The sequence below is a fragment of the Haemaphysalis longicornis genome, unplaced genomic scaffold (assembly GCF_048455015.1).
Source record: "Haemaphysalis longicornis isolate Haplotype H1 unplaced genomic scaffold, Haemaphysalis longicornis Haplotype H1 scaffold_9, whole genome shotgun sequence".
Classification (NCBI taxonomy): domain Eukaryota; kingdom Metazoa; phylum Arthropoda; class Arachnida; order Ixodida; family Ixodidae; genus Haemaphysalis; species Haemaphysalis longicornis.
This window is the reverse complement of record NW_027526460.1, coordinates 126282319-126353994: the sequence shown is the minus strand read 5'-3', so window position 1 is coordinate 126353994 and position 71676 is coordinate 126282319. Positions and strand designations below refer to the sequence as shown.

The following is a 71676-nucleotide window of genomic DNA, read 5'->3' as shown; positions in this document are numbered from 1 at the left end:
CACAATTTCTAGACATTATCTGTGCGCGGAAATGCAAGCAAATATTCCAAAGTACATTGATGACAGGTAGTTGGTCCATTTTCGCGTATAAATACAGGCGCGAACAAAATGGGGCCTACAGGAGGCACGACCACTGACATACACATGCATTTGTGGCCGACTCTTTCTTCAAGGTTCTTAAATAACATAACGAGATTTTCAATTAGGCAAACTATATCGATATTACGCATACGCGAAGTGAAAAGTTTATAATGAAGAAATGAACCATCGGTTAGAAAGCACATGCTGATACACAAGAGTCGTGGGGGGTGAACGCTGGTGACCATAAAAATTGTGAGCCTTTTATAATCCAGTAGTTACACGGACGGTGCGTTTGCTCTAGTGAAAACACCAAAGGCATGCGTACAGATCTGAAGACCCATACGTACACATTTCAAACCTATTGATTTATTTCGCCAATGACCATGTGTGCTCCATGCCACACTCCAGGAAGGGGGGTGTTGCTGATGGCTTTGAAGATTTAACTCCCCATTTCCCAACGAAGCGAACGATTTTTTCCGTACAAAGTGACAACGGAGTGACACATGGTCTTATTATGGCTTTATTTTCCGTACAAAGTGACAACGGAGTGACACATGGTCTTATTATGGCTTTATGCACGAATGCCATCTTAAAGTCCAGGAATGGCGGTAGGGCATGCTATACTCATGCGTTTATACAAGCATGAGGGAAAGTTACTTTGTCAAGGATACCAGGCTGCCCTTTGAAATGACAATTCAAAGAACTTGAACAGTGACTGCCTTTTCAGGCTTATTTTAAGTTTTGTAGCGAGAGTTACACTGGCCGAGGTTGAGCAGTTTCGCGTGGATCCTGGAGAGCCGTGCGGCGCATGCGCGTGCAGCAGTGACGTCACACGGTGCATAGCTGGCGCGCCTCGCTGGACTGCGCATTCCAGAGGAGTGACGTCATAGACGCGGCAGACGCACTGGCGCCGGCGCGTGCCCAGCTATGCGCCTGCGTTACGCAGTAGCCAAGTCTGACGCTGCACCGGAGCCGCAGTGCTCAACCAGCCACTGAGCAAAAAAAAAAACCCGCCCGCGTCTTCCCACGGGGGGAACTCGAGTAAATGCGTCGCAGAGTGGGGGGGGGGGGGGGGGGGGGTACCGCGTAAATGTTGCGTAATTGGGTATGGTTTGGGAATGCTTAATTGTTATTTCGTCTTTATTATTCTTATTTATTGAATGAAGGAGAAGCGAAGGCAAGGAGTGTAAAGTTAAAGTCTGTCTTTATTGCTTGGTGCAGTCAAGCAAAGCGTCAAGTCAAGCGAAAGCCAAGCAAAGACGCCCTTGACTGAATTCCGAACGCGCGCTCCGCCGCTTATAACACCTCCCGCGTTCGAGGGAGAGGAGTACGGGGGAGAGACGCACATGCCCACACTTCCGTACACAAGCGCGCGAACTTTCCACGCACCCACCACGCCGTTATCACGTGTACACGCCCTGCCGCCGTTACGGTTGAGCGCGACGCAGCGCACGGGTAGCTACGACGCATGCGCGCACAGACGCGCTCCCCCCGCACCGCCGCAGCTGTTGTTGAGAGAGACGGAGCGCACGGGGTACACGCGCTCCTCCCGCACCGCCGCACCTGTTGTTGAGAGTAAGGAGGGTACGGGGGAGAGACGCGCACCTGCGCCTCGACGCGACGCGCATGCGCAGTGAGCGTGTGGACGGCGCCGACAACATCGAGGAGTGACATCGCGAGCTTAAAGGGACAGACAACCGATTTTTGTCGAGTATATATTCTCTATCCCAAATCAAAGGGCATCACTTAAAGCACCTTGACGAGAAACGGTTTTGCTGATAACGCTCTAGAACTTTTTAAATCGAATTTTTTGATCTACGAGCCGTATGTGTCCCTCCAAAAAACTAATGCTGGCAACCATGACATAGAGTAGCTCGAACATACTTTTGTCTGTATGCGAAATAAAAAACGATATTTAAAAACTTGTTCCCAGCTAAAAAAGTTTTAAGCACAGGCTTTCATGTCCCTTTATGTGTGTTTTAAATGCAACGGTCTATTTTGCACGAATGCGCCATCTGTTGGGATAGACGATAGGTAGAATCTGGCTTCACATTGTGGAGGCGCGGGAAGTTCGATTCTCCCCGGGCGCGATGTTTTTTTTTTTTTTTTTTAGCTGCCGTTGGCGTATTTGGAAACTGGAATCAAATATTTTGGCAGAACAAACGCCCCTGACTTGGACAGAATCGTCAAAGCTCCTTCGAAGGGTCTGTTCACTGAACGCTGCCGTTGATTCTGGGCACGGTGGCTCAGTTAGCCACACTGAGAGCAACCCAGCGGCGGCGGGCAGCGTGTCTTTAGAATTTTCAAAGTAATGTTTAGAAATACATATACTATTTAACCTTGTACAAATACTTGTGTTAAAAGGTTTTCAATACGTAAATAAACGTTTCAGCAGTCACAGTAGCTGTTAGGTTTGCAGGTCACGTGACAGGGACACATATTGTAGTGTCAAGTTTCGACACTACGAACCGCCACCCTTCCGATTTCAGGAAGTTTGCTGCCAAATTAAAATTATTTCCCCCAATTTGTTTAGAAATTGCTTGTGGTTACTGGGCTATATAAAACGCTGGCTTTCATATGAGCTAGAGAACATATACACGACAGAAATCGGTTGTCTGTCCCTTTAAGAAATGCTCGGCATTTAAAAAAAATAAATATACATGTGTCACATAATGCGTATACCGTGTGTGTGTGTCATTGAAGCAGCAGTAACCATGATAATCAAGCCAATCCTACACAACCAGGAAAGCTAAGAATGACCACCTGGACCTTAAGCTCGCGCTACGTATATCTTGGCATAGCCTAGCTAAGCCACTGCTATTTTTTTTCGTAAGAGGAAGAGTTGCCGACGGTTTTTATACTGTCTTTGACGCGTCTGTGTTTCAACTACAAAGGGCGAGCCGGAGCGGGGTCGGCGCACGTGTTCCAATTCCATTCTGGAGAACATGGGTTCGATGCCCATACACCCTGAAACTTTTATAATTTTATTTTCATCCATACTACTTTACGCCTGCTCTAGTCGCGGCGTCGGCCATTTTGGGAGCCTTTTCGCGACTTAAGACAACGGATTTTCTGCTGAATAGGTCGTTTTTGCTGTTGTATGGACTTGGTATGGTCATGTAGTGAAACGAAACGACCATGTCGACGAACAGGGCAGTAGAGTTTATGCCGAGAGACGGGTCTAAAAGAAGGGGAACGCCAATAATTTCATGGATGGACGAAATAAGGGAGTGAGGGGGCAAACGTGAGACTCTAGCAGTGTAAAACAGGAGTGGTTGGAGTTCATTAAGAGAGCCTATGGGGTTCTGCAGTGGACTCAAGAGGCTGTTAACTAAGGTGATGATCAAAACAAGGTTGTCAGTACATTAAGTCCATGTCAGTTTTGAAGTGTTACGATCAAACGGAACTAGTGGCAACCATTATAGCCGAAGTCATATTTCTCCGTAGTGGTTTTTGTTGGTGGCCGCCAGTCGTAGAAGCAAGTCCTCGTAATGGCATGAGGGCTGGGCGAAAACGCGTTCGCGGAATCGCCCTAATTTCGACCTGCTTTTTAATTGCCTAAGCTAATTGTTGGAAGTTAGTGCCAAATTTGAAATAATTGTCAAAGAAATGTAGCAGAATATTGCACAAATCACACCTCTTTTTTGGCTTCATGGCTCCCTTGAGATACAACAATGAAGTGACTGCGTCTGCATTGATATTATTATGTTTTTACCACGGAATTTCGTAGTACGCATACTTCAACCAAGCAGGGTAGTAATTGTGCCGCTGGCATTTTCATTATACCTAAAATCACTCTGTCGGAATGCCGCGAAAAAGAAATATACGGCCCCGGGTTGTTATGTTTAAAGGGTGCCATTTAATTTCGTTCAATTTTAGGGGCGACACCACAGTTCGTTCAGTTGTGCTATGGCACTCACTGGGAAGAGAGGTAAGTATATTTAGATTACTTTCAGCAACATTTGGCATTTTATGGTGTTTCTTGAGGTGCTGTAATACAGCTGTAAATGGGACTATTTAGTTGTGCCACGGCTTGAAGGGGTGCGCTGAATACGATCACTGCAACAAGGAATAGAAACCCGCAGCTGCAACTAATAGCAAGCTTCTAATTACATTTATGAAAAGTACACAAGTAAGCTCGTCAACCGGTTGTTATGCATAGAAACCAGAATAAAAACAATATAGTGGTTAATGAGCTCACTTGTGAACTGCAGCGGTGAATTTCACCTGGATAGTCCGTTCTCATGCCGATGAATTAAATAGTATCAGCAGATGGTTACTGATTTCATACGCTCAATGCGTTTCTAGAGTTTAAAAAGAGAGAAAATCGTAGCAGGAACGCAAGTTATAGGAACACGAGCAAAGGGATTTAAGTACCACTTTACGCCTGCGCTTTGTTTTTATGCAGAAATGCATTATAGTCGGGGGTTGTCGTGCGTCGCTTGGCCGGCGTGCGCAGCGCGTCTGATGATGATTGTGGCATGATGCCCCTAGGGATTGGCCAACCAAACAATCCATCACGAGATAGCTTCGCGTTCAACCACCATCGTCATCTTCCCGTAGGGGAACCGCTGAAGAAGAAGAAGGAGAAGAAGGCAAAGCTGCGAAGAGGAGGGCTGCGTGAGTTTTGGCTACCGTTATCCTCCTCGGCCGGCGCATCTTCCCGATCTGAACCCGGTCGAAGAGCGGCTCATCGCGCCTCGACTCCCCTTCATGAGCATCAGGCGGCTGTCTCGAGGCAACGGGCAGTTTGGAATCAAGGGACAGGCGGTGAACGTGCCCATCGACGTATCGAAGGTTGTGCGGTGCCTTCCTCGCATGGTACCCGAGGACGTTGCGTTCGACGTTCGCATTTCTGCATCCTCACAATCCCCCTCGGGGAGGTGCGGGGGAATTTTTTTTCCCGTGTTCCATTGAAAAAATGCATCTTACGTGATAACGTAATTACACACCGAGAACAAAGGACATAATTTATGACACCTAATTGGTATCGAACGTGCGCTACACTCGAGACACCTAAACGTTTTCGCTTATGCTACTTTACGGATTTGCTGCCTTGTTTTTGCTTGATGGAAAAAGCGATTGTCGTTGCCAGGAATCAAGCTGAAAAGTAGTGCTCACTAGCACAGAACCTTGTTCATGCACTGAGCAGACATATTCTAGAGATTAAGTGGTTTCAAATGAGATTGTTACATAAACGTATTCCCAATAACAATGCTTGCAACGGCAGCAATACCGTTACGCTATTCTAAGCTCCGCGCCAAAGGGTCACACCAATCTGTGACTTTCTTCATTTTCGGGCAACGATTGAACTGCTTGGTGAAAATGGAGCCCGTGAAAAGACCTTTTAACGTTGCACACACCAAAAAAATCGAGTTGGTGTTTCAGGAACACTGCCAACCTAGGCACTGGGTTGGCAGTGTTCCAAACCCTTTCTTGACTTTGTCAAACTTCTTTTTGTGTTCGCATTGCATATACAGGCGTATATAAACGTGGTTTTTGTCGTTTATGCAGCCGCTGATGCAGTGTTTAGGATTTAAAGCCTGAAAAAAGAAAAAAAAATTCCCCGCATTTCCCCGAGGGGAAGAATGTGAAAGTGCGAATGCACGAGTTGAATTTGCGCGGTTCGGTAATGTTCGCGAAAGAGAGATCACACACACACACACAACTACAAAGAAAGAAAGATGCATTTATTCACAGACACCTATTTGTGTTGTCGTTGTACTTGATTGCTAGAGCGGATCTCAGCTTTGAAATTTCGTGTCGGTACTCCTTTAAGCGGGTGCATTAGCCCTTCTCACGCCCGATTCTTGGCCAATCCCCCACGTGGGTATGTGCCATGTCAGCGGCCAGGCAGCGCGCGCCCATCTCCCCCCGTTGCCAAGGAAGACGAGGAGATTCCTGGCCAATCCCCCACGTGGGTATGTGCCATGTCAGCGGCCAGGCAGCGCGCGCCCATCTCCCACCGTTGCCAAGGAAGACGAGGAGCGCGCGCACCCGCAGGTGTTGCTATGCGGACGGCGGCGGACGCTTCAGGCTCACTTAAGAAGTGCATTCGCACTTAAAATACCACGCGAGGTCTGCAGCGGCCGCAGCAACTGCAGCAGTGACGCGAAATGACGCAAACTAATCCTGCGATGTGACGGGCGATTGCCAAGATTTTCCGGTTCCTACATACGCACTTGCGTTTGTGTAAACTGCATTTTTTTGAAAAACTTTAGTACAATTGTTGAGAAGTATAAATGTCAATATAGTTTGTCACGTTTTGTGGCACGTCTCGACCAGCTCTGAGGGATGGACACGGGAGAATCGTTGGCAGATTTACCACAGCACACATTTATTAGACACAACTACAACCGCTAAGCAAAATAAACAACAAAGCAAACAAAGAAATCAACCAAAGAAATTCCTAAATACTAATCCCTAACAAAAAAAAAACCCAGATAAGCCAACAAACCAAACCAAAAGTCACCACAATGGAGTCCCTAATAAAGCAACCCGTCCTAGTTCCAGTCTATACAACGTCCATATGAACAATTTCCTAGCAACAATGGTCAAAGTCCCTAGCGGACGCGCCTACCGCTGTCTCCGGCGCTGATGTGTCGTACCCGTAGCGTGGCCGTGACACGCTGGTAGTCGTAGTTGTCGGCTGCAGCGGTGCCGGTGGTGGGGGTACCGATGTAGTTGTGCGTGGTAGTCACACGGTGGACCCCTTTTCAGCTACCCCTCGTGGTATCCCTCGTAGCAGGAGACAACCCCTGGCCTCGGAGCCGTCGCCGTGGTAGCAGCTAGGTAGCACCGAGAAGCTCCGGGAACGTCGCCGCGTGGGGACCGCCAAGGCGTTAGTTGACGGTGCGTGCTCGCTGTACGCAGGCGCCCGACCGTCGCCGCTGGTGTCACCAAAGCGCAGGTTGCTGGTACGACGCGGAAGTAGCAGCCGATGCCACGTCGGTCCACTCCGGCCGAGGCTGACGTGGCTCTGGTCGATGGCGTGGCCTCGTACCACCGGCTTGTTCCTCGGACTCGTGCCACCTGACCTTCCTGCTGTGGCGTTCTTCTGATCTCTCCCACTCCCGGCCTGTGCCCCGGGATTAAATAGCCTTCGCCCGGCCGCCGCGGCACTGTTGCATTCGCTGTGCCCGTGTCCGCCCCACGGGTCACCGCCACATTGGTTTTTTCTGCACGTTCCTCCATCGCGGCACCTCGTCATTAGTCCGCCCTCTTCGCGGGAAATTTGATTTCTCTTTCTTCGTCTTCATCTTCGTCGGCATCTGGCTCCACTATGCCTCGTCATCTTTATTCCCAAGGGGGGATTGCCCTCTTAATCATCACATAGTTATAGTTTATTTCGGGACAGTTCGAGCTAGTTTCGGTTTCGGTTTGGCTATGCAACAAGCCACTGTATTACCAAATTATCTGTGATCACTCATGAGCAATACTTTAGGAATCGCCATGACCCACTGGCCACATGTTGTTGATTGCGGAAAGAGACCGGGTAAACCTTTTAGCGCCATTTTTAGAGAGCAAGTATCGTTCTATTTAATTGACTTGCGATGCTTCGCCGTAATGTGCATATGCCTGTGCGACTAGTACGCTTGTAGAAAATTTCAAGCCGATTAAAAGGGAAGTAATGCATGGATAAATGAAACGAAATGAACTGAAGCTTTCATCGTAAACCGTAAAACTGTTTCACCTGGTAGCAGAGAAGCCTTCAATATGAGCACACATTTCCCATCGATAATTCTGCCCGAAAAAAAAAATCAGGAGCGGCTGATCAGATATTTGTGGGCGATAAGGTAAGGCTGGCGTCACTAAATAAAGATTTATTTAGTTATTTAGAGAGAAAAAAAGTGTAGCTTATGTAGGCTCTAGGTAAAGCTTACTGCAGGCGCAACCGTTATTAATGCAATTATCAGCTTAGCAGCTCAAAGTACTGCAGTTCTACAAGTAAACAGCAGTGTCCGATATGAAGGGGTAGGCCTATATATACTTTCAAATTTGACGCCTCGTTGCATGTTCCCGTAGAAAAATCCGGTGTTACGGCTGTACGTTCCCGTAGCAGTGGCTGGCACGGCTGACCAGCTTCGACTTCTCGTTCCAGCGTAGCCTGGTGGAGAGGGCCCGCGTTGAAAGCGCAGGTGTAGGTACCCCGGACTAGAGGAAAGCCCCCACCAGCGGGTGCCCAGACGTCAGCACCTAAAGCTCGCTTAAAACAGTTGACTCCTCCACCTTTTCCCTGTCTCATTGTCACGTCAATCTGTAGCAAAGATATAAGCTGTCCCAGGCGCAGAGATCATTACATTTTTCCAAATTTTGTGACGCTACTCCAAAGTCGGTGTACAGAAAGAGCTCAGCACAACAAAATTGCAAGATATCTCGTGTGCTTTGAAGTGCGCAGCAACAAGCTACCAGTACGGCTCATTTATTAGCAATATTTCATTACAAATGCGTAAATTAGTTCAAAACCTACAAAGCGCAGTCAAGGCAACGGAGCGGCCGCGCCGGGAAGGAAGGAAGGAAGTAAACTTTATTTTCCTGAGCACCCTTAGTCCAGGGCGCCGTCTTGGGAAGCCGTGGCCATGGCTTCCTCCGCTCTGGACGTCAGTAGGAGCTGTGTCGCAGCGCTGGGGTCAGCCAGACTTGCCTATCAGGATGCTAGAGTTGGATTCGGGATGGGGGTCAACTTTGGATGTCGATTACAGGCCCATATTGTGTGGAATTTGTTTGGGTAACCTCCGCAGAACGAGCAAGTAGGGGTGCCGGGTAAATTTCGAAAGCGATGTGTGAGATGTTCAGTGGGTAATGTGTTTGTCTGAATCCGTCGGAGGAGGACGGACTGCCGGCTTGTGAGTGTACGATGGGGGAGGGATGTACCTTGCGCTGCGCTCGAAAAGACTCGAGGTATTCGCGCGGGCTAAAAGACGGCTGTGCATTACTTAAAGGAGCCATGAAGAGAAAACACAAGTTTGGTTCATTCAAAAGATTGTCTCGTTAGAATCATACTGACACCACTTTTAACGTAAACTTCGCTCAAATAAGCTACATAATTAGGAAAAACGGGAATGGTCATGCGACCCACCAGCTCATTTCCCGCAACAGAACCTGTGATGTCACATGGGCTAAGCTCTGCAATTGGCGGAGGCTGGCAGAAGCAGACGCAAATTAGGTAGAGCTTACAAACTAGACGAACGAGCGATTTGCGCTTAAATGTAGGGCACATTCTTTACAAAGCAATAGGAATGATGGGACAAACAGTGGAAGTTACGAAAGCACATGTATACATAGAAGTACTGATGCGTTCTGCTGTTCGTACTGCGCACAGCATGCTTTGGTTTAGCTGCACAGCACTATGGGGCTTGGGGTTGTCTCAGACGACACTGGCCGATTGACGCAAGCAACGGTGTCTTACGTGACCCCATTTGTCGAGCGAGCACTGTTTCAGGGAACGAATATTTTCTCCCAGAACAAAAACAAGCCAGGTTTAAATGCGGGCAAAAACAAACCAAACGCTTGCCACGGTATGGTGGCGCCATCTAGGTTACGGAACGTAAAGAAACGCGGGAACGAACCAACACCGCTACAGGGTGGAGACAACCTTTGAACGGTCCCGTGCCGCCGCAATTGGGCCAACGGGCTCAACGCGTTATTCTTTTCGTTTCCCGCGAGACCTAGCAACGCGAAACAGACAATATGATTCAAACTTCTTCAGTAAACCGCGTTGCGGCGATAATTTTAGCGCGGTTTTGACACAATGACTTGCTTCGGCGGCGAGCGAGCAACCGAACATGGCGGCGCCAGCGTTACGTGTCTCTACCCTGTACGGCGGATGCGTGAATGAAGGTATTCTAGGCTGCAGAGCGGTCGGTTCACGTGATGTCACTTGGGACCACGAAAACGCACGATTGAGCGGGAAAATCAAAATTTTAACCTAAATTGTTTAATTTCTCAGTGAATAAAGCACCGTTTGTATCCGGACAAGCGCTGGGGGCACTATAAAACACGAAATCTTTCGAATAAAACCAACTTGCATTTTCTCTTCACGGCTCCTTTAAGGAAGGCTGTGTACCGCTTGAGGTTGATGAGAGCTGGTCAGGTGCCCGGTAAATAGTTGCTCGGGCGAGCGTATGTGCCCGCTCATTTCCTGCCAAACACTCGTGCCCAGGAGTCTAAATAATGTGGAACTTGTACGGTTTGTAGTCGAGCGCGTCTTTGATAAGGCGGGCTGTGCGGTGGTGCAGATCATTTCTGATCAATTGTCTGCAGGCGGCTTGCGAATCGGTGACGATGATGATGGGTGTTTGTGGACGACCTATATGGGTGGTAGCGGCGTATATGGCTCGTGCAATAGATCGAGTTTCTAGGTCGTCTATATCATGTACATCTGGTTCAAGCGTGACTAGTTCGTAGTTGAGGGGTCCGACGACAGCCGTGATGCCTCCCTCATCTTCCCCAGGCGCGCAGTGATCGGCGCACACACTCCAGAGAGGTGGGAAAAGCGGCCCGCGCGCCGCGACCTCTGAGTACGAGGGTACGTATCCCCTTCGCCTATGGAACGGTCTAACGCAAAGGAAAAGAAAGCACGTTGAAAACGATATTTTAACACAAAAATAACGCGAGCGCTGGCGCCTGGCAACATTAACAAAAAACGCCAAAGCAGATGGCGCGGCAGCAGTGCGAACACGGGAAAATTGAATTGAACTTAGCAAGCCGTCATTGTGTTTATTACGGGAGGACCCAGAGAGTAGGGAAACATCAGAAAGTAGGGCAGAGAGTAGGGCAAGTAGGGAGAGTCGGGCAGAGGGACAGAAGAGAGGCAACAAAGGAGTAGGGGCGGTAGAAGGCTATCGTCTTTAGACGAAATTTGCAGGGAAACGAGCAGGAACGCGGGCTGTTTTTTTTTTTTTTTACTTGCTGTCTTAGTAAGCACCCCACATGTATTACTAGCTAAAGGAATGCGGGAACTACTGGTTCGACAGTTATATACTGCATCACATGTGCCTATGGTTTCGTTTCCTTTGCTACAATTAATGGGGGCATGTATGCCTTGCGCCAGCAGTTGTAGTTGTTTGGATGTGTTCGATCCACGTAAACTTCTTTTGGATGAATTGTTTCAGCTTTAAGCCGGAAGGCTGAATTGAGGGAGAGACAGACAGCCCTACCGAAAATTTCGCGTTTAATTTGCCCAATGAAGGCTCTCGTCTAAATAATGCGCCCCTGGTGCCGACATGGAATGGGGTCTTGGTGCTGAAGCCGATGCCTTACCGACTATGACACGCCGGCTGGTTCTTCCCCAGCAAAGCGTTGGACTGGATGTCTGCGCACTGCGTCACCCACAAACGCTGCCACTCTGCCTTGCGGCGATATTCCGTTTCAAGGTAGGTACAATCCCGGTGCGCTTCCTGATCAATACAAAAGGTTAATTAATTCTGGAGATACGCCGCTCCTCACGTCTAAACCGACCATAGAGATACCAAACCAGTTGTATTTGTTAAAGAATGCGCAGAATTGAGATAACATAACATTACACAATAAAAAAATTACCTTTCTTGGAAAAATTACTCGCATCTCGGGCTTCTACTTCTACTCCTGCGCTACCGAGGCCAAACAGCGGAGCTTTGTATGCAATGCCGAATAAAAGGAATAGCGTAAAATAAAAGAATACCGGACTCCTAAAGTAAGGAATAAAATCAATAAGAAAACGAACAAAAGGAGCGTTACAAGCGAACCAGTAGACGGCGCTGGGCGCGCACAGGAAATGCTGAACTGGTAGCCACAAGGAAACTGAATCTCGTTACCTCGTGCGCATTTACGTCCGCGTGTCTACGTGTGAGATAAGGTGTGTCAATAGGATCGCCGCCTGAAGTGCCGAAGAAGACACTCGCCGAAGCCATCGCGGCCAACGAAAACAAGCTTGTCGACAGGCAGTTCGAGTCGAGTGACGAAGACGTGGCCAAGCTATTGCCGCCCGTGTAACCTGCCTGTCCGTGTGCGGGCTGCCGCACGAGCGAGACATTTGAAATATCTCAAATACAACCCTGACCTTGAGGGAAAAGTTGGTGCCATATTATTTACCTTTGCGCTGTAGTCCGAGATGGCCGTAGACAAACAGCGTGTTATTTTCGCTAAGCGGATGTTTCCAGATATGTTTATTTGGTGTTTACGTGGTCTTCTCTGGCTCTTCTACAGAGAAACGCTTAGTCAAGCTACTGCAATACCGTTTCGCCATGCACAATTGACGGTGTCGCGAATAGCGCGGTGCAAAAAGCGGCTATAAATATTACAGCACTCGAGGACACTTGCGGATACGAATGAACTTGGTAAGCAGAACTGAAGCCGACAACCATATAGGATGCCTAGTTCGACTACCTACAAAATCACAGGCAGTGGCTGCTCGTATACGTACGACAGTTGCCATCGAACCACCACTGCTGTGTATCAGCCTTTTTTCCCGAAACGGACGAATGAATTGTGCTACCGTGCTCGATTTTCGCAATTAAATCTGCGCAATTAAATGCAGTCTTGAACGGGTGTTCATTGCCGTGATTGCCAACTACCACAGTTCCTAGCCTTACTGATCTGTTTTAAACAATAGCGCATAGATAGTGTAAATTACAGTATAACGGTTTCGGCTGTACCATTTAGATCGAGCAAAATTAAGCCCTTGACCTCTTCTTTTATTCCGCACTTATAAATACCGTACTCAACTTGAAATATTCTTTGCTATAAAGTAAATGGCATAGTTTCTGCCTATCGAAACAAACAATAAATTATGTATTCAGCAGGCGCAGCAAGAAAAGTGTACAACCGATATTTCTAGAATTCTCGAACCACGGTGTTGCGATCACAAGTGCTTTTGGACCAAAACAGGCTAAGATAAGATAAGTCTTGCGGAGAGTACGGATTTAGGAGGCGATAGCTCGCACCATCTCTGTGTTTTTCTCTATCCACTTGTAAACAAGACCTGAAAGCTTGAGCGACGTTCCTTGAGATGCAGATACGCGCTGATCTTGCCCAAAACAATGGCGATCCTCTGATGATTCCCAAAGTGAAACAGCTTGACTTGTTGGCAGACAGGTTCCATGTATGCCACCACACACAGTGACGCAATGCGGAAGTGAGATAAGCGGCTGCCCAGGTGATCTATAGTGCTTTAAAAGCCTCTCCAGAGCTCTCCTTGGGGTTCAGACGCCTGTGGGCCGTGGAAAGCCGTCTACTCGGATGTAAGTACGGGACCATGTACGTTGGCGCCTGTGTTTTGTATCGCCTTTTCTATGTCTTAATTCAATTTCCGCTCGTCAGATTCTTGGATCATCAACTATACCGAGCACCGACTAAAGGAAAATTGGCATGCCGCTTTTCAAACAATTCAGGAGGAAATAATGACATAGAAAACAGGCATGTTGAGGGTCATGCTTTGTTTTCAACGCATTTTGGAAGACGTGTTATCCCCTTCGATTGTTGTCAGGCCAAGTTAGACAATTACCTGTACAGGCAATCTTCTTCTTAAGCTCGGGTGAAATTCAAAATCAGTCACGTATGTTTTGTCACTACTCAGATATGCGTTAACCAGCTATGTGCGACGTGCGTGCACTTGCTGTGTGCAATGAAAGTTGAGCCGCACTTTCCAGTTCCATATTCAAAGAGCTAATAACGAGTACTATGAAGATACAAGCGCTTTTTACCGCCTGCTATTTCTTACATTTCAACAACGAAAAAGTGCGCGCAAGTACGAAACTTTTCAACATAACTGCTTTGCTTTTCAATCCAATCGTTTCCAAATTCAGCAACATCACTGCACAGTAAGAACAGTTTTTTGAGTGTCCTGAGGCAATCTACGCACGCTTTCGAGCTGGCAGAAATCTGCCTGCAATTGTCGCACTCGACCTCGAAAGAGCCAATACAGAAAGGGTACAAGTTAGAGCAGATACAAGAGTGCATGGTTCTATGAGGTGCTAAAAAGTAGAGATGTGATTCGCAAAGCAAAGGAACAAGCTAAGCTGTAGCAATTCAACCTATGTAGATAATTGCCAAAAAACATCGAGAAACATCGGGGAACTAACGTGTATTCTGCATCTCAACTTGCGGTAAAACAAAGGGCAGCAGGCTTCACCATTCGACGTAGAACGGTAGCTAATGTGCCTGCTGAAAAATATCATTTGTTCCTGCTGTTTTAGCGCGCAGCACTTTGGCCCCCGGTAGCGGGGTTTGGCGTTGGCGGCGTCGATAACCGCGTAACCTTAGAGCGAGCGAACGAGGCACCGAGGGAAGAAAGAAAATAGACAGGAGCGTCTGCCGAAGGTTTGAGGAGGAGGGCGGCACGCGCTGCTATGACTTCATCTCTCTCACTGCCTCCCCCTCACACTTTTGCTATGCGTCGCCGCCGTGGAGCTCCCCCCCCCTCACACAATCACCAGTCGCTCTTCCGTTCGGGGCACCCGAACGGGGTGACATTTGCGCGGGATGTTCAAACACAACTTCCAACAACATGCTCGGCGGCAGCGACGCGCTACGAGATAACGGCCGAGTATCGCGCCTCACCGTGCGTTCCCTGATCACGTGATCACTTCCTGAGGCGCAGCAGATATGCGCCATGACCAAGAAGACTGCAGTTCGCCCTGCGCACAAATTTCGCATTAGGGAGTATAATAATCGTCGGTGCTTTTTAGAACATACAATAGAGGCCTCTCTATTGAAGAGGTTGGAAAGGCTTAAACAACGAGAAGGTAGCAATAAACAACACAGTATCACTATCCAACCAAGTAGCAGCCTTCAAGATGACTTATTTATAACACGCAGCAGATCTAAGCAAACTTCAGGAACTGTTTGTATTGTCATTCACATGCTTCGATGCCTGCAGATACGGTCGTCAAACTGAAATCTGCCACGTATATATTTTTTGTGGTATGTTGACGTCCAATATGCCCACTGTTTAATAGTTATACTCGAAAAAAAAAATGGTTTCATGAATAATAAAACGATCATAACAACACCTCTTTCAACGAGTTTCGCTGCTTTCTCGCACTGTTTTTTTAGGAAAAGTTACCATGACTCTTCACTGGCTCGTGCTGCTCGCAGCCATTACGGTCATTAGTGCTGGGCACGGAGAAGAGATTCTACGATCGGAATGGGAGGCATTCAAGACAAAATATGGTAATGCCAAAATCTTTTAAAAACGGTTTTATTTTTTCGGGTTGCTTCACGAAAAAATTCCCTATTGTCTGTCTGTCTGTCTGTCTGTCTGTCTGTCTGTCTGTCTGTCTGTCTGTCTGTCTGTCTGTCTGTCTGTCTGTCTGTCTGTCTGTCTGAGTATTTGATTTTTATTTCTTGGCAAAACCAAGGGGAGGCTGAGACTAAAGGCGGACGTGGCCTGACAGGGGCCTCAGCCACCCGATTTATTTTGCTACAGGGAATATATATGGAGGTATGAGTTAATGACGAAAGGTGATTAGATGGACACGAAAATGTTCGCTTCGCGGAAGAAGTCAAGGGGTGAACCTAGCGTTTGCTATTTTCTTCTCGGCTTGCGTATAGTTTCTAGCACATTTCATTATTGAGTATCGCATCCACGCAGCAGGGAAGTAGGAAAATTGATAAGAAAGATCAAATCAAATTATCAATCATCAATGAAGCAATCAAGGAATGAATCAATCAACCAATGAATGAATCAATGAATTAATCAATCAATCAAGCAGTCAATTAGGCAATCACTCAATTGCATGAATCAGTCATCACGCCACCAATCAATCAATCAATAATTTCATCGGCCAGGAAATCAAATAATCAATCAATCAAGCAATCAGTCAGTCAGTCAAGTCAAATCCCCACTTACACATTACACATTTTGATTTCCCAATTTTTATTCCGAAATCATGTCTATAGCAACTTCACCGGGCGTTAAAAGCCCATCTACTTGCTTGGCATCGCTCCCTAACTTAAGCAGAAATAGGCACATCGTTGAAGAGAGGGGCAGGCTGTGGGCTAATATGACTCTAATGCATGACAACTTGAGTCGAGAAATTACCATCAATTCAGTACTTCTAGAAAAAATAAGTGAGGCAGTCTATCTATTATTCCATTTACACCAACTAATCATTGTATTCAATCACAATAACTTCAACTCGCGCAAAGATTCGGCCTCATCCTGTTAGGCGGTCGTACCACAGTTTCTGTATGCCTGTTTCGATGCATCGCGCTACCGAGATCACATTTACCAAATTTACGTTCGCCCAGGCACACATGCTTTGGGACACTGGAGTATTTTTAGCGATACCAATATTCCAGCAGTGAGCCAGGCGAAGTGAGCATGACCGCGCGTTTGCCTTCATGAAAGGCAGAAGCTACTCGCAAATCTAAAAGCTATGCTTCTTGTCTTTTGTCTTATAAAAAATAGTAAAAAGTGACCTGAAATATTTAATAAAGCAAGATTATTACGGAGCCTTTTCGTTAGCCTTTTCGTCCGCGAGGTTGAGAAAACTAAACCCGCGCGATTGTAGAGATATTTACAATCCAGAAGAAGTCTCATTCACTTCACCTTTTCTTTGCATACAGGCAGAAATTATTCGTCCGCCGTTGAAGAACTCTTTAGGTTCAAGATTTTCTCTGAGAACAGCTTATTCATAGCGCAGCACAACACAAAATATGCCAATGGCCTCGTCTCTCACGTGCTTGGGATGAATAGATTCGGTGACATGGTGAGTAGCGACTATTGTTTTTATGTTACCATATAAATGATGCCTCAACAAAAAAATATATATGTAAACATTGTTGAGAACTTAGACAGGAGGACTGCTGCAAGTTCTTTTTTTTTGCTACTATTTGACGCGGCCTTCTTCTTAAGGATTAACACAAATCAAGACGATCAGAGGCGCTAACTTCAGCTGTTACACAAAGGACAGATTATCGAAAACTGGGTGGTCTCCGGCGTTGGTGTCAAGAACGCAAAAAGGCGCGACACTAAAGATAAAACTCCCTTAGCGGCGTAATAGTGGAATTTATAAATAAGCTTGAGCTGTACGTTCGAAGACCCAAGTCTACGCCTTCTAAAACATGAAGAGCGGCAAGAATAAGAACAACGCACGACCATTGAAAGTAACGTTCTTTCAAATCCGCTGTAGTTTACACTCCCCTTCTTGGTGGCTCTCGAATGGTTCAGCATATTTATTGATTGATTGTAGCTTTTAACGCGCCGACGTAACGCAGGCGATGAGGCGCGCCGTAGTGGAGGGCTCCGGATTAATTTTGACCACCTGGGGATCTTTAACGTGCGCCGAAATCTCGATGCTTCACCATCCTTAACAGCCCACCTGAAGGCCTGAGTGTCTTTATTTCATTCGCTTCAGATTACCTAGCTTTGTATACTTGTGTCATATTCCCTACTTGTCAGCTTCAGTGTGAAAGAGGGCAAGAGCAACGGCTTTGAGCCAGGTACACGAATCTGGGTCGGTGGACTGAGGAAACATTTTTCGCTCAGTGATTTCTATCGCATCTTATGTCTATAGCTTCACCACGAGTTCGTGAATATGACCAACGGCTACAAGCGGAGCTCTTCAGGCCAGCGAGGATCGACGTATCTCCCGCCATCCAACATAGAAGACGCCGACCTCCCGACGTCCGTGGACTGGCGCAGTAAAGGCGCCGTCACGCCCGTGAAGAACCAGGGTCAGTGTGGATCCTGTTGGGCCTTCAGCACTGTGAGTACGCCGAAACTGTTTCCTGAAAACTGAACCTAACATCTGTAATGCCACGCGGTTATGCACTTCTTTCTTCTCTGATAATAAGTCACCCTAAGTGAATTACGACTTGAAATAATTTTAAGAAAAAGTAAAACCGAAAAGCCTACATAATTACCTAGATGTCGAGATGAAACACTCCACGCCCGGCTCTGGCGTTACTCTACGCATGTGCATATGTCCACTTTTCACGCTCAGTCACAGTACGCACTCAGACATACCCGTTCTCATTGGAGCGGTAAGCCATCTCTGAACCCCGGCAAGCCACACACGCATGCAGACGCCGAATAGGCCGTTCAAATGAGCTCATTTATCGGTCATCAGTGTGGCGAACGTGGCGGAAGTATTATCTGCCGTAGTTTGGGATCGCAAACATTCCCTGAACCATGAAAAGACAATGAACAAAAACCAGAGAGCATCAACGAACCACATGAATTCCCAAGTTTCCGAAACCGCGTGGCTCCCCCTCACGAGAACAGCCGGCCCAAGCAGCGGTAGAAAAAGGCCTAAAAAAGATAAAGCAACATTGCAAAAAAAAAAGTGCTTGCATGCCCGCGCTTACATGTCCGGGCTCGAATGAGCGTTGTTAGTTTTTTCTCCCTCACGCAAAAAAATTACGCACCTTTCGTCCTCAAAACGCGGGCCGGAAATAGCTCGGATTTCTTAATGCGTCACGCATTTCGCGGGTTCTCGTTTCAATAATGGGGCTTCCCTCTACTTGTGCACGTGGGAAACTGTGTTTCATGATTTCCCAACAACGATTGCATTCCTCGTCCTGATCCCCATTCAACTGGAGCCCACATTCTGGCCCCCACCCGGTACTCTTGCAATGCCACAACTGCGAGGCTCTAGGCACGCTAAATTTACCATATTATGTGGGGCTGTGATAAGAACCCCAACTACCCCCCCCCCCCCCCTCCGGCCCTCCCCTCCCCTGAACACTGGGAGAGAGCACTGTCCAGCTCGGACCCTGACGACCAGCTCTAGCTGGTGAAGAGAGCCCAAGAAGCGGGACGGACTCAAGGGGTCCCGGAATCAGCTTAAGACTAACTGCTCCATAGGGACGTTTATTCCTCCTTCTCCTTCTCTGCTCCAACATATTTGTGGAGCGGGATCAGAATCGCATTCGGAGAACAAAGAATACGGACGGGGAGGACGACGATCCGCCGTGACAAACTATGGCGTAAAGGCAAGTTATCTTGTCCACTTACACTTGGAGATGGGCGGCATAAAACAGATTGTAGGGCAAAAACCAAATGACTCAGTACTCTATAGGAGAACAAGGAAGCCCGATATCTAAGCATCAGTCAAGCCAGGTTACGTTCTTGAATAGGTACAACCCGGAACTTCCAGCATATCCCTAGTGACATGTACTGGTTCCCTTTAGCATTCGTGTTATTCGCTGCAACGACTGCTAATGTGAGTTTGCTGTTCCGCCATGTCTGACGTACAGGCGTGCACTTGCTTATGTTAGACATAGCGCAGTGAACTGAAGTCGAATTCCCCGCCAGAAATTTCAGAATTTCTTCTAGCAGTTTTAAATAATAATGCCGTTATACTGTTTATCGTCTGCTTTACGCATAGGTCGGCAAAACAGAAAGAACTCACTCAAACTCAATCACAATTTTTTTCATTCACGCTGTACTCAATCAAACTCAGACTCAAAAAGTTCGTCTGTTCACAAAATCACTCGTACTCACTCATAAAATACTCATTTGTAATCGTACTTACTTGTACTCAAACTCATTTGTCCTCACGAGTATTCGTACTCAATCTGTACTCATGAGTACTGAATCTGTACTCATGAGTACTCACTCTGTACTCATGAGTATTTAATGAGTACTGCTGCTCATGAGTACTACTCATTCTGCACTCATGAGTACTACTCAATCTGTACTCATGAGTACTCAATTTGTATTACTCACGAATAATCAACTCATCTGCACTGTTAGCTAGGTCGTAGCTCGAATGAAAAACTAAGTAGGAAAAATAAATTGTTTAATTGATTAGAAAAACACAGGTTACATATAAGTCAGGACAGAGGAAGAAAACGTGTGACGCGGTGCACTGTCGTTGGGCAGCTTACTGCGCGAAGGCAAGTACATGTGAGAAAGCGAAACGGAACGTAAGCACTCGCGTTGCGTCTCGCGTCTCCTCTTGTTCTCAGGCCGCGTCGGGCTCAGGGGAGCTCGGGACTTTAACGGTGCAGCCGTGGCCGTAAACTGCGTTTTTCTACGTGTCTTCGGGTGGCAGCTTTTGTCGTCCGTTTTCTTGTTTGCACTACTCTTTGCACTACTGTACTCAGGAGTGCATATACTCAAGATTGCAAGCACTCGCAAAAACAGTATTCATGAGTATTGTACTCATGAGTGCTGTGTACTCTGCGGTGTACTCATGAGTACTGAGTACTCAAACTCGTGAGTACTCATACTCATGAATACTGTACTCATGAGTACTCATACTCATGAGTAGTGTACTCATGAGTACTGTACTCACGAGTAGTAGACTTACCCCTGTACTCACTCGTCATCGTACTCACTGTTTTTTTCTGGGTGTGTGATCACTCATCATCGTACTCACTCGTGAGTTTGAATACAAATGAGTACAAATGAGTGTACTCACGAGTGATTACGCCGACCTATGGCTTTACGTTTCCCACTGGTTGCGGAAATGTTAAAAGAGCGAAGCAAGAACTTTTTAAACCACATAAGACACACTTGATGTAAAAGGTTTCACTACGTCATCCACTGCACCCTTCGTCTGGGCCATGCTGGGAAACGATGCAACCGTCCGCCTGTTTGAATTATACCTTGTTTTGGGGCGAAAAAAATAGCAGCTTATAGCACGTACATGCGACATCATTGCCGCTGTTACCCGGACAGTTTATTTTCTCAACAAAAACCCGACTTCACTATAACCAACCCAGTTGGAAGACAGCGTAGCTCGATTTGGGGGGAATAGGTGGACTTGGGCTTTGCGTGTAACGACGAAAACGGACCGTCGGTGGGTGGAACACTCGGATAACAGAGTGGCTACCTAGAGCTGGAATGAGAAGTAAAAGAAGCTAACTGGATGGAGGGATGAAATAAAAATAATGTAGATAAAGAATCGACTAAGGCCCAGCAAAACAGGAAAGGCTGGAGGAACTTGGGAGAGGCATTCGACCTGCGGTGGACGCAAACATGCTGGCTATTATGATAGCCTAGAACGCTCCGCGTGGCTAAAAAGTATTATTGTGCTCTCTTTGCAACATAACGATATATCGAAATAGTATCGAGGTCGGCACTGAACTATTTTGCTATTTTTCGTCAATATCCTTTCAGTTATTTTAATCAAGTTCGCGTTACTTCTAACTATTTTAAATATGATATTGGTGTCGTTTCCTCTTTATCGTGGGACAATGAACATAATAGCAATCGTAAGGGGCAATGACCTTTCTTTATACAAGCTTTTTTTAATCACCTACAATACACGAGTTCTTATCTCGTCTGGATGCATTCTACTGACTTGACCACGTGTGGCCAAATTTTGTATAAAATTCCTATGAAAGAACCTGGACTACTCCTGCGGGCTAATTTTTAAGAATTCTGTATGATTTTAGGAGAGCGTACGTAACTGATACAGAAAAGAAAATTCTGACTTCTTGCTCTTTTTATTTTAATTTCACATCGCATGATTTTATTTCCTTAAAGGTCCCTAGACGGTGCAAAACACATAAGGAGGAAACCAGCTACAACAAATCAAATGCGTATGCACGAAGGGTAAAATTAAAAACAGACTTAATGAATCTCAGTGAAAAAAAACAAGAAAAATACATGGCACCATGTATTATTTGCTGATGAGCAAATAATGGAAGCAAACTCAACTAATACAAGTGTGATACATAAGCCCGAGGTGTTAAAAAAAGAGGGTTAAGTGTTCAACGGAAGAGAAACCCGTGACATTTTGGGTAAATGTTGACGGGCGCATGATGGCGGCAAGCTCCACGGAAGGGCCATCCCGCAAAGATGCTGCGGAACAGAAGAATGGGGCGGCCCGTGGCCAGGAGACATGAAAAGATTGAACGGTACGGCTAGATATGGGGGCAGGAGACAAAATATAAGGTTGGAGGCTGAGTGAACTGGGATAGAATTTGTGGAACACGCTACGCCAACAATTTGGCAACGAATTTCAAGCTTACAAGACTAGATTCCTGTTTAGGGGTTACGCGATTACCGAATAAATAAATAAAGCTCCCTAATTCCAGACAGATTTTCAAGTGTGGCGGTTTGCTAGTGTCACGAAGCCAAAGACGACGCAGTTGTCTTCAAGGAAAGCACGTTTATTGGAACGAACTTGTGCTCCCCTAACAATTCAAAGAATACACAGGCGGCGAAGTCAAAAAAGTAACGTGCCCAGGCGAGCGTCCACGAGTCGAATGCCGCGGCGTCTGCTCTGCGGTCATGTGTCTCTCGGCGCGAGGGCTTCCCGAAAAGTCGAATTGCATCCAGAACACTGTCGATCATAAAAGATTATTCTGGGCTTGTGACGTTACTTCGCGACACTCTCGCTAGCAAAGGAGATAGCACGTGCGAAATAAGGAATAGAACATGCGCTTCACTTGGCCTTCGGATATCACAGATAACATAGCCCGGCGCAGCCGGTCGGCAAAAACAAAACATAAACAAACCCAGAACATGCTTGACGAGGGCTTCACATAGGGGAAGCGTATTCTAATGGAATACGAATTACTGGTTGGTTAGCCAATGGTTTTACATTCCAGGCCGCATAACGTTGATGTCCTTTTAAGAAACCAAAAGATTTCTGCCGATGATGTTATGGTAGATATGCGTGGCCATTTTAAATAATGGCTTAGTGTGACGCCGAAGTATTCATACCGGTTTCCATTTTCCGTCCTGAAAATTAGTTATTTGATAAAGAAATATGAAGAGGCAGCGGCGACGACGAAAAGAGGAGAATTTGCATTTGTTTGGGTTAGGTGTCACAAGCGAGCAATTGCACAAGTCCAGCACGTGGTTATTATCATGTTCAATGCACCTGAGCAGATGTGGGCTACACTGCATTACGCAGTCGTATCTTAAGACACGGATATTACAGGATACATGCACTGCTCCATCTTTAATGTACATTGTATGCAATAAGGATCAGAAAATATATCCTTCTAGAATGTTTGATGTTTCTGCGAGAAAATATGAGTTATGGCTATTAGCAGTAACACATCGTGAATGATTATTTACTAATTCCCTGACCCAAGTTTAAACGACATGTGTCACTACATTGACATTTAAGCTTCATTGAGGCATCTCATATGTGAGCGGTACATATCCGCATGAGTGAACTGAAACATAGCATCTGACTTGTGCGGGAAGCGTAGTCACTTTAGCAAGCCACCTATAAACCTTTTGCAGAAAAACCCTTACGTATTCCAGACATGCAATATTTTCCATATTTCCACATACATTCGGTTAATAGCAGCATATATGTCGGTTGCTTTCACTTAGTTGGAAGTACCAACAATAGAGGCATCCTGGCCGAGAAAAAAAAGCCACAAATCACTACGGGCAGCAGCAACGCCAGCTAGGCACAAGCTTACGGAAAGTTGTTGTGGTTTTCTGTGTGTACGCGACGTCTTACGTCATGAACTGATTAGAATTTTCTACGTGCTTTCAGGGCTCTAATTTATTTCAAATCTGTTACGTGTATCTTAAGATAACATTGCAATTATATCATGTCTGTCAGAATTTAACGAAAAAGTAGAATATCTAATCACCCACCTAGAACGAAAGGTTGATGAAGTTATTTCGAGTGAAAATGTCTGTTTCACAAGATCGCGAAAAGCGAGGCCTGAGTTTTGAATTCGTATCAAGATCAGCACTTAAAGACGCAAATTCGAGTTTTAACTTTGCTGATACATATCACGCTGGGTCTAGATGTTTTTAATAGATTTATATTACACACGTTTTGTTGAGATAGAAAATAGAAATATAGAAATAGAAACGGAGGCTTTGTTAGACTCCACAATTCCTTTACCCTTTTTTTTTTCTCATGCCAGACTGGATCCCTCGAGGGGCAGACCTTTAAAAAAACAGGGAAGCTGGTCTCCCTGAGTGAACAAAACCTGGTTGACTGCTCGCGTAACTATGGAAACAGCGGATGCAATGGAGGCAGCATGGAGTATGCGTTCAACTACATCAGGTCGAATAGGGGCATCGACACTGAAACGAGCTACCCCTACCTGGCCGTTGTGAGTATCTGTAGGTAAAGGTCTTGAAAGCGCCACAGTGGTAAAGAGAAACAAATATCTCAGATGCTTTCATTGAAAACACGTGAGGAGGAAGAGCCTGGCCGATTAAAATGTAAATTTGATACGCAGGCAAAATTTGGCGCCATTATCTCTCAACCAGTAATAGACACAATACTGAAAGAATACAGGAAATGCGTTTGTGCAAACGACTGCATAAAGCTATCATTTACTAGGGCGAAAGAATTAAGTGCCCCATTCTGCCGAAAGGCGGCGTGGTTGTTGTAGTTGTCAGGTCAAGAAAATGGCCACCAATGTAAATAGTAAGTAAAAAAACGCATCTGGGATCCGAAGGGGTTTGCATTGGGCTGCAGAGTATCAGCGCGGTCCTCTGCCAACTGAGCTATCTCTTCACGTTGCCAGCGTAGAACGAAAGATGTCCTTGTTGTTATCATTTCTTCGTGGCACAAACACACTTGGGGATTGGCCAAAATTCGGACTATTGAGGAGATAACGGCACTGCTTTACAAAATTCACAAAACTATGAACTGGAAGCGTAAAAGTTGTAGAATGTTGCGTGCCGCGTGACGCCTGAACTTGCTTGCACGTGAGTATAACAGGTGCACACCAAAGCGAAGAATTCTGATTCCAGGGAAGCTGCAGCCTGGCCAGTCTGTGTGGCGACGATATTCGCTCCGTATAGGACGGAGAAATAAAAGCCAAGAAACAGATGCGTACACGGTGTAGTAGAAAAGAAGCCGGTTAACGTAACTCATGCCAAAAGACATAGAAACAAAAGGGAAGAAAGAGATGGAAATACGATGTGCCAGCTAAAGAAGTTGTAAGTATCGCTAGGCATTTGCCTTGAAAGTACATAGGCAGAGTTAAGTGTCCCGAGAAACTTTTATTGTACTGACTTATGTGGGTGTGCCAAGACACGCTTTACATGCTTTCGAATTTAAATGAAAAATTAAAGCCCTTTCTTTAATAAGGGAGTGTTGAAACCCGAAGCTTTCTCACATGCAACGTGAATCAAGGTCAAAGTCCAAAATCTAAATTACTTCGACCGCGTCGCAATGGCACAATCGAATAGATGTCGGCTTGATAACGCGAATGATCAGGTTCGATTTCGAACACAGGCAGCGTTTTTTTTTATCCTTGGGCACTCGATGTGCCTTTGTGGAAATCGATTGTGAGTATGACGACCATTACGCGAGTAATTACGGTACTTTACAAAATGGCTTTGTCTAGACAGATCCTATGGGCGGGAGAGAAGAACGCCAGGAACCAGTACAAAGGGAGCAGGGTTTTTCCTCTCGATAACAGACACTAGGCATCTGCCCTCTTGAAACGTTCTGTATACATGTACAGACTTATGTAAATGTGGAATTGTTGCGCAGGCTAACACAAGGCCTCACTCAAAAGGCAGATATCTTTAAAAAACACATGCTCATGCAATAATGTATAACATCACAAAGAGTTCACACCATTTTTCTTTAAACTGCGAGGCGTGACAATTCATGGTCCGGGTGCATTCCGCAAATACGTAGTATACAGAAAGCATACAGGCAATGATTTTGCCCTTCGTTGAGCACAAATACGTAAAGACTGCGTCGTATGTTTCAATTAAGCGAAATCATTTAATTCAGCTATTTTAGGAAATAATATCTGTTTTAGGTACGCCTGGGAACGTCACACTCGGCATGAATTGCTTATTGCCTAATTCCGTATATACGAATGGTTTCAATAGGGTGGTTAAGGCCATGTTTCTTGCCCACAATGTCTGTAGAAAATTGTGCGAGCCTGACGAGCAAGCCTAACTGATGAAATTTCAGGACGGCCAGTGCAAGTTCAAAAAAGAAGACATCGGTGCAACTGTGACCGGTTATGTCCGCGTCAGGCAGTATTCCGAAGCGGACCTCAAGAAAGCCGTGGCAACTGTCGGACCGGTTTCTGTCGCCATTGACGCAAGCCGGAAATCTTTCCAGTTTTACAAAGAAGGTAACGGTCCAGAAGGAACACCGCACAGCTAAGTCCTAGCAGCAGTCCCTGACAAATATCTTGTAGTTCCAACAAAACTTTTTCTACATTTCACATTGTAACACTTCACCTTCGGTTAGATATACGTAGGTGCATATCTGAGTATATAATTTCTTGCGATTTAATTGCGCGGTGCTTTTCTTGAAAACATTTTGAGAGCTCCGTGACTAACGTTTTACGTTTCAAAATTGTTTACGCAGTAATGTGTTCATGATGCAGTTGCTTGAACGTGACATCATTTCCTTAACTTCTCTTTTTGCTGTCATAGCTTTAGCTAACGTTTACACTGGAAACAACAAGTTATTGTCGTATGCTTATGAGAAATGGTACTTCCAGTGAATGTGCAAAAAGGTTTTGAACAGGGATACAATTCGATGTTGACTCGTTGCTGCGCACATATTAGCCGTAAGAAGCTTCGTGCTGTTGAACGCTCGTTATATTAGTGCGCAAAAACACGCCGTCTGACCCAACAGAAAGTGTGATGCGCTAGCGGAAAGAGTTCTGAGGTGTTTTCTATCGCCAAAAAAAATCCTTTCCGTAGTATACTCCTGTACGGCGCTCGAGGAACCGATCTGTCCCATATGTATTTCTTAAGTCATTCTGCTGCTTACTCTGAACGCACCACCGGAAAGAGCAGTGATGCGAACTCGTTGCAAATGCGTTTGCCGCAATGCAGGGGTGTACGACGAGAAGGAATGCAGCAGCACCAGGCTTGACCACGGTGTTCTCGCCGTGGGATACGGTGTTCGTAACGAAACGAAGTACTGGCTTGTGAAGAACAGGTAAGGCATAAAGTGCTCTAATTCGGATTTGGTGTTCTTTTACTGGCGCTGTTGCTGTAGTCACTGGCTCACTCTAGTGTCTGCAGTTTTTTTAGACAATGGGGAACCTAATACGACCGGTTTGGCATTATAGCTTTACTGTGCTCCTTGGCTGCACGCGTCGATGATTATTTGTGAGAACATTATTGCTCTAAATATATGAATCGTGAATACTGCCAATGAGCCTTGCAAAGGTCGACACTTCTTTGCTGTTTGCTTGTGCGACTTTTCAGCGATATGTTCTTATTATAAACGCCATGTACCATCTTCCAATATCTCACCACTGCAGCTGGGGAGAAGGCTGGGGCGACAAAGGCTACATCTACATGTCTCGGGACAAGAACAACCAGTGCGGCATCGCCACTGACGCCACCTACCCTCTTGTCTAGTTCTTTTTCTCCTGTGGCACCACCCCTGACGCGACCTACTTCTAATTTAGTCGTTTGGCTTTCAATAAAGTAATGCACGTTGGTGTACGTAGTTGCTTGCCTATTGTTATCTATCGAAAACCCAAAGGCATACGTTAGATATAGGCGTGTGTGTTCGTACGTCTAAGTAATCAGCGTGAATAACTCAAAAACTCTGATCCCGGAGTCAAGTGTGTCGCTACATTGTGTTCACGATGTCAAGAAATTACCCAGGCCCAGACAGCTTTGTTACTGTAGCTCCCTCTGGTATTGTTCATGCAGCGGAGTTTCCCGCATATCTCCTTCTACATCATGCATTATTCGTGCGGTGACATTTCCAGGCAAATGATAGTGTTTGTGCTACTTGCACAGCGAAACATGGGAGGGATCTCCACGATATGCCGTTTTCTTACTCTTCTGCTTTCTCACTTGTGTGGCCTTAACTACAGGATCTCTCTATTTACGAACCACAAACACCAGAGCTGAAAGAGAGTGCATGAAACTGCTTCAAGGCGTAATGATAGAGTTGTCTTAGGAACCGATTGCTTTACGGTCTATTTCTAGACAGTTCTCACAAAATGGGAGGTACGGACGTTTTTTATAACCATATTGCTACCTTGCATGTATTGACTACTGATGGGGTATTCGAAATTCTTTACACGTCTTACTATGAAATAATTATGGCACGTAAATGAAAAGCGGTGGAATTACAGAGTAGTCTTTGGGTTTCTATCACCGTCTTTTTCTCAATCAGTCGACAGCACGCTGTACTTAGATGTTTCCGCTATTTGATATATACAACGCATGATTTTTAAATTAAAGAAGCATATTATGCTTTCCCATTAAAAGAACTGTGGCAGGAACCCATAACCAGCCCTGACGACTTGTAGCTGCGTAGCGCGTGGTTCCGAAAAATGCTACATGTTCTCGTTTGCGTTTATTTCTTTGGCTTCCTTAGTCTTAATTGCTTTCTAGACAAGATAATATTCGTAATTGCGCCCTGAAGAGCTACAAAACTCACGGTGGAATTTCATGGACCCCAACTTGTGTGACCTCACGGACATCTTTTCGTGAAATTGTGATTTTTTCAACAGGGTTCGTCAGTGAGTCTAGAGGCCGGATTTTTAGGCACTAAAAAAGCACGTTTTAGGCGCCAAAAATAGGCGGCAAAAACAGCGTTTTAGGCACTAAAAAGAATAAAATAGGCGCAATAAATTTTTAGATAAATGCTGATAATTTCAAGTGAAGACGTGAGCGATCTGCACGCACGACAGGAAATCCAAAAATGTCATTGCTATGAGGCCACAATGGCAGTAACAGTTCAATTAAATTCAATTCTTTATTTATCTGTCATAACAAGTTCTATACATTGAACTTAGACGTGGAATTGCCCCGTAATACCTCTGGGCTTATCCGTTCCGGCATCTTCTGTTTCGGCGTCTTCCGTTTCGGCATGGCTGAAAAGGGCAGCGGAGAAAGCCAGACCGTGCACGTTTAAAGACCGGACCAGAAGGGAAGGGTGCCTCCTATTGGTCGGGTCCAATAGCCTAGAGCCAATTTCTCCCCTGATGGTGAACCTTTCAACTAGTAAATTACAAACGTGGCCTCCGCGATCGGCTACCGGCGGCGGCTACCAACGACGCTACCAACGGTGCCGATCGGCTACCAACGGCGCGCCGCCGGCAGCAAATCGCGGAGGCCACGTTACAAACAAGATAAGGGCGTGTACGTCACAGTGTTTTTAGATGCAACGCATCTCTTGCTCGGGGCTATGTCACTCCTGCGTCTGTCCGGCGGCGGCGTCCGTCTCTCCACTCTCATCTCTCTCCGATAGCGAACGCTCTCGCTTAACAGCGGCAGCGGCGGCGGCGGCGGCACAGGTGCGTCTCTCCTCCACTATCCTCCTCTCCGCTCTCCGATAGCGAACGCGGTCTCAGTCGACGGTCGTCCGTTCTGCGTTTGCACTCTCTCGCAGTACTTGACGATTGCTTGATGTGACGGTTCCTTTAGAGAATCAACCCAACGGAAACACCAATGGAACCACACAGATGCGTTGCATCACACCAGGGTTACCGCGAGGGGAGGTGGGCGTAATTTTTCCCCATCACTTTTGTTGCCGCTGACGGTATCATAGTTCATAGATCATAGTTGCGGGAAAGCCACCCGTAAAGCATGCAGAAGCCGCCGCTCCGGTTGCACCGGCGCAAAGGGAGGGGGGGGGGGGGGAGTGTTAAAAAGAGGACCAGGTTCAAACCCATAGAATTCAGAACAGTAAATATTTCCAGGTAGAACGAATAAAGGTATCAAATTGCACTCGAAAGCGAAACGTGACGCCACATAGTGCTGATTTAGACGCCAATTTGATAAAAAAGGCATTTATAGGCATTTATCCGAGTTTAGGCACCAACACCCAAAATAGGCATTTATAGGCACTATAAAACCACCATAAAAGCCATCCTTGACCTCCAATTCGTGCTCATATATTGAAATGGGGTGATAGAACGCAAGGAAAAAAATAGGCATTTGCCTAAAATCCGGTCTCTATATCATCACTCTTCTTCAATCAATGGAGTCCCTTACAAAAATGGTTATTGAGATTGAATTGAAAGTCAATTGACTTTACTCAGTACAATGTGTTGACAGTCAATTGACTTTGAATAGAAATTTTGTATTGAGTTCTCGTTGAAAATTGGCCGCCGTGTTTCAATTCAAACTCAACGCTGTGTTTCAATTGAAAGTCTATTGACTATAGTCAACATGTCTGTTGATTTCCAATTGAGTTTCTGTTGACTCTCAATACACTTTTCCTGTTGAGTTCCTGTTGTGATGTATCAATTGAAAGTCTATTGAGAAAAGTCAGTGGAGTTCCAGTTGAGTCTGTGTTGACTATCTATTGATTCTCCTGTTGAGTTCCTGTTGAGAAATGTCAAATGAAAACCTATTGAGCATATTCAAGACAGCCCGTTTGATTTCATTTTAGTCTTTTATCAAGTTATTTCAACAATGCCTCGTAAAGTTCAGTTGACTGTACAAAATATATAGTGAGTCTGCTTCAATAATGCAAAAAATCAAGGTGTGCATTGAGCAGGTGAAATAGTGAGGTGTTTCATGGCAACGCTTGCTTTATTGCTCATGAAAGCAGCACGAGAGGACTGGAGCCTTGCAGGGTCCACTTGGCTACTTGACTGTGTAGCCTGCAAAATAGAAGAAACAGACTTGTTTGTTTTCACCAGTATAGTACGAAATGATTGCGTCCCTTCTTATTAAGCATGCTGGTCTAAGTAGCTTCCTATTTTATATGTAAGATGGTTTGTATTTTTGGAAAGCAAGGCAAGGAGACAGCAGTTCAACAAATGTATAAGCTTGTTTCAGGTTTTAATGCATCAAGGCAAACTAACCACATCAAATAATTCTACAATGGGTAAGGAGTGGAACGCCTTTACTTGAATGCCTTCCGCATTAAAGCACCTGAAATCTAGAGGAACGACTATGCCCGCAGGGAGCCACAAAATCACTCGCATGGGTTAGTTATCGTGTCTTCCACATCTTTGAGGCCCAAAAGAAATCCGCTTAGGCCTACCAAGACTGGGTGAGCCACTACCAAACCTGTCCAAAAGCATACCTGTCAACCTGTGGATTTGGTTTTGTGAAATTTCAATGCTGGAAATGTCAAAACAAAATTACATAACTGTCAACTTGCATGAGCTGGTTTACAAAATTGTAGCCTTGATTAAAAAAAAACTAGTGTCAGATGGTACTGTAAACTAAAGTTACTACAACAGGCAATCATTGCAAATGGCTTTATGAATGAATGAGCGCATAATACTTTGTGCTTACCGACTAGTGGAAAAAAATTACATGAACAGTGAAAGAAAAAAAAACTTGCCAGAAAGAACGTGACAGAAAAAAATATGTAAGTTGAATTTCGCAGTATTTCACACTCTTGTAACGCTGAGGTATGGTGTGTGCCTTGCAGTACGTATAACAAACAAGTAGCACTAAGCAGCAGCTTGAAGGGATCATATGAGATATGGGTATATCGACATTTTTGCCTTAAAGGGGGCCTGAGATGGATTTCAAAGTGTTTTTGTTTGTGTCAGAAAACTACTCTATAGTTCTTGTAGAAACAAGTACCAAAATAGTAAGCATATTCGTTCACGCTAACAAAAGTTATTACCCCGACGAGACAGAACTATTTGTTGGCTCGGCGGCTTGCGATGACGACATAGTCCGACCTCGTCCGAGGCGAAGCACTCATTTCATGGTTGGCCGCCGGAATGTCCGCGATTTCTGACGGCAGCGGTTTGGTTTAGAGCGTCGTCGTTACCATGGTTACTTCAGCGAGTGGGTCGACATGGGACGACGACGTCCTTTTTTTTTTTTTTTGACCAGGAGATACTGTTTTTTTTTTTTTTTAGACTTTGAGCAGGAGATATTGGTGATTGCGGAAGTCGACCTTGCATGCGCGAGAGTTTCCGTGAACGGTAACTTATTTTTAGCGTCGCTACATAGCGACAGAGGCTAGAATTTCTACCGACTGTAGTAGCGAGCCCCCTGCTAAGGTGGCTAGGATCCCTGCGCCGGTGAAATGTACGCTCGCGTTTTGATTAGATTACCGGAAAGGTCCGAGTGAACGCCCTCCCCCGAAACATCGCCCACCCCCTTTTACGGGTGAAATATTCAATTTACTGAAAGACGCGCGCCCACCCCGTAAAATCCATGGCTTTAGCGCCGATGAGTGAACAAAACAAACCCGAATCATCTCTTCATGTGTAGATGCGGTCACTTATTCGTCCTTTCCGCGCTTGACCCGAAATTTCGCCCATCTCGTATTTTTCACTTGATATTACTGTACTTAAATTTGGGTGGGCGTTCTTCCGGAACTTTACGGCACAGCAAATGCGCTGTGCTCGGCGCTTCATGCAAGCAATCTTAGTTAATGTCGTTTACAACATTCTTGCTAAATGATGATCAGGAGCACGATAAATGACATTTTTTTTTAGAATGAGCGAGCAAAATTTCCGCCCCTACGCTAGCTTCCTACGCTTCCAATGGTTCAGATGACTTTATGAACTAGCATAGCTCTTTTATGCTTTCAAAATCGTCTTGGGCAAGGTAATATAGGTAACTGCGCAATCATTACAATATATCTTACTCATTTTATATCGAAATATTTAGCGGTAGCGTGAATTCTGGTTAATGCAATACTTGGTCCTAATTGTTCCCACTAGATGGCGGCGTCAACGTCATGTTTTCAATTTTTTAAGCTCTACAGTAGAAGTATACGGCTCTTTTTAAAAAAATTATTGTATTGTGAGAGTTCAATCTAAGACGTCCAAGATTCGAGCCATTTCAAGCGTAAGCGAACAGTTCTGGGCAACAAACGTTTTTGTCATTTGCTTTGAGACAAATTCGCCAGATGTCGCCACTCGGCAGAGCCGGTAAGCCGGAATGCAGAAACCGCAGAGTGCAATCCTTTCGTTTTCAGCGGCAAACGGCTACTCTTGCTTCATTTAACACGGTAAACGGTAAAGCGCGCTAAGGACACTAGGCAACAGGTTCATTCAGAAGGCCGGTGCAGCAAACCACACTTTCCTGCGATCATGACTTGATGGGAAGCAATGAAATGAAACTCTTTGGCAGTTGTCGTTACGGGATGAGCATGCTCTTGCCCTTGTCGCGACCACCGCAGAGAATCAGCTGCGACAGCGTTTGGGCTTGAACTGATTTATTCAGCCCGCGTCAGCGCACTTGAGCGTGCGCCTCGTGATCACGAGCAGTGCCCGGCGTCGTCCAAGCGCTGCGTGCGGCGCTCCGCCTTCGTCGTCGGCGCGGCGCTCCCTTGGCGCGCCGTTCGTTACCACCTCTGAAACAACGTCGAGGCTCCGCTCGAAACACAGATGGTGCAAAGAATCCTTTCGGGTACAGCGTCCAAGAAAGCAAATGCAAAGAAAACTGATGATACTCTAACACCAGACACGGAGCGCTGAGCGATCACGCTGGCTGCAAGCGTCGTTGCTCCTGCGCTCACTGTATCCTTCCGCCGAGAACGGGGGAGCGTCAAGCCCGGTTTGGCCCGGTGTGTAAGTGTTTTACGCTGCGGTATAAAATAAATATGTGTGACTGTGTAAAAGCACACGCACACAAAAGATGTTTTTTGTAGCTTTCTGATGTTTTTACGCTCGTAAAAAATTGATTAAAGCAAGAGCGCACAAACACGTCACGATTAGTTCAAGAAATAGCCGTTGCGCTCCGATACCATCGACCCCCCAAAAACCCCCATCTCAGGGGCCCTTTAATCGTAACAATGCCAGAGGAGTGTCCCAGTATAACAAGGTCGTGATGCCAGTTTACACACAACGAGAACACGAAACAATTTTGTTTGGTGAGAGGAAAAAACAGCAGAGGTGCTGTAAATGAGAAAAAATGTAAAAGCTTTTTTTTCCCTTTGCTTGGCGAGATTTTCTATACAGCAGCAGCACTAAAACAGTACAGTGATACCGTGCCGACCAATCATTTGGGTAATTCCTAGAGGCAGAACATTTGTCACAACAGATCGACTAAGCCCTCGCGCAATGCCGGTGTAGCATCAGTCAGTGGCACGTCTGATGCCACGTTCAGCCAAAATGTTATTCAGCGATTTTGCTATTACTCACACCACATTCAGCCCAACTTATTCAAAACTGCTCCGAGAAAGGCAATCAGCAGGTTGTGATTATAAGCAATGGCAAATTTCAATTTATGCTAGCAAGTCGAGCAAGTGCTTAGTCAAAACCGGTATTCATCAGTTTGAAAGTTTGACGCCTGTACATGTTCTAGCGCAAGCTGCCTAGCACCTGAGACAAAAATTGGAAAATGAGAAATTCCCAGAAAGATACGTGAAGAGAATGATTAGTCTTTGTGGTAAAAGACTAATATATAACAGTGTGCAGTCTGTTTCCAACTACTCCTTACGCAGCACATTTTTTTCTTCATTGGTTTTAAAACCAAAGTGTCTGGGCAATGGTCTAATTAGTGTCGCATGATGGCCGCCATGGGAGCAGTCATAGTTGATTTTACCCAACCGGACCAACCGTTTCCGCTCACTGAGTACCCAGAGTCACTGTTAATTATTTATAGTGACGCTGGCTAGTTAGTGAGCGGAAGCGGTTTGGCCGGTTGCGTCGAATCAAGACATACTGCTCTAATCAATGCAGACTGATCACTTGTAGTTGCGAAACTACACCTGCGAGGATTGCTGCACTGGATTGGAGCAGTATGTCTTGATTCGACGCAACCGGCCAAACCGCTTCCGCTCACTAACTAGCCAGCGTCACTATAAATAATTAACAGTGACTCTGGGTACTCAGTGAGCGGAAACGGTTGGTCCGTTTGGGTAAAATCAACTATGACTGCTCCCATGGCGGCCATCATGCGACACTAATTAGACCGTTGCCAGTGTCTGCTTGCCTTTAGGGTGTCAAGGTAACGCATCAGCCTTGTGTAAAGATGCTTTGGGTTCAAACCCTAGCTTCTGCGGATACACAGTCTCTATTTCCCAAAAGTAATAAATGAATTTGTTATATTCTTGGGCATTATTTCTTTAGCTGGAATGAAGTACGTTTTAGGCCACGTTTGTCACCTGAGTCACTGCTCTGCACTCAGGGAACGCTCTTTCCCCAAACATTTCGTTCAAATTAGGAAGCAAATATATTGCCAGCAGCCAGCACTTTAGCTTGTAAGTATATTTTACCGCCATGTCTCTTAACTGGTTGAACACACTATACTGTTTGTGACTGGTAGATCTGCCTCTCAGCCTAGCGCTGTCAGGTGTGTTTGCATAGCGCAGTATTCGTGCGTCTGTTATTGATCCGACAGGCACTTGTTCGATTCGACCTCCTTCATTTTTTTTTCATTTTCGTTAACTTCGTTCGTCAAACATTTTATTTACCTTAATCATGGTGTTCTTTCTTTTTTTAGGATACTTCGTACCAGGCAATACAGGGCTGCTGCTCCGTTCTGTAGCAGCACTGCGTCTAGAATTTTATTCATTCGTCACTTGCCTTCAAAGGTTTTGTTAGACCTTTAGCTTAAGATACATAGAAATATATTACACGCGAAAGCAATACAGCAGCGCCGAAGACAGTAAAACTACCGATTGATGTCAAAATGTGTGCCGGTACAATACCCCCTTCAATTTGTTACACTTACGTACAGTATTTTTGAAAAGCTGAAGCGAAATCGTAGCCTTTAGGTCGATCTCGAGACGGCATGCGTAAAAACACTGTTTATATAGCGACAAATAACCAAGTCGTGAGTATAGCCATTCAGGTAGGTCTGCACAACGTTAGTCATGATGAAATGTACAGGAGCGCTCGGAAAGAATGAACTTACCTTATAACAACGTCGCTCCCAGCGGGGCTCCCAGCGTGGTGAATTTGACGGATTCCAAAGCGTGGCTAACAGGGATGGTAACACCTCACTTCGCGAGCTTCTTCACCGTACGATCACAGCGCACAAACACAACACGACACACAAAGGATGTTCACCGGCGGTAGAAGAGCGCATACGATGGCTTTTCCTTCAATAAATTTGATGTATCGCCAGCTGCACTGCAATGTCTGACCTTCGATGCTGGTTGAAAAGATTCGCACATGGCACATAAATCGCCAACAACACGAGCAAAGCTGTAAATTTTCACAGAACAGTGAGAAAGACCGCACCACGTTGTCGCCCGCACATCCGGGATGGCGAACAAGCGACATTGGCTTGGTTTCAAGTCGGTTTGCGATGGCTATGCCACAGCTGCGCATTCTTGTGAAAACAGAGCGTGAAAACATTGACACGAGATATCAAAAAAACCTACGGCGGCTTGTGAGTCCTATGTTAACATTTACAATAATTTTTTTATAGAATTATTATTAACCCCTCTAGCAGCAGTAATATTATATTGCAGATAACCGAACTCCGCAGAGGTCTCGATGTTGGCTGTCAGCGCCACTGGCGGCAGTGGCAACGCCGCGTACTAGACATTCGTGACCACGGCCGGGCTGGAGAGCGGCGGGCGCGCACTTTCACATGAAGTGTGCGCGCTCGCCGCTCCTCCAGTCCGGCCGTGTCGTGACAGCGCGGTCACTTTAGCTTAGCGTGGGAGATTGCCAGAGGAACCAAAACAACTGGTTATCGCCGGGTGTAAAGGTGGATGGCACGTCTTTTGTGTCCGGGCGCCCGCTTCGGCGAACTGCAGCAGGAGAGAGGACCGAAGAATTCTGGAAAGTCCAATCTTTGAAAACAGCTTCAAAGTTCTAGTTCTTCTTGCGGGCGCAGGATATTTTCGAGGCGCTTGTGTTTGAGAAACGTAGTCCGCGGACGTGTTGACATCTTTAAAAGACATGCTTTCGTTAGCGCGAGAGCGGTTCGGAGTGCAACAAGCGGCACGCCAGCCCACTAATTTGTTCGGTTTCTCTCTCTCTCTCTCTTTTTTTTTTTTTGTAGTGGCGTGAAGCAGTGTCAGGCTCGTTCTTTCTTTTTGTGACCCTGTGCAGTAAAGATGAGTTGTTAATCAGCGCTTCAGTTTGTCTTTCTTCATTTTTTTTTCTTCGTTTGTTCGTTCAGTTCGTGTGAGCGGCGGCGCCTTGGACTGGCGTACGGAGTTCTTTTGCAGTGAAAGAACTGTTTTCACCTGTTTTAATAGAGCGTAGATGCCCGTTTGCTCCTTGTGGGATTCTCTACATTCCACATTGCTGTAATACTGTTGTTATCATAGACAGTTCACGGTATCCTCAAGGAAAGTTATGTATGACGGGGAATAGAACTCGCGTCCTTGGGCTCAGACCACGGCGGGGTGCGCGAATGATAACTGGAGTAATGAAATTCACGAGTGAACGACGATGAGGCCAAGCCTGCGTTCGCTTGATTTGAACGCTTGTTTTAAAAGTTCGCTGTGTACAAAAATTTAATTGTTCTTTTTTCGATGTGTAGGGATTTACACCAAAGTTTTGCTGTTTTTTTTTCTCAGTATTTATAGGCACAATTTCGTCACTGGAATATTCTTGTGCGTTTCGCTTTGTGAGCTAAGTATTCATTTCTGCAAAACAGCGCTGTTAGTATCGTGCCTCCACAGAAAAACACTGAATCATCGCACTAGGATGCGATGTCACATTAGCCTTTTGTAGATGTAGCAGATGAAATCGCGTTTTAAATGTACCTCCTCCCCACCTCCCCTCCCCGGAACACAAGGTATCACAGCATTGTATGTGTGAAAAGATGTAGGGGAAGTGACGACTTTTTTTTGTCCCCAGAAATGCTTCATGATTCCGCTCCAACATTCCCGGAAGACTGACTTCGAATATGTCCACTGCTGCTAAAGCGGAAGCTTAGCAGTAGTGGAGATTGCAAATGTCAATGCGTGCTAAGGTATAAAGAAGAAAATCCGCTGCTATAGCAAGGAAACAATTCCGCGGGAGTCACGTGCCAGAAGAGATGAGTCACTAGAGTTTTGTCAATGTTTAGTTCCTCCATTGTTTTGTGCAAAGCATGTTGCGGCAGTATTTGAGGAAATGCAGTCAAAAATTGTCCAATATAGTTGATTTCCCCACTTAGCAGGTATAATTATTATTTGGGCGAAGATGCTGCTGGTAAAGGCTACTGGCCTAAGGAGTTTTATCAGCTTTGAAAATTAAGCTCGAACCATAAAACATGAACAAAAAGAAGGACACTGGTATAATTTTCAACAACGTATGTTCACCAACTAGCTCGACTCTCAATTTTACTTGATTTTTTGTCAGTAGAAACTCTATTGAGTTTCAATTAAACGAAGTCATTTGATATTCTGTTGAGTTTTGTCTATTGAAACCTTGTTGACTTTTTATTGACTGCACTCAATAGAAATGTCAATGTAGAATAAAAATACATAAAAGTCACCTAGTAGTCTTAATTATGTAGATACAGTGGGCAGCGCTGAAAAAAATAGCCCTTCAAAGTGTATGTTTCAGCCTGATGAGTTTTGTCAATTGGTTCTCCAAAAAGTTTCAATAGACTGGTGTCAATTGGTTTTGTATTGCGTTTTCTCAATACAAATCCTTTTGAGTTTCTACTGACACATCTCAATAGCCAATTGAGTTTGAATTAGGTTTCTGTTGACTCAATAAAAACTCAACTGGAACTGAATTGAAACTCAAAATCCATTTTTGTAAGGGGTAGCCGGCTTCCATTCTCTTCACAGAATAAACCAGTTAACCCGCCTACTAATATCATGGTAGTGTCATGAAACCAGCATCACACAAACGCCGTTATTAGTGAAGAAGTCTTTGGTAACTCTTTTTCGTGTTGGGTGTATATGAGAAGCGCAGTTGTTCTAGGAAGACCGTTTTCGTCCGTCTGCTGTAGGTCGCGCGCAACGCAGGAGTAGACGAGATTCCCAGGCATGCTTGTAGAGGGCGCAGTAGTCTCCCAAGAGCTAGAGTTCCTGTATGTCGCGTAGCGCAAGAGTTGCGCGTCTGATTGCCACATGCCGCGGGTTCCAGTTCGACAGAAAGGCCGCTTTCAGTGCTGCGCACAGTCAGTTCTACTCAACTGGGCATCGGCGGATGTGGAAGCGGCGGCAGCGGCGGCCGCTCATCTGATAAGTGGCCGACTATCGTGCGCGTTTTTGTCCGCGCTCCTCCTCGCCACTCCTCCTCGCCGCTGCCGATGGCGCGGCGTCCCGGCGGCAGCTTTTAAAGGGTGACTTTCCCCACGACCTGGAACTCAAGATGGCGGATGGACGCGCAACTCTGCTACCATAGGGGAGCTGTATATATACAGGAACTCTACCAAGAGCGGATTTCGAGTTCTCAAGCTAGGGAAGAGAGAGGAGAGGGAGCCTCTCATCGCTGATTATTCTGAACTTCTTAATGGAGAGGGTGGAGGAATGTTCCCGAAATTTTGAAAATGGTCTCTTTAAAATGGTGTAGCAGCTTGTCTGACTCCCCTAGAGTGCGCCAAGCACGCTCCATCTGCCCGGTTTGTGTGCGAAAAGTGAGAAGAATACAAGCTAGTGAACTGTGAACCGCATATGAACAGCGAGCATGTGCATTAATAGGCAGAGAAAGAGAACTGCGTGAACAGGGAGCACCGCTGAACTGCTCTTTCCCCTACCTTTTTACCTCTCTCTCCCTAGGGCATCTGACCTCCACCTCAATAAAGCAATTCTCTCTCTCTCTCATGGCTGACGTTTACCAGCCGCTTCCTTTGTGCGGACCGTGGAATCTTCACAGCGAGAGCGCTGCTGTTCTCTGTTCAGCCCCGTGGATGATCCAGCCGACATAGGAGAAACAACGCTCCTCTGTTTCAGCAGATTTCACACTGAGTGGAACTGGGCTGAGTGCCTAGTTTTCGTGCAAACATTTTATGTCGTCTACGTGCTGCTTTGGTTTGGCTGTCTATTAGTGTCTTGTGTCATCTACACGCTGCTGTGTTGAACTCCGACTTAGAGATCAGACTATGTGGGTGGACACAGCAATGGAGAAAGGGCGTCCTGCAGAGTCAAGAACTGTCCTCTGGGAATTCAATGTTTAGCAATGTCAAGGAAGATTTCCCGCCTGTACCAGTCATTCAGCATGAGCAGCAGTCTTCTATCGCAAAATCGCTGCGCAGAGGGCAACGCATGCGTGGATATTAAAATCTCCAAACTGCTCACACTCACGCACCTACCGCGGACCCCGCATCGGCCCCGGCAACAGCCTCTCCGCCAACCCCAGCTGCGTGGACATCTAAGTCGGTCCGTCAAGCTCAGCCGCGAGATTAAAGTGGTCGAAAAGTAGGCGGAAGCTTTGGTGTGACTTCGACTATGCTCTCGTCACTAGTGGACGCTGTAAGAACTTTCCTTGCTTCCCTTGCGTCGCCGGTGCCTGCGGCTTTTGTCACTTTCTTGGATTTTGTCTCACTCTTCCGCACTCAATGGCGGTAGCTAGCGTTACACGCGGAGGCTCAAACTCGAAAGTGTAGGAAGCTCGAAATTATGCAACAATATTGCGTTGGAATGCTTTCGGACTCCAGCAACGTTCCCCTGATTTCTGCATTTTCGTACAAAACTTCGGAAATCAAAAACCTGGTGATCGCCTACAAAACTTGGTGTTCGCCATCGCGGATTCACGATTATCCAAAGATATTCGTCGCTCGGGCTAAAGGATCTTACGATCGTCCACTGGTGTGGCGTTAAGAGTCCTCCTAGCTATGTTTACCGACCTGGACATCATAACACATTGCATTGCACCGGTGCTTCAAAGAAATATGTCGCAGCTACTCTGCGAGGCGCTGACGTGTCCTTTACTATTAATGTTGCGCACATACTCCCTCGTGTGGCACTGGACATACATCGACTTGAAGGCATTAATAACACCACTCCAGCACCCCACATCTTGACGGGTGATTTTAACGTCCACAACCATCATGAGGTGGAAGAAAAATGGCAGGTAAAGGGGGGCGGTTTTTGACTGCTAAACGGTACAACGTGTGTGTACTTAACACTGGTCAACCAACTTTCTTCCAGGGAGCAGTTTCAAGCGCCCTTGACGTTCTTAGTGTATCGTCGCAACTACTTTCGAAAGGAGCTGGACACCAGACAATGAAATGCACGGCAGTTACCATATTCCGGTTTACATTACTCTTGATGGCATAACGGGCTCTCGCCAACAACGGGCACTCCGTTGATCTTACTGGACTGCTTTTAACACAGCAGGAGAAGAGCTAGTGGACTGTTCGTCATCTTATGATGACTTAGCAGAAACGTTTTCAACGGCGTGGACTGCCTGCACTAAGTATATGAGGTTACCAAAAAGGTAGTCCACCGCTGATGCAGTGTTTGAAAAGGTTCACGCACTGCGTCGACAGTCCTAAGAAGAGCACGCCATACGCTAAACTGCAGACATTTTAGATGCCAGAAAAGCACAGAGGGTCATTCAGGGACACATCAACAAGTTGGCTTAGCGCGAGTCGGTTCCTGCTTGCTCGAAGCTGGACCCCAGGAAGACACATTCTAGAATACGGCACCTAGTTCTAATTCTCAGGGCCCTACCGGCTCAACTACACCCCGCCTACTTTATTTCGCTAAGTACGAACATAAGTGGCCTAGATTTGGCCAACGCCTTCGGCAGAAAAAATTACTACTGCGCCGACACCAAATACGACACTCGTCGCCCACAAGCGTGCCAGCTCTATAGAAGGAGGATCAACATCGTTACTGTTGGCAAAATTTGCATCGAGTCTTCAGGAGGTGAACTCCTCAGTCCAGGATCCCATATGCCTTGCCAGCTGATACAGCCCGCTCCACCAGCCTGAGCTGGTCGGTCTGACAGGAGCTGGACAGAGCGCGCTAACATAGCTCGGGAGAGTTGAGCGGATTCGGTTTAGGGAGAGGGTGCGAGGGGCATCCACCAGCCGTGTGGAACAGAGTGCTGTCCGTCTCCACAGATGGGGCAGCAAGGGAAGGTAATTTTCTCGGAGTAGTGGGAGACCCTTCTAGGGTGGTGAAACGTGTTCGTTTGCAAGGCATAAACAGCCAGCCCTGGCCATAACATCATCCATGAGTGAACCATTTTTCATCGTAAAACTCGCCGCTACACTGGCCTCTGTCAATAAAGCCACGTCTCCGAATCCGGATGATATCAGCTCCGCAGCCCTTTTACATTTAGGTGAAAACGGAAAGAAGTGCCTTTAGGCATCTTCAGTCGTTCTTGGGAAGCTGACCGTCTATGTAAAACATGAAACCGCGGTCGTATTGTGGCTGTTCTGAAGCGAGGCAAAATACCGACTTCTATCGAGTCTTACCGTCTTATTGCGCTCTTGAACTGCGCCGCTAAGCGTAGAAAAAAAAGGGTGCTCGATCGTCTTGACTGGGGCATGAGCATTCGCAATGTATGTCAACCACAGATGTATGGCTTCCCCAAGGAACGCAGGAGGGGCGATAATGTCGTAGCCGTTGCTAATAGAACAACATAAGCGAAAACACAGTGTAACATTTAAATTGCCGTGTTTCTTGACATAACATCGCAGTATGACTGTGTGTTCCACAAATGTATTTGCTCAGAAGTGAAGCCTTCGGGCCTTGGGGGTGGCTTGTGTACATGGAGTCTTGTCTATTGTACATATAAAATGTGTCTATGACATACCGCTATATAGAGTGACCCGCGGTGTTCCACAGGGTGGAGTCTTCAGCCCGACGCTCTTAAACATCGGTCTGATGGGTATAGAGAAGTCGTTTCTGCATTCCAGTGAAATCTCTACGCGGAGGACATCTGCATATGGAGCTCCGGACGCAACAGGTGTGTACTGCGCGCGAGACTGCAACGCGCAATGAATTCTATTGCGGGATTCCAAGGAACGTGAGGTCTAGAAATATCATATGGCAAGTGCGCTGCCATCACTTTGACGAATTCTGATCAAAGTATCGGCTCACTGTTGCGCGCTGCACCGTGGCAGGCTGTTTCTGCACCACAAGTTCTTAGGTATGACTTTTGACAGGTCTCTGAGTCGGTTAAAACTCGCCCGCCTTCCGAAGGACAGCCTTACTTCCTTTACCAACATCTCCCGCATGCTATCTGGTAACACCAGCGGATGTACAATAGAGCACTGCACGGGCCCGGGCCGGCCCGAAAGCCCGGGCCCGACCCGGCCCGCGGGCCGGGCTGGGCCGCCCGAAGTCGATTATCGGCGGGCCCGGGCCGGGCCCGGGCCCAATGCCGCGGGCCCGGGCCGGACTCCGGCTCGACGCCGTGGGCCCGGGCCGGGCTCGGGCTTGAATTCATAGGCACGGCCTTAAAAATAGGTCCGACTTGAAGTGTTGAAAAGAGCATTAAAATGAATATTGTTGGTTTATTTTTGCGCGCTTCTTGCTGTTATTCGTGCGCATTGTTTTAAAAGCGTGTTTTGCTAGGTCTGATGGTCACTATACTGCAATTTTAATGACATTTCTTGTACTGCATCAAGATTTCATATTTTGGTGCATAACATATCAAAGATACAATTACAAGGAATGCCCAAGAGAGGAATGAATTAAATCAGATATCCTGGAGCTTTGCACCTATGTCTATGTATGTACACGTGTGTTTTAGATGTCGCACCAATCAAAATGCGGCTGCCGTTGTCCGGAATCAAACTCGCGTACCACAGAAACACCACCGCTTAACAATGACTGGAGGGGAAGCATTTCAACACGCGTACATACTCGTTGATTCAAATGCGGATCAAAAAATTTAAGCAATACCAACTTATGGCCGAGACAACCACGTGAAGTTGCCAAGAGTCTGATCTTCAAAGGTGATGGTGTCTCTCATGTTAGAATACGAGCTATTATTAGCCGATGTGGCGTGAACTGCACACGGTGCAAGCTAAACTACGTGCACTTTTAAACCCTTATTTTTTGCGTTTCAGTTCATGATGTGCTTGTACAGACTAGATACTCCGTCTGATCTCCAGGAATATAATAAACAAACTTCCTTCAGCGTCAAAGACCGGGCCTGGTCACACACGCGCGGGCCCTCCCTAGACCAAAAAAAAAAGTAAATTACCGGGCCGGGCCGGGCCTGGGCTTAAGATGGCGGGCCCGGGCCGGTCTCGGGCCAGGCTCACTGTCACAGAATTGAGCGAGGTAATAATTTAGTGGCCGCCAGTTTGTCACAGAATTGAACGAGGTAATAATTTAGTGGCCGATGTCTCGGACGGGAGGAGCGACAAACAACTCCCCCTTACGTGCGAATTCGAGAATGTGGTTCGGACCTGCTAACCGGCGATAGGTCCACGCCTGATTGGCCGCTGGCGTGAGGCATGCGACGGCGCACGGGAAAACAGTTTCAAAACAACGGGCATTTACTTCACATTCACAGGAAATTTGAAACAGACAGACAGGAGTTTTGACGAGTTAATAGAACAATGCAGTTGACACCCCGTTGGGGTCAGAGCTGCCAAGACACCGACACGAAGTACATTAATCACAATGAAAGAAAAGGTACACGCCGTTACGAGCCCGAGGAGAAGACGACAGTAAATGAAGGGGACAGTAGAGTATACAATAGGCGGGGTTGGAGGCTTCCCCCAACTACTAACAATAGGCCCGCTAGAAACACATACCGCGTGGTGCACTGAAGGAGGCGGATAAGCCCGTGCAGTCCGCTTAGGGGAATACAACACAGAAGATGAATAGGAAGAGTCCGAGGAGGGGAGAACGTCTTAGCTGCGGTCCGGCCGATGGTCTCGCCGGGGTGACGGAGGCTGTCGGTCGTCTGTGGTGGGGCGCCGCTGATCAGCGACGCAATTTGGGTGAACTCCGGCCGCGCACTGTCGCCTCCTTGAGGAATCTTCGAGGGCCCGAAGTTCACCGCCGTCGTCGCTCGGCCTCCCAAGCACAGCCCTCAAGGCCGACGCCGCGTCCCGGCCGTACGTCCGGCCACCACCAGTTCTCAGCCCATTCTCCCCGGAAACCCCGCGCTGCACCACGCACACAGTCCACCGGGCCGCGCGTCTTCCGAGAATTCCCGGGGCGCAGCCTTCAGTAGGCCGCGGCACTCTCGCCCACCTCTCTCCCCGAAACACATGGCCAGCCGACCCGGGTGCGACAATGGCGGCGAGAACATTCCTTCGCTTTGCGGTACGGCTCCTCTCGGCGAACGGCAAGAAATGGCGAGCGGCAAGAAAACCCGTCAAGGAGGGACATGAATTTCGCGACACCGCCCCCCCATCAAGAATGTTATCCCTATTAACATTCCAAATATTCAAAGCGAAATTCGGGTACACACACACACAAAAAGACATCCCCCTCGCGTGGGGCACGATCAAATGCACAGCATTTCCGAGGGGGTGCGCCGGCAAGTCGTATCTCTTGATTGCGGGACCCGTGTCGCCATCTTTTGGAGGCGCGGGACAACTTGTGGCGCTTTCGAAACAAACGAGAAATGAGTGAAGGATATAAGGCGCGTTCGGTGCGTCGAAATGTGTGTCGGTTTCGTGGCTCGGTCGGTAGGGCGCCGGGCACCTTGCGTTCCGCCCGCGGCGTCATGGGTTCGAAACCGGGCGCCGGAAACTGTTATTTTATTTCTTCCTGGCTGCGGACTACGACAAGGCGCGCATGCGGACTACGACAAGACGCGCATGCGGACTACGACAAGGCACGCCAACGCCGCGTGACATTGTGAGTTACTAAAATGCTATGCATTTAAAAAAAAAATCCATCACCCCAAATTACCCGGCCTAGGCAAAAGGCGCGACACTCAGAAGTACAACACATGTATACAATACAAAGAAACTGTGTACCAAAAAAAATACAAATATTCGCACACGCGTACATAACTACATTAAGTTGAGAAAAAAAACACACACACTATTCATACATCAATACCTACACCCATGAGTATGTGTATTGAAGACATAACAAAAAGAACCCCAAAGTACTACCAGAAACCTGACAACAACTAGACCACATAAGGGTGGCACGGGGCACGCTGAACGATACACCCACATATAGCTTCACGGTGATACAGCCAAACACGTCTCATATTTCAATAGGTCCTCCCGTACATATAAGAGCTGAAGGATCTCAGTGCCCGGAGGCGACTCTCCTCTATTTCCGACTACGCGCGTTCCCTCGGAAACAACTTCCGATCGTAGATTCTCCAGGGTGGAACGCGGCTACTTTTCACTGCAGTAACATCACCCCGCCTCCACTTGTTGGAGGCATCTGTGCAAAGCACCAAGGGTTGGTCGGAGCCGGCAACCTGTAAAACAGGTGCCCCGGAAAGAAGCCGCCTCAGTCCATCGAAAGAGCGCTTCCGTTACCCCCGATACCACCAGTCTCGCTCCTCGAGCGCGGGAATTCCATAAAACAGGTGCCCCGGAAAGAAGCCGCTTCAATCCATCGAAAGAACGCTCCCGTTACCACCAGTCTCGCTCCTCGAGCGCAGGAATTCCATCTCTTCTCTCTTTCTCTACCATATGTCGTGGCGGCCGAACCTTATCGTGTACCGCGATCTCCCACTCAAGCGACTCGCGCTCCCTCTCTCTCACGTCTTCCCGTTGGCGCCCTCGCGCTCTTCCCTCTCTCTTCTCAAAAAAAAAATTCCTGAAGAGCGCTCCCTTCGATGCGCATCTTTACAAAGAGCGACTAGACGCTCCAAATCTCTCATTCTGCCTGTCGCAGAAAGAACACTTGCTTCGTGCTAACCTATGCCTCACGCCCTGGGCCAATCGTGGTTAGCGGTCCTGCCGTGTTTGTCACAGAATTGAGCGAGGTAATAATTTAGTGGCCGCCAGTTTGTCACAGAATTGAACGAGGTAATAATTTAGTGGCCGATGTCTCGGACGGGAGGAGCGACAAACAACTCCCCCTTACGTGCGAATTCGAGAATGTGGTTCGGACCTGCTAACCGGCGATAGGTCCACGCCTGATTGGCCGCTGGCGTGAGGCATGCGACGGCGCACGGGAAAACAGTTTCAAAACAACGGGCATTTACTTCACATTCACAGGAAATTTGAAACAGACAGACAGGAGTTTTGACGAGTTAATAGAACAATGCAGTTGACACCCCGTTGGGGTCAGAGCTGCCAAGACACCGACACGAAGTACATTAATCACAATGAAAGAAAAGGTACACGCCGTTACGAGCCCGAGGAGAAGACGACAGTAAATGAAGGGGACAGTAGAGTATACAATAGGCGGGGTTGGAGGCTTCCCCCAACTACTAACAATAGGCCCGCTAGAAACACATACCGCGTGGTGCACTGAAGGAGGCGGATAAGCCCGTGCAGTCCGCTTAGGGGAATACAACACAGAAGATGAATAGGAAGAGTCCGAGGAGGGGAGAACGTCTTAGCTGCGGTCCGGCCGATGGTCTCGCCGGGGTGACGGAGGCTGTCGGTCGTCTGTGGTGGGGCGCCGCTGATCAGCGACGCAATTTGGGTGAACTCCGGCCGCGCACTGTCGCCTCCTTGAGGAATCTTCGAGGGCCCGAAGTTCACCGCCGTCGTCGCTCGGCCTCCCAAGCACAGCCCTCAAGGCCGACGCCGCGTCCCGGCCGTACGTCCGGCCACCACCAGTTCTCAGCCCATTCTCCCCGGAAACCCCGCGCTGCACCACGCACACAGTCCACCGGGCCGCGCGTCTTCCGAGAATTCCCGGGGCGCAGCCTTCAGTAGGCCGCGGCACTCTCGCCCACCTCTCTCCCCGAAACACATGGCCAGCCGACCCGGGTGCGACAATGGCGGCGAGAACATTCCTTCGCTTTGCGGTACGGCTCCTCTCGGCGAACGGCAAGAAATGGCGAGCGGCAAGAAAACCCGTCAAGGAGGGACATGAATTTCGCGACACTCACTTATGATTGCCCGGGCCCGGACCGGGCTTGGGCTAGGTGTTACGGGCCCGGGTCGGGCTCGGGCTTCGCGAAGCGGGCTCGGGCCGGGCTTGGGCCTTAAAATCTGGCCTGTGCAGTGCTCTAAACAGTCCGGCCCCTTCCTCGCCTGTATGATGTGCTGTGCGTAGGATTGTTATGCTACAGCCTCACTGTACCCCCGTCCCCTGTACACTTGACCCCCTGTCAAAAAACAAAAACGATCTCTGCAAAGTGGGCAAGCACAAGTCCTCAGGGTGCGCATTGGAGTGCCCAAGACCATTTCCACGGTGGTACCGGTAGTGGAGCGTCGACGGCTGGCACCAATAGCCCTTGGCGCGCAGCAGCTCCTTCACGGGCGATTGCGCTTCGTAGAACGGCAGTAAGGTCATCCCTTAGGCCTCGGCGCAGCCACTAATCTGCAACACCTCCTACCACTGTACTACCAGCCAGCCGTCTCCACAACCACCGTTGATGTTCCTGCCTCCGCAAATCACGACCGCAGTGAACGGCATTACCCGCAAACAGGATATCCCCACCCCTGCCTTAAAGTTTTTTGCTTAAAAATTACTTCATGCTGAAACAGGCCACTCCCCCTCTATGCACTCTTTGTGCAGTGCGGAAGGACTTGAACCGCGTAATCTGCGAACGCGCGATATACAGTATCTCCGACATCCCTCCTAGTGTCCCTGCAGCAGCTGCCTTCGAGAAGACTAACGCGAACTGACGTGTTAGTCCCGTGGTGTAACCCTAAACGAGCTTCCCGAGTGGCACAGCTCTATTTACTTTACTCCGAGGTACAGGACTTGATCAGGCTTTTAAATAAGGCTTCATTAGAGAGCGAACATCGTCACGATAGTCATCATCATCCATTCATCAATTTCATTTGTCCTAATATCTGGTGTGGCAAGCTAGGTGCCTCTGCCACGCTAACCTCACCACTGCCATTAAAGACCATTCTTGCTCGCTCTCTGCTTATCATTATGGGGCACCACGCCCACCAAAGCAGCCGCTATCGCTGCACACTTGACGCTAAGTTCATATTTCGTTTATTGTCCGTTCCTTGTGTACTTGCACCAATTCTTTGCTCACTATTTATACTTCCATTTCTTTTGTTTATTTTTTAGTTTGATTTATTAATCGAGTGAATAAACCTTATTCTAATTTACCCATCCCAATGTAAAAGTGCACGCGGTTTTATGTGGGCCATGACAGTAATCATCATCATCATCATCGCGATCGTACTTGGCATTCGGCCATCCCGAAAGCAACCAGGGTCTCCGAGGTCCCGATGGCGGCTTCGAGTGAACACCGCAGGTCGCGCCGCCGCTCCAAGTCACGCCTGGTCGCCTGGATCCCCGTGGCCCTGGGCTCGTCGCTGTTCGGCTGGGCCTACTACGTGTACGTGTACGTGTTCTGCGGCTCGCTCCTCAAGGATGATGTCCAGCGTCTGGCCTTCGGCGGCGTGTTCCACGTGCTGCTGCTGCTGTGCCTTTGGTCCTTCCTGCAGATGACCGTCACCATGACCGCACCCATCCCGCCCTCCTTCTCACTCAGTGACGCCGACCTGCGGCTGCTCGGCCAGTGCGCCAATGATAAAGCACGCCGCCAGTTCCTCGAGCTGCTGGCCGAGAACCGAGGGGTGCTGACCCGCAACGCGGACGGAGGGGTGCGCTACTGCGAGGGCTGCAGGCTGCTCAAGCCGGACAGGACACACCACTGCTCGCAGTGCAAGAGGTGAACTACAAGCAGTCATCATTTTTTCGAGGTTCGGGTCCGTACTCACGGCTTTGTATAGCCCTGGCGGAAATGGCTGTACGCATGACTGGGCATTTTAACGATAACTTATCAACTCCGCTAGTTATTCATTTTTGTACAAATGCAGGACATTTCAAGGTTAGGGCTGGGGGAGCCCAAAATCAGGCTTACACATTAATATTCCCGGTGTGGACATAATCGAACATTTCCTCTGGAGGGGCTACAGAGCCACTTGCGGTTTTTTGGCTGTGTCATGCTGTCAATGCCCCAATTCTCACTGCCTTAATCACAGTGCTCCGGGGTCGTGATGAAGTTCGCGTGCACTTCGCGCAGCGCCCAAGGTCGTTATCGTGTTCTGAGAACTCAACCAGGGCGTGAGCTTTTGGTATCGCTGTCTACGCTGAGGCGTACATGCCTCTTTAACATTTTCATTGTTTGTTCTACTTCTCTAACGCGAGGCGCAGGTGCATCCCAAAGATGGACCACCACTGCGTGTGGTTTAACAACTGCGTAAGCTTCAGCACCTACAAGTTCTTCCTGCTCACACTGTTCTACATCGTGGCGCTGTGCGTGTTCGGCGTGGGCAGCGCCACGCAACACGTCGCGGCCGCCTGGTCCAACCACACCTCGTCTGACTTGACGCTGAACGCCACCTTCCTGTACGTGTTCGGCGTCGTGTTGGGCCTGTTCCTGGCATGCTTCCTGTACACACACTTCAGCATGGTCGCCACGAACGTCACCACGCTCGAGGGCCTCAGGCCGGCGGTCTTCAAGGACCCCAGGTAATGTTGCTGTTCTCTATGTGTAGTACACATTTCATCATCTCTGGAGTTCAATGAAGGAGCCGCGACAATCAGTGGTTTTCTTCGTGAGAGCCCTTCTCTAACCCCAAGGTTTTTCTCAAGCTTGGCCATTCCTGTGAGTATCATCAATATTGGCTACAACAAGAATATTCTGGTTAACTTCGACATGACTTGGTACAGAGGTCACGAAAAAATGGGGGAAAAGCGCGATATGAACATAGACATCCGGTTTGGGGGTGGTGGCAGTGTAGTGTGGCACTGGTGGTGGCACTTACCAATAAATGCAGTATAACAGCAGAGGAGGAGCGTCATCATATGATACGACCTGGTTGCATGAAAACTGAGTTTATCTCTATGCGAAGAAATAAGTGCTCTAGTGTAGAGATCAGTTCGCAAAACGTAGAATTTAATGAAAAGCGATGGGTTGTTCAACACGCAGCATTGTCGCCGCCTACACAAAAAAAGAATGCAATACTAGAAAATGCAAAATTAATGACCAGTAATTTTCCGGAGGCTAGAACGCATATTATAATAAAGTGACATGAACTTAGGAACAGATCGTTTTCTATACGTGAAGACTTTTCGATTGATTGTAGGGTTTAATACGCCGACGCAGCGCAGTCGAAGAGGTGCGCCGTAGTGGAAGGCTCTGGATTAATTTCGACCACCTGGGGATCTTCAACATGCGCCAAAATCTCGTTCACACGGACGTTTTTTGCTTTTAGGCTCCATAAAAAAAGCGGCCGTCGCTGCTGAGAATCTAACCCGCGTCCTCGTGCTCAGCAGCACAACGCTTCAGCCACTGAGCTAACGCGGCGGGTCCGTGAAGACTTTCCACCGAACATTTATCTAGCAGCGGAAAGGCGGGGACAGCCCTAAGCCCACGCTTGAGGACACAAGCACGTTCGGTTGCAGTCGGCAAACTGTACGTATGCAAGAACTCCCTGAAAATACATTGATAATCATGTGTTGAGTATGCGTTGGTTATCAAGATAGCATAAAGTAAGCAAGGTGCGGCTGAAGGAAAACTAGCGAAAAATACCACGTGTGCATAGTCTGCTAGCAAAGTACATACCTTCGACCTTTGTTGTATACACAGCTGCATTCGTTTATCACCCCATGTAACAGGTCTTCGTAACGTGGAATGGATCGACGGACTGGGTACGCCAAGGAGAATCTTTTTTACCGATGCGCCAAGCTGAATCCTTTACTGCGCCGACAGTAGCCGCATCTAGTTGCGAGAACGCATAGATGAGCTGTTGCGAAAATGTCGACACCTTCTATCGACCAGAAATGCCCGGCTGCTTCTATGAACCTCTTTTGAGTTACGAACGCGAAAGAGATACTGGCCAATTGAGTTTCACAAAGTGTTTCTTCGGGCGGATATGCTTCTATGAACCTCTTTTGAGTTACGAACGCGAAAGAGATACTGGCCAATTGAGTTTCACAAAGTGTTTCTTCGGGCGGATATGCTGACGTCGCCGCTAATAAGAGTTGGTGAATCGGCCGCGAGCTTTCCGCGACAGCTGTCATCGTCACTGGGTGATTCCTCGAATGGGCATGCGAGATTTTGTTGGTGGGTATATGGAGCCGCACCCAAATCGGAGTTGATGGAGCGGCTGTCAGGTTCTTACATCAGCTGTCATCGTCACTGGTCAATCCACGTGAGTGGGTATGCAGCCATGCCTATTTACGCATCGACACCTAGTGTTGAGCCTAAAGGAAAGGGCCAAATAGCTTCCAAGTATTTGCACCGCAAACAGCACGTATCGGTTGCCGACGCATTCTAAGCTGACGTCCACGGCGCATGTACTAAGCGACCCTTAAGTGACCTTGTCATAGAGTCAAACTGGTGTGGTGAATGGTGCTCGACTCCCATTCCTGCGGCCCCGGGTTCAAACTTCACCTAATTTTATCCAATTGTATTTTCCGCTCAATTAGTTTTCTTTTATTCGCATTAGGCTGTCGGCCAATTTAGAAGTTGTTTAGCTGCTGCATACGTCGGCCCCGGCTTTTCAGCCTAATGGGCCGCTTAATACGTTTCGAATACATGTACTAGTTAAAAGTTTCCAATTATGTTTGGCACCCTTCCAACGACCTTGTGTTTCTTTTTTTTTTGTAAATGTCCGCTCAAGATACCCAATTCGGCTTCGTTGTCTACAGTTTGTGCCGTCAAGAATAACAATGCGGAAAATTAGATTATGTCATGCCCGTTCTTAGTCTCGGAAACATCAGGCTTTAATAAAAGTATTACTGCTTGTACCGCGGCAGCTACCAATGTTATATTTGTAAGCAGGAGTCTATATTCTACCGACGCAGGCCGACTTCTTTGTACACTGAATGCTCCATGTATTTTTTTTTTGTATTTTATCAGCATCAGAATTCGTCGACTCTGGCTATCACCTATTCAAATACAGCATTCTGGGTTAGTTTTTTAGTACCGTAGAGGGTCCGCAAAGGTCCTCCTTTGTACTTACACGGGTGTTGTAAATCGTCAGCTGTGTTATCTCCCGCCGTGTGAGCCAGGCGTGTGTCGTATCAACTGGGCGTCATGTGTCTTTCCCCGCCCTTTCCTTCTTCCAACTCCCTCTCCCTTCACTATGCTTAAATTCTCGGTTTTCGGAGGGGGGTTTCGCACGTGCGGGCGTTCGGCAGACGTGTCTCACATCGGCTCCGCATATTATGCCATTTTCTGCCGGACCTTTTTCTCCCATCGAATCAAATCTATTGTCAACGTGCAAGGCTTAGTTTACGGAATCTGCAGACACCAAAATTTGGTGAGTCCTCGCATTTTTCGCGAAGTTATCGCCTTTTAAAGTTCGCTGGCGAGGCCGCCCCGCTAAGCCTACTTTAGGCCTAGCTCGACCTCGGCCCAGCGCGCCATGGCGGCCGCTCTTACGGCCACGTCAGCCACTTCTGCCGACGCTACGGCAGTCATGGAGTTCGAGGGAACCATAACGAACGCTGGTATGGAACCTACGGAAACGACTGTTGTGTTAAATCACGAGGGAGGCCGAACGCTCGCTATAGTGGCGGGAGAAGAAGCAGCGCCAACGGACAACGACGGCTGGATCACAGCTGGAAGGAAACTACAACGCCGGCACGCCGAGGAGCCCGCAGGTAAGCCAGTCCTTACCCCGGCAGCCTCGCAGCCTAAGAGTAACTCGCGTTTCGCGAGGCAGGTGACCGCTAGAATTAGCAAGGCAGCTCGCATGCCCGTGTCACTACCGAAAGAAGAGATCAAGATCATTGTGCGGCCACGTGGCGGGCTACACGTAGCCCGAACGGAGGCCACTCGCCTCATGACGGCCATCATTACGGCCGCGGGAATCACTATGCAGGAGTCTAAGATAGACACCATATGCACAAACCCTACCCAGAACATTATCATTGTTAGCACGCCCAGTGAAGATCGCGCTCGGAAATACGTGCAAGTTAAGCGGCTGCAGATAGGGAACGTGGAGTATGGAACTTTCGCGTACGTCTCAGCTCCCAACGGAACCGCGAAAGGTGTGATCAGAGGCATCGACCTCTCGGAAACACACCAAGATCTACAGGATAATATTGTAAATGAAGCGAACCCGCTAGCTCTTGAAGCTCATAGGATCGGAAACACTACAACCATTATTGTAGCGTTCGAAGGAACTAAAGTCCCTAACACCGTAAAGTACGGCGCCATGATTGTGCGCTGCAGCCTTTATAGACAACACCACGAAGTTTGCCGCTGTTGCGGTAAATTAGGACACCGGGCAGATGTTTGCCCATACCCAGAGACTAAAGTGTGCTTTGCGTGTGGGAAGCCTAACCCAGATCAAGCGCACGAAGCCACGTGCAAACCCCGCTGTAAGCTATGCAACGGGGCTCACCCAACTGGCGCCACGGGTTGCCGCAACAGATATAAGATGCCCCACGTCGTAACTCAACGACGCTGGGAGAAGGAACAGCAAAGGTCGGTTACTAAGAAACAGATGCCACAGCCGACAGTGGAAAATTGTCCACATCTGCAGCCGAAAGCCCGCGAAAACACACAAAGGGCGAACGTCAGCGCTGACGTGAGAGCAGCTGCAGGCAACGGCGTGGAGAGCAATAAGAACAGCCAAGCAACGCCGTGCACAGGCAATACATGGGCCACGGTGGCTAATGGAACTACGGCTCCTCGCTCTAACAACAACGCCTCGGATCCTCGAGTCAGACAGCTCGAGGCGGAATTACAGCAAATGCGCGGAGAGAATTCTCGCCTGCGGGAAAGAATGGCGGAACAAGACAGCCTCATCCAGGAGTTGAACCGCAAGGTCGAGATGCTCCTGATCGGCGAACACAGGCAAATGCCCCAGCCTCAGGCTTTCCAAACACTACCACCCCCGAGAACGGCCTTGCCGGAACCCATCGTGGAGGCTTTGCCCAAACACAGTCCTACCCCCACCTATACTACGACAGAAGATAGCTCCCCGGAAGAGATTATAGAAGATATGTCAGAGCCTAGGGCGAAACGAAGGGCCTTAAAGGCCAAGAAACGCGCACTACGACGCATTAACGAACGATCCACTTGGCAGGATGAAGACTCTGACAAGCAGGCTGAGTCAATCAACAAGCGGCTCTCAACCATAGAAGCCACAATGGCAGACATGGTCGTCAAATTCACCAACCTGGAGGCCCGGGCGCCGTCCTCAAACATAGAGGCCCGGTTTGCAAGCATGGAAAAGGTCTTCAATTTAATAGAGAAGAACTTAATGGCACCACAGCAACGAACAACCAGTCAACCGTAATGACCAGGACCCCGCCAACGGAATTGATAATATGGCAATGGAACATGAACGGTACTCACGGAAAGAAGGCAGTGCTCATTCAAGCCATCAAACACGCTACAAGACAACCGGACGTAATCCTCCTGCAAGAGACACACTGTGAAGTCTCCCCGAAGATACCAGGGTACCGCTCCTACGCTACCTCAGTTCCCAAGTCCACAGAGAAGTGGGCCCGGTCAAGAGGTGGAGTCTGTACCCTGGTAAAGAAGGGAATAGTATACTTGGAGCACGACCTCAAGCATACGACGAACACCGAACATCTTACGATTGAAGTGGTCGTCGGCAAGAGGAACAGGAAGCACAAGGAGCACATCTACATCACTAATATCTACACCAAGCCTAAGTACTCATCACAGCGCTACGGTACCCTTATTCGCAAGATCAAGCAGCTTGCGGGGGACAACACTACATTGATCTGTGGCGACTTCAATGCTCAACACACCACATGGGGCTACCAGCGCACGACGGCGAAGGGCCGGAACCTCCTAGAGGAGACCCGGGACGCCGACTACCACCTCATCAATGACATATCCACTCCTACCAGGCACGGCACATTCGTACAACGGGACACCAACCCCGACCTGGCTTTCAGCAACAACACGAAAGTGCGGTGGCGAAACACCCTGGAGACACTCGGCAGTGACCATTGTGTAATCGAGATCATTATCCCTCTCAACAGTCACGTTGCCCCTCCCCGAACACAGAAACTCACGGACTGGAACAGTTTCCGTACCAACCTGGAGACCATTCCCGACCACATCGACGACATAGAAGAGTGAACGAAGGCACTACTCACCGAGGTCCAGCGAGCTACCACGGAGCTAGAGACGACGGACGACATGCCCAACATGGACAGCCGGCTAGCGCACTTACTTGAGGCACGGAACTCACTAAAGCGAAGATGGAAGAGTCAGCGGCATAACCGCAAGCTCCGCAAGCGCATAGCCCTACTCAACCGAGAAATTGAAAAGCACTGTGCCGTGCTGTGTCGCCAACAATGGCATGCGATCTGTCAGGAGGCAGACGGTCAAATACATAAGAGTCGCACATGGCACTTACTCCGTCACCTGCTGGACGACAGTCAAACCAAGGGCACGCAACAACACACCCTGGCACGTACCTTGCTTAAAGCTCGAAAAGAGCTAGGTGACGACGAGGTGTGCAAGCGCCTCAACGACAAGTATCTACCGGCAACGCCACCCTCTTCTCTGCCGAGTTACACGGGCGACTCCAAGCCTAAGCTCGACACAGACATTGAAGAATGGGAGGTACGAGCGGTCTTACAGAAGATCAACAGCAAGTCCGCGGCGGGACCCGACTGTGTCTCTAACAAGGCGCTACGCAACCTTAGCGACGGGGCGATCACAGCACTCACAAAGTTCTTCAATCACTGCTGGCGAAACGGAGCCTTACCCCGCAAGTGGAAAGAGGCACGGACAGTACTCATCCCCAAGCCCGGCAAACCACCAAGCATCGAGAACCTTCGCCCGATTTCACTAACATCGTGTATCGGCAAGGCCCTCGAGCACGTGCTGCTCAACCGGTGGCAAGACTACCTGGAAGAGAACAACCTCTACCCGGATACCATGCTGGGATTCCGGGCAGGGCTGAGCACACAGGACGCCATGCTCCTCATCAAGCACGAGATCATTGACAAACCGTCGACGACCACAAGCCCCATGGACAACCGGGCCATACTCGGTCTCGATTTGAAGAGTGCCTTCGACACCATCCACCACTCGGCGATTCTACAGCAAGTCTCCCACCTCAACATGGGAGAACGCACATTCAACTACATCAAGGACTTCCTCACAGCCCGTACCACCACCATCGTGGCAGGGGATCTGGAGCTACCAACCAAGACGTTGGGGAGCATAGGCACACCGCAGGGGGCCGTGATCTCGCCGACGCTGTTCAACCTAGTAATGATTGGAGTGGCCGAACGCCTCCGCGCCCTCCCGAAAGTCAAACACACGATCTATGCCGATGATATCACCCTCTGGGTGACGGGTGGCAGTGACGGCGAGATCGAGGCGTCCCTGCAGCAAGCCATCGACGTCGTTGAAGACCAACTGCAAGGCACGGGCCTCCAGTGCTCCCCAGCCAAGTCAGAACTGCTCCTACTACTGCCACGCCGCAAGTTCAGATCCGACAGCGCACCTGACATACAGCTCCATGCGGGTGACGGTACTACCATCCCAAGAGTCAGCACCTTGCGTGTCCTGGGCCTCCACATCGAAGAGCTACGCTACAACGGCCACACCGTTAAGCTACTGGATTCCAAGGTCTCCAGAGCCATAAGCTTAATTAAGAAGATTTCAACCAAATACGCTGGCATGAGAGAGCACAACCTGCTCAAACTCGTACAGTCTTTCGCCATCAGCCACCTGGCCTATGTCGCGGCCTTTCATGACTGGACCGACCTCGAGCGTAGAAAGCTGGAGGCGCTCATACGCAAGGCACACAAAGCTGCACTTGGTCTTTACAACCACACTAATAATGAACGGCTCCTTGAGCTAGGTGTGCATAATACACTAGGCGAGATAGTCGAGGCGCAGCAAACCGCGCAGCTTACACGTCTCGCGCAGACCCGAACGGGCAGGGCAATACTACAAAGGATAGGATATCAACCGAGGCTGCAGGAAGGTAGGGACTGGCTGCCGCTTCCGCGGGACCTACTGCGCAAGCTGCAGGTCGCCCCACTTCCCCGCCACATGAGTCCAGGGGAGAACAACGAAAGACGGCTCGCTCGAGCGCGGGCACTTACAACCACTCACTCCAACGACACCGGGGCCTTCTACGTGGACGTGGCCAGGTACCCGGACCGCAAGAACACGTACGCCGCCGCCGTCGTCGCAGCCACCACCGGTGAGCTCTACACGGCCGGCAGCATCGTGGCATCATCCACTGAACAAGCGGAAGAGCTGGCCATCGCGCTGGCTCTCTCCAACCCTAACTGCACCACCGTCCTCAGCGACTCCCGGACGGCCGTCCTGCGTTTCGCCGAGAACAAGGTGCACCCGAGTGTTGTGAGGGTGTGCGGGGCCCTACGGTCATCACAGACAACGGTGTGCATCAAGTGGTTCCCAGCCCACATGGGCACAGTGGGACCCGAAACGAACCGCAACGAGGACGCGGACCGGATGGCGAGTGCGCTCACTAGACGCAACGCCGGCTCGGTCTCCCCTGCTCCAGTGGACGATCACGACAACGAAGGTGAAGACTTCAACCCGATTACTACGTACGGGGAGGTACTGAAGTGCTTCCGGGACTCCCGGAGACGATACCCTGGGCCTCACTCGAACCTCTCTAGGCAAGAGGCAGTACTGTTCAGACAATTACAAGTGCGTGCGACGTGGACCCCTGTATGGGCGAAACACGTCCACCCCGAACTACAGCCGAGTGACGTGTGTGTGCTGTGCAGTGCTAGTCGCGCTACTATGGCGCACATGCTATGGACATGTGCTGTGACTCCGGACCCAACAGACGCGCTTCCACCCCATCTTGCTCGTGCGGTGGGCAAGGAAGACTTAGACTCTCAACGGGGAGCCGTCCAGTTCGCGATGGAGGCCCTTCAACGCCAGCAGTCATAGATGCTGCCTCCCCTACAGGAGGCTGGTATCTGCGACTAATTTAGCCGGCCAATAAAGATGTTCTCTCTCTCTCTCTCTCTCTCGGTTTTCGGACGAATAAAAGGTTCAGTCCCCAGTGCCGGTCTCGTCTGTCGTCCCCGCACCGTGTGTGTGTGTCGACTATGCAACAATGGCCGATTGTGTTTCACGCTTTACCGTGGAGGAAGATGCATGGGCACGAAATTTCTGACAGGACGAAATGTTTCTCGTGTGTCGCTCCTGTGGCCCAGGGACTCGTTCGACGTCGGCTGGCGGGACAACTTCGCCGAGGTGTTCGGTCGGCGCAAGGCCCTCTGGCTCCTCCCTGTGTTTACTGCGCTAGGCGACGGCGCCCACTTCCCCACCAGGCTACAGCCGGACCGGAACGCCTTGAAAGGGGTCTCGATCGTGGTCCCCAGGCCCATCGTCCTCATGCCTACGTCACCGCTGGTCGTGAAGGATCTCCCAGGTCCTACCGTCGTAGCTTCTTTCTCGAAGATACCGCCAAGTGGCGAAGCGACCGTGGTCTCTTCGTTCGGGCGACCTTCGGCAGAGAGTGCGTGCCGGGCCCTTTCACTGACCTTGGTGCCCGACGGTGGCGCGCCCCTGCCGGCCCTCGCCGCCAGCATCGGCACGTACGGGGAACGGGTCGCGTCCCTGATTCATTCCTCGAGTAAGAGGAGCCCCCAGGATGTGCCAGCTTCACTCACTTCGGTGGAAGTCCAATGATTTTACCGGACGGGCCCATTTCCGCCCAGTTAGCACGGGGGGCGAAAATTCCACGAAATTTCATGAGGACAAGAACCATCGTCGCAATATTCTTGTTACTCTCGACTAGACATTGCTTGCCGTGTAATAGAGAAGTGCTGACAGCAAAAGCGGCGCGTGTAAATTACACGTAACAACAAGGAACCTTCTCTCTCAGTTTATCTGTTTCTTTAGTTGTGGCGTGTTTAATTGCAGGGGTCGTTTCGAAACGACGGGGCAAGCGAAAATAAGAAGCACCGTGCTGTCTCTGGAAACTGGAGGATTTTTTGAGCAGACAGCCTATTTATCGTACTAGCTCGGAGGAAACCAAGGCTAGTTTGAATAGCGCTCCTTAAAAGAAGTTGAAGTTGAAGTGTATTTTCACATGTTTTGAAAGTGGGTACAAGTGATAATATAGGAGGAGGTCCCGTAGTTAAACTGTCGGGGGGACCTCCTGTGAGGAGGTGCGTATGAGAAGGCAGCAAGTAAACAACACATCAAAAGAAAATGAACAAAAACAGGCAGAAATCAGTCATATCTGTATAAAATGTCGCGTGGATTGCGTGTTAAGCAGGGCAATCCCCTGTTTAAGATGTGTACCGGTTATTGCACTTGGTAAAATCTCTAAGTGATGGATACGTGCCGCGTTTCCTGGTCAGCCGGCTAGCATTAAGACGACGACATAAACACGTGCCCCGGGCCCCGCGCGCTTGATTCTGTCAGCCATTTTATCCATTTGTAGCAATACGAACAAATGCACACCAAACACTGCAGTCAAAAAGGTTGCACATAATTACGGAAGCACTGCAAAAAATAGAGCTACAATGGAAACACATTTATACATTACGCCAAGGTAGATAATAGGAAACATTTCAATTGGTTTCGGAATAAATGGGGACAGTGAATTGATTTAAGTGGGGTGGGTTGTTCATTCCATATTGGAATGGCTGCGAATACGGGAGTTTGCTTGATGTAGTTAGAGTGAATTTTCGGCAGAATTAGGTTATTGTGTTCAGAAAAGCGGGTGCGGTTGGGGTTAAAAAGTAACGGCTGGTCAATCCAGTTGTGGAACAATTCATTATTTGTTGCGCGAAAGAGCAAAAAGGACATTTTTATTTTATATTCAAAATAAGGGGTAGGATTCGAAGGTCAAAATATAAATGTGGAGTACTCTCTCTCGAATGGCTGAAATTAATGATACGGATGACTCGGTTTTGCAAAGAAATACGCGGTGATAGATGAACATCATAGGTGCTTCCCGACGAACCTAAACAATATGTTAAATGACTCTGTACAGAACAGTTTTAAACAGAACGTAGAAAGGAGAAAGCAGACAAACTTACTATATAGCGCATCTTTCTCTTTAAAAATCAATACAGGGGAGTCAGAGGAATCTGGAACCGGCCATCCATATCGACCTCTTCTCTCTCCCCGAGGTCGTCAGCCGGGTTTCTCGTAGTATACGATGGAAGGCAGGCGACAAGCTCAGAACCCGCTAACCATGTAAAAATGTTTAGCGTGTACCACGGGGGGCGAAAACTGCGAGTCTCCGAGGTTGGCGAATATGCATTGTCGAAATTATCTCCTGGTATGCATAAAACTGCGATAAGTGATTTTCATTTACATGTACTGTAATAATGAACCAAATCTCTGGTTTAAAAGGTAACATGCATTATATAAATGAATGAATGACCTTTATGAAGGGGAAAGTCTGGCGCCCTGGTTTGGGTTAGGGCGAGAGCGACATAAGAATACACATACTGTTAGCGTTGTTTACAATCCTGAAAGTGGTCATCAGCGATTGGACTATGGACGGTACTAGCCATTCAGCGTCACCTGTACATAATCATCAGCAATAGCTACTACGCCTCTGCTTCCCCATCTTCATTTCTGTACATACTCATCATCATGGCGTGGTCGCCCTTCTAGCGACTGCAGCTGTACAATAAACCTCGCTTCGAGCCTCGGTCTCTGAATATCCACTTCCTAGTATACACGATGTAATATGCTCATTTTACACGTGAAGGTTCGAAAACCACAATTGTTCGGTGTTGCAAGCAGGGTTTGTATGTTCATATAGGCACGGGTCGTCCTGTGACGAGCAGTGCCCGGAAGTTTGACAATGACAATTCCACGCGGAAACATTGCAAGAAGGTATAAGTCGTTCATCCGCAATTTAACTGTGTACAGTACGTTTTGGAGAGAAGTTGTCCCCTTTTCAGAGGTGGGTGGATTGCTTCCACTAAAGCTATTAGTGCGCCATCAGTGATTATTTAGCTGCCTCAGACGTCAATTATTGTTCTATGCAGTTGAGGAGAGTGAATGTGTCCAAATGAAAAAAGAAAATGAAGGCAGCTCACACTAACGCGTAATACTTGAATGTCGCGAAGCTGTACGTAACCTTCACGATTGCGCCGATTTGTTGCTATAAGTGCGAGCATATTTCATATTTTTTGAAGGGATAACCATTGGACACCACCTTGAAGGGGCGTGCGCTATGACGTACGGCGAACGTTGGAGCTGGAGCTGGTTTTTTTACCAGCCTTGGCCAATCTCCCTAATTGGGTATGGTTGGCGTAACAAACGCGTGCTGGGGACGCTGGGCGGTCGCCGCGATGCACGAACACACGAGCACTCGGCATTTTCTTGTTTTTTTAACTGCTACGTGGTCGCCGCAATCTTGACCAATCTGCCTAAGATGGTATGCTTGGCTTGACACACGTGCGCAGAGGACATTGTGCGGCCGACGCGGGACACGCACACACGAGCGCTAGGCATTTTTTTTTTTGTTTTGCTGGACGATATTACTTTGTGGGCGACAAGCGGAAGCGTCGGACAAACCGAGGAAACCCTCCAGGCAGCGGCTACTTTAGTGCACACGTACGCTGATGAATGCGGGCTCAAGTGCGCGCCGGCGAAATCCGAGCTGCTTCACATCACCCGGGATAAGGTAGAAGTACCTAAAATTCATATTAGTTTGTGCGGCACTCAGATATCCGAAGTGGAGACCATCCGCGTGCTGGGCCTGCAAATTAATAACAAAGGCAATAACGCCATTGCCCTCAACAAACTTAAATCCACGTGTGAACAAATCAGCCGCATGATCGGTCGAGTATCAGGCAAACACGGGGGTCTCCAGGAATGCGAGACGCTCCGTCTAGTGCAGGCCTTCGTCATCAGCCGCATAACATATGCAGTGGCCTATCTCAAGCTACGACAAAACGATCTTAAGAAACGTGACATTATGATCAGGTCAGTTGTTAAGAGAGCCCTTGGACTCCCTTCTAAAGCGTCCACCGAACTTTTAACACAGCTCGGGATGCACAATACGATCACTGAGCTCATAGAGGCTCAGTACACGAGCCAAATCATGCGACTGTCAATGACAACTACTGGCAGGCAGGTCCTTGAGGATCTCCGCATCGCTGTACCCCCTACCACAGAAGACAGAGCGGACATCCCTCCCGCTTGGCGGCACCGCAAGCTAAGCGTTAAACCTCTGCCTCGTAATATGCATCCTGACCGAAACTCAGGAAGAAGGCAAGCCCGAGCAACAGCCATAACAAAACAATATGGCACCCGTAAAGGCGTGTATTAAGTTGACGCAGGGGGCCCTCACCGGAGGGCATCTGTACGGTTGCGGTCCTGCACGAGGGAACACAGGTGGATGGACACTCGGTGAAAACGAGTAAAATTGAGTTTGCTAAAGAGACGGCTATAGCCCTGGCCGCCACTCACTCTGACGCAACGCGCACAATGTCTGACTCGCAACAAGCTTGCCGAAATTTCATCAGTAGTCGGATAGCACTCCTACCTAGAAATATTTTCACGAATGCTAATCCAGAAATATCCGACACCATAAAACAACTTGTATGGGTACCTGGCCACCAGGGAGTAGAGGGGAATGAGGCTGCGCACACAGCCGCCCGAGCGTCTCCACCCCCCAAGTTCCTCTGACTTCTTAGGCTCTGACCGTACACTCGTACCTTACCCGCTAAACACATTCTCTGAGGTCACAACATACCTGCGCCTCGGTAGGCGGGTGTTCCCAGTGCCCGCCAAGGGCCTGGATAGAACTGAGGAGCGCCATCTTCGACGGCTGCAGACGGGCTCATTCTACAGCCCTGCAATGCTCAAACACATCAACCCGTCCTTCTCGGGTTCGTGCAACTTCCGCGGTCAGTGGGCAGACACGTATCATAGTGTATGGGCCTGCCAGTATAATACAGGGTTAAAATTCAAAGTGAAGCCAACGAGGGAGGGCTGGGAGGCGGCCCTGTCCGGCTGCTCGGACCTGGAGTCTCAGCGGGCTCTCGTCCAGCGGGCACGGGCGGCGGCCTCGACCAATGGGATCCCGGACTGAGGAATACCACCTACGCAAGAGAGGCCTAACCGCCTCTCCCTCAATTTAACTGTGTCTTGTACATTAATACGTTTTTCCTCCTCGTCCTCCTATCTGCTGGGCGTCGCCGCGAGGCCTGCGATCGCGTGCGCGCGCTCGGCAATTTCTTTGTATTTTTAACTGCGGACACAAAAAATTACAATTTGCTAAACAGCTTCGCCGTTAAAATTTTGATTACCTTGCACTCACGGGCAAGACTTGGATGGCGAAGCTTAGAACCACTAAATAAGCTACGCTTAAAGGGACACTGAAGTGAATTTGTCAAGCTCCCGTTTTTGCTTGCACTGCGTAGACTGGCTCAAATTAGCACACTTTTCATCGTTTATCCGGTTGACAAATCGGTAATTATTTTACAAAGCGCGAAATAAGAAAAACACCATGCGCGGTTTGCGGTGGCCGCACCAACTAAGGCTGTGACGTTGGGAGGAGCGGCACCGTGATTGGACGATACCCAAGGTTAGCAATCAAACAAGTTTCGGTTTCGGTTTCGGTTCTGTAAAACATAACCGATGGCGTTGTTGGATGGGCATTCTCAATATCTCAGTAATCATCGTACCGCGCTTTTGCCATGTTGTCGGCTGTAAAATGCATAAGATAAGCCTCCCAGGACGGCTTGGAATCGTAGCATTCACTAGCCGAGGCCTACGCAGCGCATGAACGCCCTCCGCGTCCCCGCAGACGCTCAAATGCCATGCGCTTTTCCCCCATATTTGGAGCTTGCCTCACTCATGCCTGTATCGTAAAAAGCGTGTTCGCACCAGGCCAAGGGTCTGTTGATTCTGGCCTGTGCCCACTGCCCGCAAGAAGTCGGTGCTTATGGCAACAGCACGCCAACGAGAACTCGCTAGCGCGCCAGGGCCAGCCTGCGCGCGTTCTGTGAACTGGTTCGTGGAGCAATGAACGTTGCGACCCAAAAAAAGGCGAACTCAGTATAGAAAACATCGGCGGAAAACGAAAAAGTTAACGTATAAAAAAAAAGAAAAAAAAAGTGTACCCGCGGGGTTTCGAACTTGTGACTTGCAAAATACTTGCGATGACATATCTAGCGCTCCAAACCACTGGGCCACAGGCGAGCGCGGCCAACCCAGGAAATATAAGGTACATAATGTATAACCTGTTTACACTTTTATTGAGTTTTAGCATTCCAAGCAGCTGAGGTGACTATTTGTTGTTTTGCGCTCGTGCAGTACGCATCCCCCAAGTTCCCACAATATCTCACGTCTACCAATTGCATTTCTTAGACGGAAAAGCGTCCGCAGATGCGTAGTCGTGCTGCTGACCGCTGTGCTTGTTCGCCCAGCGCAAAAAAGTGCTTCCCGCACCCTAGTTTTACGCTGTACGGTAAAAATATCAGTTGATTTTATTTCCTTAGTACCTATATTGACTTCGCTTACTCTTCTCCCGCCTTCGAGAGGCCTTATATTTTCCTACTGGCGTACCAGTCAGCGAGGCGTCGCATGTGCGCTTGTGCAGCGCTTGTGTGAAGCGACCTTGACTTGGAGCTAGATACAGTGTACAGACTGACCAAGTAAAGAAAGGCACATTCTTCCATTCACAAACGTGTCCTGGCTTCGTTTCAACTCAGCGAACGAATTGCGACGACCCGTCGGCGGCCGGTGGACGAAACGCTGGGACGACTGACGCTGTCTGAAGACCGGGGAGCCAATTGCGAGCTCGGCTCCTTCCGACGTCACACGAAAACGCCACAGAAAATGGGCGAGCGTAAAGAGAGGAGGACAGCATTTTCGAATTAATTTTTCCACTAAATAAAATCGCGTAAACGCGCCCAGAGTGGTCGAAACATGGCCTGGGGACTGCGGACTACAATTTGCGCTAGTAATCCCGCAATGTTTACATATCACTTCAGTGTCCCTTTAAGAGTAACGACACTGACGCACGGCGGCAGTCGTTTTGGTGCCTGACGCCAGAGTGGCCAGCTTTATCCGGGCGCCGCTTGGGAACCACGACTGCTGTGTTTTCTTTTTGAGGATTTCAAGCCGGCACGCCGGTGCGGAAGGGTCACGCTCCGTTACGCTAGCGTAGCTTACTCAGTGGATCTAGATTACACTAGAGCCACTAAATAAGCTACGCTTACTAGTGTCTGTAGGTTATACTAGGCCACAGTCCCTCTTTCGCAGCGGGAAGTGAAGCAGGCGTTTTGCACCGTCCGGCCGGTTGAAACAGCCCGGTACGGAGCAGTACGGCATCGCTACTCTGCCTGGCTTAAAGGGGTCCTGAAATACCTTCCGCCGATGCATGGATGTACGTATACCCAAATAAAGCAATGTATTTGCAATCTCATCCCGCAAGAATTTTGTTAAAGCGATGAGTATTAGCTGAGAAATCGTAAATCAAAAAGCACGCATTATCGTCGCTCCGCGTTTCCTCCTCCTTTCGACTTCCTCTCCGCTGTTGACGGCGCGCGAGCTTTGCCTCCCATGATGCTGCGCTCCGCAGCGGTGACGTACTTCCGCTATTGCGCTGCTACGTCGTCTGCTACGGGCAAGCTTTGTTGACACCATGAATCCCGCACTTCGCTCAAGGCTGGAAAACCGAACGAAAAATCTGGCCGCATGTGTGCGGCGGCCTGGCCTTGCCCTTTCGCGGTGTTCGTTGGTGCAGTTGCTATCGGTGGCACGTGACTTTTTATCGGTGGCGAACTCGCAGCCGTACGGGGAAGATCGTGCGCTCGTTCCCTTTGATGCACCGACACTGTTTATCCAAAAAGTGCCGTATCAGATGTGGCCCCGCTGCTGCCGGGTCTTATTTTGCGGCGGTCGTAATTCCTGCCGGCGGCATGTGAAAAAGACATTTTAAATCGATACAGAACCCGTGCACAAAACCCTTCAATCATGTGACCAGTTCAGCTTGGGGCGACGCGTGGTGGAGAGCGGCAACGTTGGCAAAGCATGCTCCACCGCGGCTCTGAGCTTTCTAGCGCTGGAGCGAGCGCCACTTCTTTGAGAATCTCAAACATCGGTTGCCTTCACAACAAGGCACAAACCACTGTAGAACTCAGTTACAGTTGCGTGTTCCCGGTTCAGCTCGGGGCCCCACCTCGCGACATGTGGGCACTGCAGGCGTACCACCCACTCCCATTGGGAAGTGCGAGATGCGTTTGACATTACAGGAGGCGATGGTGTGTGTGTGTTGCGGACGTCTTTGTTTCGCGATGCAATGCGACGTTGTGCTTCTGCGGGTGGATAGTGCTTCCCATGGTCTGGGTTATCTTTCTCGAGCGACGTACGACTCAACTTCGCATGGGGTATGTGCAGTGTGCGTGGCTAAAAGCCATCTCGGCTTGTGCGCCGGAGTTAAGTGACTTGCTGTTCGTCCCCGCAAACCGCGCGCGAGGTGAGTGCCGAAGGTACGACGGGCAGGAGGAGGCAACCCATCGTCTTTCAATCGCGGTTCAGACTTGCAACGCATGTTGTGACGTTGTGTTCGTTCGAAACCCATCTCTGGATTGTTTTGAAGTAGAATAAAATGTATGCGTCAAACCCGGGCATTCGGCTCAGGGCGTTCTCTGCGATTGCACGAAAGAAGTGCCACGGGGCTTCAACGCTTTCTTTACGGAACGTACTCAGGTAAGGGAATATCCATGTCGTGTTATGGCCGTGCTGCATTTAATACGAACGGTTAAACGTTTGTTTAAACTTGTTTCGTTTGTCGTAAAATGTCCAAGCACTCCGGCACTCCGCCGGCAGATCAGCCGGCGAGCCGACGCTGAGCAGACGACTCATCTCTTTGCCGGAAGTGCGTGAAAAAGCCGCCCAATAGCAGGATGTCTAGCTCATGACGAACATCTGGGAATCGATGATGTAGACATGTGAAGATGGCGGCGTCCAAAAACACGAAGGAAAGGGTGAGAAAAAAGCGACAAACTTTGCAACAAAAGTGTGAGCTTTCCGCTGCGCGTAAAAGAGTAATACTTGGCACAGATAACGTTGACGACCCAATCTAACGATTGCGCTAGTTCATTTAGTGTGCTCAAAACGTCTTTCAGGGCCCCTTTAAAAACTCACCCTCACCGTGTCATACAGCCACACTACGCTGCAATACACGACTTATCGAACAACGCGCACACGCGGCACGGGTGGGGGAGGAGGGTTTACTCACGGAGCACGCTGTCGACGGCGTGCCGAATTTACCCAGAGTTTCCCGCGCGGAGGTGCCTGCTCGCCGGCGGGCGCCTCGGCGATACGGCTTTGTCGTCTTCTTTAACGACGGTTGTTTCGGGCCTCTTTTGGCGCAGCTTCACGTTCATTGCGCGCTTTCTTCGCACGGCTCGATTGACATCTTCGACAGCACCTCCTGGGTAACCCGGACCCGACGGAAGTACATGGTCGAGCGGCAAAGATACGTTAAGTATTGGTTCACAGGGCGGGAAAATAAAACGTAGAGGACACATAGAGACATTCGGCCGCTAGAGAAACGCAACTTGTTTCACACTACTTGCCACGAATGGGACTCTGTTTCCTAAATTGGTGAATACCAATTCGGTTGTGTTTTACCAAGTATTACAAAAGGAGAAAGGAGCAACTGGTTCTGATAAATAGCGACTATAGAAGTGCCCTCAGCTTTCTCGCAATTCTCAAACTTCCTAACCTAACCAGTTTTAATCGGTATGAATGGGAATCACTAACTCACATGCAGAATTGTTTCGGTGTCTGCGCTTGTGTCGCGCGGTGGTGTAGCACCGTGCTGGCACACCAGGATGGCTAGGTTGCGCTGTCTCACCCTTCGAAAGACGCTAATCCCCGTTTTCTTTCTGCCGCCGCACGGCCGGGCGTCCGCCGCTCCAGCGCGGCCGCGGCCGACGCTGCTGCGTTCGGGTCACCGCCCCTGGGAATTCCAAGTAACGGCTGGCAGAATCTCTGATTTCACTGTTTGTAGAGTTACGTGTGTGAATTCAAATGACGTCGCATGCGCAGTTGTTGCAGGCGTCACTTAAAGTTTTGATTTCCAATCACCTTCACAGCGTGGATTGGAACCAATGTTTTTTGGCCAATGATGGACAATCTCTCTAAGTGGGTAGCCTCTTGACGAACGTGGGCACGACGCACGCATCCACGAGCCATCGGCATTTGCTTGGTATTTTTACAACAGACACCATACACAAACGATTTGACGCCGTTCGGAATCCACTCGCCTCATCGTGTATACACGATAAAGCACAAAGAGCAAAACGCCAAACAAAACAATCCCCGTAAACATTTATCAGGACTCGAGGAGCACTTGCGCCAAAGCCAGCGCAATCGTCATAATAGGCCGCAAATGGACCATCGGGATGAAAGAAATGCTACAAAAGCGTCTCTCTACGGGGCTTCAGTGACCAACGCAGCATCGCTGCAGGAAGCGAGAAAATCAGCGTGTCTGCAAGTAGGAGAGGACGCGCATGCGCGCCGCGCCGGTATCGACAACAGGCGCCAGGCCTCCAGAGTGCGCATCGGTGACTTTTGCCACACGCTCCCGCGGTCCGGAATATTAAGTCCCCGCCTGTACCTAGAACAGAAATACGAGCTTTTTGCCAACTCATGACAGGGAGGAGTGCGAACGCGGGAATATTCAACGGAATCGAGCAATACCGCATTGCAATACTCACAGACCTACACTCTTAGCCAAAATGGGAGAAAATATGACTAACTGCAGCAATTACGCCTCGCGAGGAACATTTAGTCCCCAAAAGACCAAACGCGCCAAGATTAGGGCCGTGTGCAAAATGAAGGGACCAAACGTTGGTCCCTCGACGCGAATGGGACCAACGTAAAGACTAACAGCGCCCTTTGCTCCCGCAACGTTGCTGTTGCTCTCCCTGGCGGGGGCCCTCGGACTTGTTTCTACTTGTTCGGCGGCCAGCGGGGACGGACGTGCGAAAGGTGAGCTGCGGCGGCGACGGCTTTTCCCCATTCGCCCTTTTTTTGAAGTTCGTGAGCTTGCATCTTAGCGTCAGACTGCCAGCTATTTTTTAAAACCAACGCCAGTCGATTCGCTGTGCGTTACTGCCAACGGCGACCTAATTTTTATTTGTTTCGGTATATTTTTTCCCAATTTTTTGCTTAACCCTAAAATAGTAAAAATGCAATTTCTCTTTAAAAAAGTGGCGCAACCGCATAAATAACCGTCCCAGCAGGAGCAGCGTACAAAAAGGAAGCTAACCGCTAACTTCTTTTCTTTTGAAATTGCAGTTTTAATACATTTATAGCCAGAAATGTCAAAGCGTGGTTAACACGTGGCCGAGAATCTTGAAGGGTTCTAACTTTTTAGGCAAACATATGAACACTAAAATAACAACATGGTGCTGTTAGGACACAAGAATTACTCGCAGACATATTAAATTTTAAATGAAAACGTGATATTTTAAGCAGGAAAATTACAACAAGTCTGGCAGAACGCCGAAACTGCAACGGGCGCGTACACTCCGAGGCTGAGTAGGGCAAAAATAGTTGCACCCTCGTAACCGCAACGACGTCCAGAATAAAACTAGACAAAAACGGTTAAAATCTGTTGTAAATTGGCTGAGTAAGGCATTTTTTCCATATTTTGCGGAACCCGAACTTGTAATCTGCCGGACCACAGCAGAACGGCAAAATGAAGTCTTCCTCGAAGGCGCGGTCTGACCGCCGTAATAAAAATCCTCTAACAAAATCGTAGAATCTTTATGTATCTCATGGCAAGTTTTTTTTTTTTTTTTTTGAGAATACAGTGTCATCTAATGGCCCCTTTTCCAGTACCGGCCCTCCTTTAGAAGCCACGGCGAACCTAACTGGCAGTAACGCGCCCCCCCCCCCCTTTAAAAAAAAAATTGTTTGGCTTTCGGGGAACTCGTTCACGAAACATTCTCGTCCTGCAGTCCTTCCCGCACCCACCCGTCACCCGTGCCTTTCACATGAATTTCACAGTAGCAGGCGCACGCTCGCGTGACTCATCTAACTTGGCCGAAAGCTTCCTTCACTTTTTTTCATTTTCGTTGCTCCCTCACTGGTAGCCAAGCGCTCGCAGCGTGGTCAGCCTCAAACATTTTTGCCCCTTTTCTTTGAAAGCCTTTTTTTGTATGCACGTACGAACTCACTCTGAACTGTCCGCAAAGAGGAAATAAAAACGTGCAGCCATAGCCACTCCCCATGCAGAAAGCTGAGAGGACGCCGTTTTGTTTGTTTCGCCCAAGGCTATTTCTTAAACATTGTTAAATTTATTAAAAATTGAGAAAATTTGGCTCTTAATACATTTTTGAAATAAAAACGCATTCTTCGACACCGACATCACAGCCAGAAACCAATAATGACCTTGTTCTTTACAAACCCGCACCATCAGCGCAGGAAAGCAGGTTTTCTTCCAATAATTAAATATTTCTTCTTGTTTTCTTTTTATTTTTGATTGCAGTCAAACCATTTTGATTTAGAGCTGGTGCTGACAGGAAGCGTCTCTTTCCCTACATGTCTTGTGAAAGAGGGGGAAGAGGCCCTTGTTTCGTGCTACGTAAGCCTCTGAGAATGATAGCGAACCTGCATGCGAGAAATGAGCAATCTTTCTATTTTCTGTTGCCCTTATACAGTGGTTCAATGCGTTGAGTGAGGGAGCATGAGTCCCCAGGTTCTATTGCTGGTTTGAGTGGCGTCTTTTCTGCTGGAGTCGGAAAAACAACAATGTCTGAGTTTCACTTGTTAACCACCGTGGCCATGGTCTTAATTAATCCGTAGTCTTATACTCAGTGCTATTCACAGGCCACATTTGGCTGCACTACATAAAGCGTTGATTTTGCTTCTTTTTGCTTTTTGAGGTATTTTTTACGGATGCTTGTTAGGGCTGCTGGAAACTGCGTTTTTCTCAATTTTGCGTCCTACCATGAATAACACTTGTTTTGTTGCCCTATTTATTTCCTGCAGGAGCGTGACGAC

At 48.3% G+C, this 71676-nt stretch overlaps 2 protein-coding genes across 4 annotated transcripts; both read left to right on the top strand.

Moving 5' to 3' along the window:
* Positions 1-13115: 13115 nt before the first annotated feature.
* On the top strand, positions 13116-27392 carry LOC144153802 (procathepsin L-like). 3 transcript variants are annotated; one of them, XM_077685530.1, is made up of 8 exons: positions 13116-13301; positions 15115-15231; positions 16630-16772; positions 17580-17771; positions 23863-24054; positions 25887-26052; positions 26768-26873; positions 27202-27392. In XM_077685530.1, the coding sequence occupies exons 2-8, from the start codon at positions 15126-15128 to the stop codon at positions 27299-27301; spliced, it is 1005 nt and encodes a 334-aa protein (XP_077541656.1). In that variant the 5' UTR covers positions 13116-13301; positions 15115-15125; the 3' UTR covers positions 27302-27392. The 3 variants fall into 3 exon arrangements, with proteins under 3 accessions (XP_077541656.1, XP_077541658.1, XP_077541657.1); XM_077685532.1 differs by having other exon boundaries at positions 13299-13317; XM_077685531.1 differs by lacking the exon at positions 13116-13301 and adding an exon at positions 13458-13476.
* A 21211-nt stretch (positions 27393-48603) lies between these two features.
* LOC144152378 (palmitoyltransferase ZDHHC15A-like) lies at positions 48604-59607 on the top strand. The gene is made up of 3 exons (XM_077683647.1): positions 48604-49389; positions 49875-50192; positions 58881-59607. The coding sequence occupies exons 1-3, from the start codon at positions 48944-48946 to the stop codon at positions 59356-59358; spliced, it is 1242 nt and encodes a 413-aa protein (XP_077539773.1). The 5' UTR covers positions 48604-48943; the 3' UTR covers positions 59359-59607.
* Positions 59608-71676: the final 12069 nt, after the last annotated feature.

Bases quoted from the DNA above. Each gene is read 5' to 3' on its own strand.
- LOC144153802 (XM_077685530.1), top strand. From the start codon at position 15,126: ATGACTCTTCACTGGCTCGTGCTGCTCGCAGCCATTACGGTCATTAGT. The intron at 17,772-23,862 runs GTGAGTACGCCG...TTCTCATGCCAG, and splicing joins CCTGTTGGGCCTTCAGCACT to ACTGGATCCCTCGAGGGGCA. The intron at 26,874-27,201 runs GTAAGGCATAAA...TCACCACTGCAG, and splicing joins TACTGGCTTGTGAAGAACAG to CTGGGGAGAAGGCTGGGGCG.
- LOC144152378 (XM_077683647.1), top strand. From the start codon at position 48,944: ATGGCGGCTTCGAGTGAACACCGCAGGTCGCGCCGCCGCTCCAAGTCA. The intron at 49,390-49,874 runs GTGAACTACAAG...CGCGAGGCGCAG, and splicing joins CACTGCTCGCAGTGCAAGAG to GTGCATCCCAAAGATGGACC. The intron at 50,193-58,880 runs GTAATGTTGCTG...CCTGTGGCCCAG, and splicing joins GCGGTCTTCAAGGACCCCAG to GGACTCGTTCGACGTCGGCT.